Below are 72,089 nucleotides of genomic sequence, written 5' to 3' on the forward strand. Positions count from 1 at the left end.
TGGTTATTTACATGAAAGTGATAGGTGCAAAGTGTAACAAGTTGAAATAAATCAAAAAATGACAAAAATTGAAATTAAATGAAGGTAAGAAACTCATTTCTTTTCAATAACAATACAAAAGGATGCCAAATATCTTGGATGTTGGAAATTTTATTTTTTATTATCTTTTTCAACATAAAGAATAACACTTGATAGGTTGCAATTTTGTCATTAATTTTACGATTATTTTCCTATTTTATTTTGCCAAATATTGCGTTAATTGATAGATTCTACTAATTTTTGGTAATTATCATTGGTTGTAGGGATTTGAAGCAAAAAGGGATTAAAAACATGATTTTCATTGAATTTTTATGCTAATCAGTGTGGTCACGTCAAATTCAAAACTTAGCACGTCCGAGAGCTAGAGAGTTAAAGTGCAATATTCAGCTGTGAAGTAAAGTCTCAAGAGTGGGGTCACAATGTTTTACCACAAGATTGTTGTTGGTTTTTCCTTTTCGGATAGGTTGGAATTTGTTGGACAATTCGATTTGAAATAGTAGTGGTAATTTAGTAGTAATAGGAGACTAGTCAATAGGATAATTTCTTTTCTTTTTGGCCAGAGAGATTAGTCAAGTACTCATTAGGTTTTCTTATCTTTTCTTGGTCGGCCGTAAGAGACTAGTAGCCATTGGATATCTCTTATTAGGAGTCGCATGTCTTTGGCTCTTTTCCATAATATCGTGCTAGGAATTTTCTCAACAATGAAGAACTAATTTCATTTTCTAGTTGAAGGTCAACTTGAAGATGCGGTCTCAAACATCTGTGAAATCGAATCAGTTTATTTATTTCTTTTATTCATTAGTATTCGTACGTTTTCTGGTTTAACTTCTTATGATTGTTGTTTTATTTGAATGTCATGGGGCCAATATTTGAATTAACCTAATAATCTATTGCCAGATTAATTGATTGAATCCATAGTTATTTGATCGATTAATACTAGTGGCGACTAGTGTGATTAGTTCTATGTTAGGGAAACGTATGATCTAATTTAAACAAACCATCATAGTGTGTTTGTTGGTTAGGATTGAACTTTTTTAATTATTAATACAATTAAGGAATTAAATCTTACGATCGTACCTAGGGTTGTTTCTTAGTTAGGGGAATAGTTAACTGTCGTATCTTGGCTATCGATAAAGTAAGAAAAAATTGGCTGTCAAAACTTATTGATGGCTATAATTAATCTATTAGCGAGTAGTTGAATTATCTTTGCATCGATGATTAGTTGAGTGATCCGTATCTGAAAAGTTGTTCCTTTGAGTAGAGTTGTATTTATTATTGATTTAATTCCTGTTTATTTCCGTTAGTTATTTTATTAGTTAGTTAATTAGTTATTTTTGTATTTTTGTAAAATCCTCCTTACTTTGAACTCTAGAAGAAACGAATTATCTCCAGTTCCTGTGGATTCGACTCTACTTACCGCTATACATAAAAATTATATTTTTTTCTTGAGTAGGTATTTATTACAGTACAGATTCGGCACCTATCAATTTTTGGCGGCGTTGTCAGGGACTAGTGTCTGATTAATTTGTTTTTTTTTGAATTCATCTTATTTTTATTTTTCTCTTATTTTTTTACTAGTTTATTGCTGCTAATATTTCGTATTTTGGTGATAGACTAAATTTTATTTCTAGAAGGGGTAACGAGACTCGTGTTTTTTCTAATGATCAATTGGCTGTTGTAACTTGTGAAATTTGTTATATCTCAGATCATTCAACCGACATATGTTTCGCATTTCAAAATGACCTGAATGCCCCAATCAATACTTTTGTAGATTTTTCATCCCAATCTCGAACGTGGTATGACCCTTATTCAAAAGGGTATGAGCAAGGATGGTAGAACAACTCCAATTTTAATTATTGAAAAGAGCTAATCGATTTTCAACATCAATATCAACAACAAGAGTTTCAAGAACAATCATCCATGTCAGGTATGTCTTTTGAAGAAATGATGGAATTACTAACTGCTAACACATATCAATTTGAACAGGAGACACAAATGAGAAATAGAGGGATTGAGGATGGAATGCATCAACGACCATTATCTACATTAGATATGTATCTTGAAGAAATGATATATCATTTTCAACAGGAGATACAAATAAGAATTAGAAAGATGGAGGATCAAATGCGTCTGTTTGCATCTGCAGTGAGCATTCGTGACCAGATGGATCAAATATGTCTATTGATATCTAGAATAAAACGATTTGCTTCTTAAATTTGTGAAGCATGACCCTCATAGACTATTATCAATCTTGAGAAAAATGAGAGTGCAATTATCCTGATAAGTGACGAGAAACTGCAAGAGTTTCAAGAAGAAGAATCTAAAGATACAGTTGAAAATGAAGAAATAAAGCCCCAATCTCTAATCGTTCAAGTGAATGAATCCAGTGAATAATTTCCAAATATGGTGGCACCTCCTCCATTCTCTAGCCAACATTACTCTGACTCTTATTCTATAATTTCTGCTAGTGCGATTGATTTTGTTGTATCAGAAATTTTTGAGTCTCATGGCAAGAATAAGTTAGAAGTTGCTATGGCTAAATATCTTGAATCGGTAAGTGTTCGTGATGGAGGAGCAAGTGAAGAATCACGATCACTGTTTAATTGTTTGGCGCCATCCACTAGTCTATGGAAGAATGTAACTAGTGTAGTTAAGGATCACTCTATTGATGAAGGTTATCAGGATTACATAATGAATGAAATACTGAAATGAGTTACACGATTTTATCCTCCTTGACAAACATGACAATGTCTAGCAAAAAATATTAAAGAAATGCGCTATTTGGGAGGCAATCCATGAATTTTTAATTTTTAATTTTAGTCATTTCATATTTCTTATTTACTTTTTAAGTACAATTCAAGTGATTTTTTTTCTTTGTGTCAGGAAATAATTCGCTAGAAAATGTGCTCAAGTCAGAATTGAATGTTAAATATTGTTGTGTCCATCACAATTTTCGAGAAGACTTCAAGGGCAGATCAACCTCCCGCACTGGTAGGGCACACTTCACTTCGAGACATCCAAAAATGATGGTCAGAGGACTCCTCCACTTATGACGAGCCCACGCTTTCTGGTCGCGTGCTAGGAAAAAAATTTCACGATGCAGGTCAGAAGACTCCCAGTCTTTATGACGTGCCCGCGCCTTCTAGTTACATGCTAGGAAGAAATTTTTCAAAATTATGATCAGAAAACTTTTCCACTTTTCGACGTGCCCGCGTCTTGTTTCAATGAGAAGGGTAAAAAGAAGATTTTTCTTTTTCCGTTTCCTTTTCCTTTTCTTTTTCCATTTTCTTTTTCTCTCTTTCTTTTTCTTTCTTTTCCTTTCTTTTTTCTCTTTTTCTCTTTTCTTTCTTCCTCCCTTCTTTCTTTCCTTTATTTTTCTTTATTTCTTCTCTCTTTCTTGCTTTACTCTTCTCTGCCGCATGAACTTTATATTTTCAAGACAATACAAGAATTTTGCTGTCTATTTTCATCACATGGGATTCAACTTGCTTTTCGTTCCGACTCGTAGCCGTTTGGTACCTCGTCCACGTTTAGGGAAGTTTCGTTGCCCCTTTTATTTCATCTTTTAATTCTTTATTTTTTACATTGGGGATAATGTAATATTTAGGTGTGGAGGAGTAGTATATTAGAAAAATGCAAGTATAGGCATTTTTTGTTGAAATTTTTTGTTCAGCTTTTTTTTTTCGAATTTTATCCACTTTTTGCCTATCTTTGTGCATATTAATGGTTATCTTTGATAAATGATGGTCAGATTCTCAATATTTTCTATTGTTAAGGTTTTATATTCCAAGGTATTAAGTATGACATGATTAAATCTAAAAATGTCTCTTTGGTGAATATTTGAGATTTTGTGACTTTTGCGCTTTTTAGTTAACTTCTCTAAATATTGTAAATATTTGTCTAATATTTTTTTCTGTAAATTCGTTCAACTATTAATCTTAGTTCTCCATGTTTAGAAAATGAAGTGGGCTTTTGTGGTCTTTAATTTTAATTTGGTTCTTATTTATGAATAGTATTTAGCTATACTCCGCTAATATCGTTGTTTAGTAATCGGGGGTTTTCACCACAAGCGTCGACTTTCGCATCAAAAGGCGGTGATAGCTATGAGTATGTGATTTTTAAACGATAAGAATTGAGTAACTGGGCTCTTTCATTTGGTAGATGTCGAAATTCGCGTCAAAAGGGTTGAATGGCTAAAAACTAAGCATTTTTCTTGAAAAAAAATGAGGGTTGTGCTAAGAGTGAAAAAAATTTAAACAAAAAAATGTACGAAATTGTGGATGGTTACATTAGCCTGCTGATCTATTAGTTTTAATGTTGAGATTTTTCTTAATAGTTGAACCGGTTGGTGATGGATACTGGTTGAATATTTTATATTCTTAGATTAGTTAGTCATAAATTGGAAAAGTTCTTAATCTTGAAAACTAATTGGAGAGATATTTTTTGAAAATTGCCACTAATGCTTGATAGGGTGCAAAATTGCTATTAAATTTATGATTATTTTCTTCTTGATTTTAGCCAAATATTATTTTAATTGATAGATTCTACTTATATTTGGTTGATGATGTTAATTGTAGGAAAAGGAGCAAAACGTGATTAAAAGGGCAATTTTTTAATTAATTTGATGGTGACACGTTCGGGCCGGTTTCCAAGTCCAAATTGAACTCAGGGCAGCTTTTGGAGGAAGACTTTGAAATCTTTAATTTTCATTATTAGTTTTAGTATTGGATTAGGAAACTTGAAATATTATCTTTAGTAGATTCCTTTTTCTACTTTGGGGAACATGTCTTATTATTAGTAGTTGATGTTAAGTAGAAAACAAAGGGAGAAAAAAAAGGACGGACCCGTATGATTAAGAGTTCGGTAGCAACAATTTCGCAAGGGTGATTCTTTGGAACATAAGAGAGTCGTCACTTGTTTTTTCAATTCTTCTTGCTTTTTATTAGTTTTAGAGAAAAATCATATGCAATCAGATTCAATGAAGTCGTGTGAAGTTTTCTCCATAATGCGGAGCTAAACCCCTTTTTCTAGTTAAGGGTCAACTTGAAGTCACAGTTCTATGAGATCGAATTAATTTTATTTATTCCTTTTATTCATTGGTATTTGTACATTTTCTACTTTAATTTCTCATGATTTTTTGTTGTTTGAATGTCAAGGGTCCGATATTCGAATTAATTTAATAATTTACTGCCAATTTAATTGATTAAATCCATAATTGTTGGATTGGTTAGTATTAGTAGCAGCTAGCATGATTGGTCCCATGTTAGGGAAACATATGATCTAATTTAAATAAAACCTCGTAGCGTATTTGTTAATTGGGGTTGGATTTTCTAATTCTTAATGCGATTGAGGAATTAGATCCTAAGGTCGTATCTAGAATTGTTCCTTGATTAGGGAAATAGTCAACGGTTGTATCTTGACTATCGAAAAAGTAAGAAAGAGTTGGTTGTCAGAATTTGTTGATGACTATAACCAATCTATCAGTGAATATTTGAATTATTTTTACATCAATGATCAGCTGTATGAATCGTGGCTGAGAAGTTGTACCTTTGACTAGAATCGCGTCTCCTGTTAATTTAATTCTCGCTTATTGTGTTCTTAATTTGATTTTTAGTTATTTCTGTAATTTGTTGATTTTGTTTATTTATTACTCAAGATTTAGTGATTAATTAGGTACTTTTAAATTCACAAAAATCCCCTCTTGTAATTTCACTCTAGAAAGGAATAGATTTCCCCCAATCCCTGTAGATACGATCCTACTCACCACTATTTACAAAATTCTTGTTTTTCTCGAGTAGGTATTTATTATTGTACAGTGATAGGGTGATAATTGTTAGTTATTTTATTATTAATTTTCCCCTTTGCCCTTGCCAAATATTGTTTAAATTGTTAATTTATACTTATATTTGGTATTTGGACCTATCTACAGGAGATGAAATTAAAAGTGCTAAAAAAGGGGACCTGTTGGAGAAAGTTGCTACACATGTGAGAGACACCAAACGAGCTTCACGAAACAGACGGATGGCATTTCTTTTTGCTGATTAGGAGTTGAAGTCTTTGAGGAGCGAGAGGAAACGAAAAGAGGAAAATTCGGCTGGAGCTTACTTGTGGGAATTGGACTCTCAATTTGTGCGGGGACCACGGGAGCATTAGTCACTTTCCTTTGGTCTTTAAGTGAGAAACGTACAGAGGCTTGAAAAGGAGGAATTCGGCTGAGCTCCAATTCTTTTGCTCTTTGATTTCTAATCCGTGGGGACCACTAGATAGCATGAGTCATTTGCCTTTGGCTTTAAAAAAGAGGACAAACGTACGGGAGGTTATCTTATCAATAGTTTTAGTTTAGGCTTTTAGCATAGTTTTAGTTTTTTTTTCGGAGCTCTTCCGCATGGTTGTTCTCCATTAATGGAGGACTAACCTCGTAATTCTAGTCAAGGGGACAACTGAAGATTTGGTTCAACAATTACTGTGAGATCTAATTTATTTTAATTGCTTCCTTAATTTATTGGTATTTATATGTTCCCTGCTTTTAATTGCTATAGCTCGTGTGAGTGATTGAATAGATGCGCAATATTTAATTATTCACATAGGCTATTTTGCTAAATAGGGATAATTGAATCCGTAATTGTTCGTTATCTTTATCTCAGTAGCAACTGGCGTAATTAGGTTTATGTCAGGGGAGCATACGATCTAACTTAAACAAACCCTCGTAGCGTGTTTGTTAGTTAGGATTGGGCCTTTCTATTTATTAATGCAATCTAGAAATTAAATCCTACGGTCGTACCTAGGGTTGTTTTTGGGTTAGAGAAATAGTTAATGGTCGTACCTTAACTATCGAAAAATTAAGGAAAGGTTGGTTGTTTATCGCGTGCATGACAACTATAACTGGTCTATTAATAAATATGGGATTATCTGTGAATCAATGATCAGTTGCATGAACCATTTCTGAAGTGTACCCTTGGCTAGAGTTTCCCCTTAATTATTTCTTTGAATTAATTATTTCCTGCAGTTAACTTATTTAGTTAGCATTTAATCCAAAACCCCCCATACTCTGGACTCTAGAAGGAACGAGTTATCCCCAGTCCCTGTGGATTCGACCCTACTCACCGCTATATACAAAATCTGTATTTTTCTCGAGTAGGTATTTATTATTGTACAGGTTCGGCACCTGTCAATTTTTGGCGCCGTTGCCGGGGACTGGTGTCAGATTAATTTGTTTCTTTTTGAGTTTATCTTGTTTTCATTTTTTTTAATTTATTTTTCTCTTATTTTTTTTTATTTTTTTATGGCTGCTAACATTCCATATTTTGATGATAGACTGGACTTTGTTCCTGAATGGGGTTATGAGACTCATGTTTTTTCTAATGATCAATGGGCTGTTGCAAATTGTGGAACTTATTTTGACTCAGGTTATTCAACTGACACATGCCCCGTATTTCAAGATAATTTAAGTACTCCACTTGATACTTTTGGAGATTTTCCACCCCAATATCAAACGCAGTATGACCCTTATTCAAACGGGTATGATCAAGAATGGTGGGATAATTCCAATTTTGATTATGCGACGGGGCCAATGGATTTTCAACAGCAAGAGTCTCAGCAATCATCCTCCGTGTCAGGTATGTCTCTTGAAGAAATGATAGGTTTACTAATTGCTAATTCAAATCGATTTCATCAGGAGACACAAGCGAGCCTAAATCGATATCATCAGAAGACACAAGCGAGCTGTCGCGACCTGGCGGATCAACTGCGTCAATTGACAGCCAGGATAGAGCGATTAGAGGCTCACCTTGAAGAATTGCCCTCACAAACCAATATCAATCTTGAGGAAGATGAGAGTGAAATTGTCCGGCCAAATGACATGGAACTGCATGAGTTTCAAGAAAACGGATTTAAAGATGCAGTTGAAAAGGAAGCTGAAGTGCAAGAAATGAGACTCCAAGATCAACTCGTTCAAGTGAATGGATCCAGTGAACAATCTCCAAATGCGGTGACATCTTCTCCACTCCTTAATCAATATTTTCCTGGCTCCTATTCTTCAACTCCTGTTACTGAAATTGATTTTATTATACCAGAAAATTTAAAATTTCATGACAGGAATAAGTTAAGAGTGGAGATGGCAAAATATCTTGAACCAATGAATGCGTGTGATGGAGGAGTGAGTGGAGAATGCAGATCATTGTTGACTTGTTTAGCGCCATTTACTAGTCCATGGAAGCCCGTAACTCGTGTGCCCAAGAATTACTCCATCTATGAGGGTTACCAGGATCACGTTGAAGATGAAGCATTGAAGCGAGCCACAAGATTTTATCCTCCATGAGCAAAACATGATAATGTCTAGCCAAAGACATTAAAGAAAGGCGCTCATTGGGAGGCAACCCAATTTCTTTTAGTTGTTTGTTTGATTTTATTTGTTAGTTTAAATCTGTCTTCCTTGAATTTGACTGATTTTGGGTGTTAATTTTCGTTTTTGCTGATTTGTAGGTGACCTTCAGTCATGACGCGCCCGCGTGGTGACGTGCAGGAAGCTCGCGATCAGAAACTTCTGGGAGCTCTCTTACCCTCATGACGTGCCCGCGTCAAGTCACCTGGAGAGTTCCAGATTCCGTGCCTTCATGGCGTGCCCACGTCACGTTCGCGGGAGAGATAAGTATTTTAAAAAATTCAAGAGCGGTTGTTGATTGTTGGTTATCTCTGCTTTTGAATCTCGAAAATGAAATTTGCCAATGAAAAGAAATTTCAAAAAAAAATAAAAAAAAAACAACACAGAAACTCTTTCTTATCAACGTAGCTTTAGTGTCAAATATTAAAAAAAAAAAAAAAGTCTCAAATGAAAAAAAAAAAACAGAAAAAAAACAAAAAAAAAGGGGCTTTTCTTTTTCTTTCTTCTTCTTTCTCTTTTCTTTCTTCCTTCTCCCCTGTTTCTTCTTCCTCTCTGTTGACCGAAGCCCTCTGTCCGCCGCCGCTGCTGAAGCGCCCTCAGCCGTCGCGCAGCAGCTCCTCACTCGAAGACGCCGCGGCCACAGCACCTCTGCACACGGCCGCCACCTCTCCATTGCGCGCCGCCAAGAGCTCCGCCGACCCACGACACGCGAGGCACCAGCTCGCGCGCCTCCTCCACCTAGCAACTGCTGGCCGACCAGCCCCACCACCAGCCCGCGCCGCACCTGCTGGCCGACCCATCAACTCCTAAGCTCGCGAACCTCCTCAGCTCAGCTCCACCAGCGAGCTGCTCAGCACCTCTCTCTGCCCTCCGTGCGCTGCCCGCGCGTGGCACCAGCGCCTCCACAGCTCGTCGACGAAGCCCAAGCTGACAGACCACGCCGCTCGTCCACTTCCACCACTCGCGACGCACAGATCAGCGCTGCCGTTGGTTGCCCAACCTCCCTGGTGCCAGGTTTTTCTTACTAATTTTGTGGTCTACGATTCCAATTTCTTGATGATGGGATTTTGATGATTACGATTTCATTGAGTAAATTTGATTGGCTTGCATCTGTGTTACTGGAGCCCGTGGGTTGGGTTATGACCTGCAACTGATTTGCCTAGTCTAATATAATTGTCATTTGTTTGGGCTCTTGAAGTACTGTCTAGTGTTGTTTGTATTTCTTAGTGAATTGAGTTTGCCGTTTGATTTCATTCTTCCCTGTGCGTACACCAGTGGTACTGGTTGTGGTAGTTTGCCTAACATTTATTCATTCTCATTGGTGTGGCTATTGGGATTGAAAGCTCAGAACTTGTGACTAAGTTGTTATTGCCTAAATGCTGACCTGCTATTACTAGACTTGCTGATTTCTTGGGAGCATTTGTTGGGATTTTGGGTGGATATTAGCAAGTGGTATATTGCTTGATTTTCTTTACCTGTGCCTTGCTTGGAGTTTCTAGTGCATGTTTGGGGCTGCCTTGGGAGTTATTTGCCACAATTGATTGCCGTTTTGGTTTCTTCTGTTTCTGGTACTGCTTGTGCTGATGGATTTATCAGTGTTTTGGGCGGCCTATTTGAATTGCTTCTTCCCTGTGTGTTTGGTCAGCTGTTTGCTTGAAAACCCAAACCCTTGTGCTTATATTTGCTCCCAGTTGAGTTATGTACTGGACTTTCCAATTGGTGACAACTTTTGGGCTTTAGGCACCAGTTCATTTTGTCATTATTTGCTACCTTGTTGGGGTCATTTTTGGTTTCACCTGAGTCTATTGTCCTGCCTTCTGTTTTGAGTCCATTGGAGTGACGTGAGTTGAGTAATTTCTGCTTTTGTTTGTTGATTTGGAAGGCTACTGTGCCACTTTCATTGCTTATTGCTTAGTGATTATGTCTAATTAACAATGTGCATAGCATGGCGCAGAATTTGGCAGCATTCATGTAGCATGCGGGTCTTATACCTCAATTGGGTACCTCCATTTGGTTGGCTGCGTTCTTATTGTCCAATATCTATGCTGTTTTCAATGGAATTGCTGATCTTGGGTTAAGACTTTAGCTGGCCAACTGGAGCCATTTGTTGAGATTTTGGGTGAACTGCAATACTGCACTCGTTTGTTCAATTGGGAGTTTGTTCAGTGCGCATTCTCTACGCCAAGTGGCAAGGATGTCTCAGAACTCGGCTTCCCTCCACTGTTCCCTCCTATCCCTTAGCTGTTCAGCAGGGAAGTCTCGTTATCCTCTTCGCTTTAATTATTGTATTACCTCCATTGAGGACAATGTAGGATTTAGGTGTGGGGGGAGCAGTTATGGTGCTAGTGTCTTTCGTTCATTTTCTTTTTCTTCTTTTTTAGTGATTGGCTCGTAAGTGCATGCCAAGGTTTGATGTTGGATTATTGCCTCTATTTCTACTTTTGCCAAGTTTTAATAATAAAAGGGTATCAAGTTAATGTGGTTGAATCCAAAAACATCTCTTTGGTGAATATCAATGATTGTTTTACTCTTATAATTTTTGGTTAACTTTCCTAGGCACAGGGAATGATTATTGGCATTTTTAGTGAATTGGTCCGGTTATTAACTTTAGTTCTCCATGTTTGAAAATAAGGCTAGCTGATGCAAGTTTTCTATTGGTTCTTGTGTTATATTGAGTTTTTGTGATTTTTAGCTATGAATAAACTTGACTGTACTCCGCTATTAGTTACTACTGAGTAACCGGGGATCTGCACCTAAAAGTGTCGATTCTCGCGTCAAAAGGTAGTAATTCCTATGAGTACGTGGTCACGTGGCGATAGAAGCTGAGTAACCGGGCTCCTTCATCTGGCCAATGTTAGAGTTCGCGTCAAAAGGCTCAAATGGCTAGCGACTAAGTCTTTTGTTACTATTGAAAAAAAAAAAAAAAAAGAGAGAGAAAAGTAGAAAAAATGTGAAAAAAATGTGAAGGTTGTGTTAGTGTATAATAAAAGTCAGCTTGCCGATTTATGGATTTAATGTTGAGATTTTGGTTAATAGTTGGACCATTTGCTGATAAATGCTATGCGCTATTCCTTCTTCTTAGATTAGTTAACATGAAATTAGAGGATCTTGTGGTTTAGAAGCTAACCGGAGTGATGCTTCTTGGACTTGACCATTGATGCTTGATTATTATTTTTCTTGATATCTTGGCAATTTGTTGGATAGAGCAATAGCCATTGTCGAATTTTTTGGTGTTCAATTGCTGTTCTCATGCTTGAGGGCAAGCATGATTTAGGTGTGGGGGGAATTGATAGGGTGATAATTGTTAGTTATTTTATTATTAATTTTCCCCTTTGCCCTTGCCAAATATTGTTTAAATTGTTAATTTATACTTATATTTGGTATTTGGACCTATCTACAGGAGATGAAATTAAAAGTGCTAAAAAAGGGGACCTGTTGGAGAAAGTTGCTACACATGTGAGAGACACCAAACGAGCTTCACGAAACAGACGGATGGCATTTCTTTTTGCTGATTAGGAGTTGAAGTCTTTGAGGAGCGAGAGGAAACGAAAAGAGGAAAATTCGGCTGGAGCTTACTTGTGGGAATTGGACTCTCAATTTGTGCGGGGACCACGGGAGCATTAGTCACTTTCCTTTGGTCTTTAAGTGAGAAACGTACAGAGGCTTGAAAAGGAGGAATTCGGCTGAGCTCCAATTCTTTTGCTCTTTGATTTCTAATCCGTGGGGACCACTAGATAGCATGAGTCATTTGCCTTTGGCTTTAAAAAAGAGGACAAACGTACGGGAGGTTATCTTATCAATAGTTTTAGTTTAGGCTTTTAGCATAGTTTTAGTTTTTTTTTCGGAGCTCTTCCGCATGGTTGTTCTCCATTAATGGAGGACTAACCTCGTAATTCTAGTCAAGGGGACAACTGAAGATTTGGTTCAACAATTACTGTGAGATCTAATTTATTTTAATTGCTTCCTTAATTTATTGGTATTTATATGTTCCCTGCTTTTAATTGCTATAGCTCGTGTGAGTGATTGAATAGATGCGCAATATTTAATTATTCACATAGGCTATTTTGCTAAATAGGGATAATTGAATCCGTAATTGTTCGTTATCTTTATCTCAGTAGCAACTGGCGTAATTAGGTTTATGTCAGGGGAGCATACGATCTAACTTAAACAAACCCTCGTAGCGTGTTTGTTAGTTAGGATTGGGCCTTTCTATTTATTAATGCAATCTAGAAATTAAATCCTACGGTCGTACCTAGGGTTGTTTTTGGGTTAGAGAAATAGTTAATGGTCGTACCTTAACTATCGAAAAATTAAGGAAAGGTTGGTTGTTTATCGCGTGCATGACAACTATAACTGGTCTATTAATAAATATGGGATTATCTGTGAATCAATGATCAGTTGCATGAACCATTTCTGAAGTGTACCCTTGGCTAGAGTTTCCCCTTAATTATTTCTTTGAATTAATTATTTCCTGCAGTTAACTTATTTAGTTAGCATTTAATCCAAAACCCCCCATACTCTGGACTCTAGAAGGAACGAGTTATCCCCAGTCCCTGTGGATTCGACCCTACTCACCGCTATATACAAAATCTGTATTTTTCTCGAGTAGGTATTTATTATTGTACAGGTTCGGCACCTGTCATACAGGCTCGACACCTGTCAATGCTTGACATGTGTTTTAATTGTATCTTGGTAATAGAAGATTTGAAAAATAGCCATTGTTTCAATTTGATTGTGTGATTTGTTGTTCCCATGCTTGAGGACAAGTATGGTTCAGGTGTGGGAGAAATTGATAGGTTGTAATTTTGTCATTAATTTTATGATTATTTGCCTATTTTATTTTATCAAATATTGCGTCAATTGGTGGATTCTACTTATTTTTTTATAATTACCATTGGTTGTCGGGATTTGGAGCAAAACAGGAATTAAAGACGTGGTTTTCATTGAATTTTTATGCTAATCAGCATGGTCACGTCAAATTAAAACTCAGCACGTCCGAGAGCTAGGGAGTTGAAGTGCGATATCGAGCAGCGAAGTAAAGTCTCAAAAGTGGGGTCACAACGTTTTACCAGAGGATTGTTGTTGGTTTTTCCTTTTCGGATAGGTTGGAATTTGTTGGACAATTCGATTTGAAATAGTAGTGGTAATTTAGTAGTAATAGGAGACTAGTCAATAGGATAATTTCTTTTCTTTTTGGCCAGAGAGATTAGTCAAGTACTCATTAGGTTTTCTTATCTTTTCTTGGTCGGCCGTAAGAGACTAGTAGCCATTGGATATCTCTTATTAGGAGTCGCATGTCTTTGGCTCTTTTCCATAATATCGTGCTAGGAATTTTCTCAACAATGAAGAACTAATTTCCTTTTCTAGTTGAAGGTCAACTTGAAGATGCACATCTGTGAAATCGAATCAGTTTATTTATTTCTTTTATTCATTAGTATTCGTACGTTTTCTGGTTTAACTTCTTATGATTGTTGTTTTATTTGAATGTCATGGGGCCAATATTTGAATTAACCTAAATAATCTATTGCCAGATTAATTGATTGAATCCATAGTTATTTGATCGATTAATACTAGTGGCGACTAGCGAGATTAGTTCCATATTAGGGAAATATATGATCTAATTTAAACGAACTCTTGTAGCGTGTTTGTTGGTTAGGGTTGGATTTTTTTAATTCCTAATGCAACTGAGGAATTAAATCCTACGGTTGTATTTAGGGTTGTTTCTTGGTTAGGGGAATAGTTAACAGTCGTACCTTGACTATTGATAAAGTAAGAAAAAGTTGGCTGTCAGAACTTGTTGATAGCTATAACTAATCTATTAATGAGTAATTGAATTATTTTTGCATCGATGATCAGTTGTGCGAATCGTATTTGAAAGGGTGTACCTTTGACTAGATTCATATTTATTATTGATTTAATTCCTATTTATTTCCATTAGTTATTTTATTTGTTGGTTAATTAGTTATTTTTGTATTTTGTATTTTTGTATTTTATTAATTAATTATTGTATTTCCATTATTTATTTTCCATTAGTTATTTGATAGAAAAAGTTGGCTGTCAGAACTTGTTGATAGCTATAACTAATCTATTAATGAGTAATTGAATTATTTTTGCATCGATGATCAGTTGTGTGAATCGTATTTGAAAGGGTGTACCTTTGACTAGATTCATATTTATTATTGATTTAATTCCTATTTATTTCCATTAGTTATTTTATTAGTTGGTTAATTAGTTATTTTTGTATTTTCCAAAAATCCCCCTTACTCTGAACTCTAGACGAAATGAATTATCCCCAATCCTCACGGTTACATATAAAAATTATATTTTTTCTTGAATAGATATTTATTATTGTACAAACTCAACACTTGTCAGCATTATTCTATGCTGACAGAGACCGAATTGAATTACATGAGCAGTATCATCTAAACTATATAGATGCCTTGACACATCATCTAGATTTTTTTAACTATAGGTTGTGGGATTTTAATTCCTGACCTATAACCCGATTCCTGTGCATAGTTTCTAGATCTTTAATTTACTTTGCATGATCTTTTGACTTATGAAGTTATGAGTAGGATAATGCTAGTTTTCTTAATTAAGAATGATTTTTTAAAAGAAAATGAGGAAAACGAAAATAATATAGCTGCATACTAGAGTGAAAGAGATAAAGAGGGCTTACATAGTCGTGTAGCATCATTTTTCGTGTCTATTAATATGCTTGGACAAGTATTGATTAACAAAGTAAAACATCTCAACTTCAATATTCGAATTAGTCTATGTCTAGATAATAAATTTGAGCATAAAAAATGTATTCACACAGCTTTTGTGTATGTTAATGTGGATACAGAGATACAAATGTCATTATGTAATTAGGATTAAAGTTTACAAAAATTAGTCCTCTGAAATCATTTACAATAATTGAAAAATAAAGTTAGTTTCCAAACTAATATAGTTTTAGGTCGAATAAAAATTTATTAGACATATTAGGTCAGCTTTTAAACTTACAAGACTTTTTATTTTTCAATTCCCAATCAAAAGATATATTGGATTATCAAATAATAGTTGATACACAAGTAATGAGACTAAAAAAATTCAAGTGATACTCAATGGATTCCCTTCATTAATTGATTGTTTTGAGACACCACACTTTAGGAATATGTTTGGCACGAATATCACCAAAATAAATAATTGCAATGTGCAACACACGTATCCCTATACTAGTGTAGAGAAAAATGCCAAACTTTTGATATCTTTGCTTGGAGTCTGGACAGGGGTTTAGATCTTTTTGTGATCATAGTCTTCCTGAATAATAGACATGAGCTTATCGATACTCATCCGGTCTAAATTTCATTTTTCATGCAGGCAAACTGTTGTCAAAGAACTTTTTAACCCTGAACAAAGAAATTATTTTTCCATTCGAAAAAAAAGTTTTGATTTGGAAGAGAGTTTCTTGTTTTGGGATGACTTATCCGAATAAAACATTTAACAACAATGGAAGCTAACCCCGTGCTACTTAACTATATGAACTTGCGTTCAAGGAGGTAGATAGTTGTATAAATATGGCAACTGGAACTCTAAAATAAGAGAAGGAGCAGAGCTTAAAGTTAAAAAAACCATAAATCTAGTTAAATCAAGAAACAAAACAGATTATTTTACCCTCTGTGGACACCTCCCCCAGTTGCCATCCTACACACCCCAACCGCCTCAAAAAAAAAAAAAAAAAAACACCCTGACAACAAAAAGGTGGAAAAAAAAGAAAAGAAAAGGCAAGAAGTGGGGGTCACAGTTTGCTGGGATCATGCATGGCTTTGGAAAATAAAACGTTAATTTTGGGTCGTACTGCTTTATGAGACATGCACAAGCATTTGTTTTTTTTTTTTTTTTGTAGCACCTGAATTCTGGTAAAAAGCCCTCTTAAAATGCATAATATTATTATTACTACTAATTATTTTGGAAAAAGGGAGGGAGGGCGGCGGAGCCGTTTTGACCTCTGCCTTTGGGGCCTTCTCTTCAGTTCAGTCCTGCAGGAACCCACGGACCTCACTGTGCAAACAATCATAGATGTTCTAAGCATATCCTTTGGAGTCTTGAATTAAAAAAAAAAACAAAAAGGGAGTAATAATTGCTTTAGAATACTAATATAAACACGGTTATGTTATGTTTGATTATGAGTTTTAACACATTTTGAACTTTTTGATGAATGATATTGCTAATTTGTCAATAGTACGTAGTCTACTTGCTCACTGTGCCACTGCCACATACATTTTGGGGAGGGAGAAAGGTGGTGTTTGGGAGAGGAATTGATGGCAAAGAGTAGTTGTTGTAAGTTACGTAAGCAGTAACAATGGACAAATGGTTCCGGATGATGATGGGCTGCAAAGTGAGACAAATCCCCAGTTGTTGAATTTTGTCAGCATTCCACTCCACAAGTAGTAGTAGTTGTTGTTGTTGCTGCTGCTCTTCTTCTTCTTCTTCAAAGGCTGGCAGTACACTAAATTGGCAACTTTCTTTAATGGAAAGCTTTCAAAGTCTTTTCTTTACATATTTATGGGCAGGGCTGTAACTGTAAGTAGGTAGCATAGCGTACGGTATAGAAAGTGTAATGAGGATTGATTAGCAGGAGGTAAAATGGGTAAAATGGTGGAAAGCAAAAGGGTAGTGATAAGGTGGTGGTAGCCAACCTATCCAGAAATCCATCCAATTGGTACCAATGGGTATGGGTACAGCAGCAGCAGCAGCAGCACCACCAGTGGCACAAAGTCAGTCTTCTCTGTCTCTTACTTATAGACTTCTAATCACTTAATATGTCTGTACTTAATATCCTTGACCTCTCATCAAAAGTGATCACTTAATATGTCTGTGCTTAGAATCCATGTGGATGCCTAGTATAGATTAAATTAGGATTAGGTGTAGGTGCAAGCGTAGTAGACGATAACAAATGACAAAAAAAAAATTACTATATTAATAATCAATCACTAGGCTACTGCTACTGTTGACTACTGTTGACTATACTCTCAATCACTAGGCTGACTCTTCAATTTTCTTTGGATTTTTACCCTCTCCAAACTCATACTACTAATCAATCAATGCTACTATTTACTGCTACGCTACTGCTACTACCAATCTACCATATACATTCACAAAATTCTCTCTCTCACACGCGTACTACCGCTGCTGCGCAGCAGCCCCCTTCTCTTACAAACATCTCTCTCTCTCTCCCCCTTCTGTTCTAGGCTTCTCTTGCCCTTTTTCATTGCTAGTCCCCCCCTCCCAAAAAAAGAAAAGAAATTAAAAAAGAAAGAAGAAAACCCTGCTAAAATTTACCACCATAACCCAGGCGGCCATGCTTCTTTTCTCCTATCCCGCTTGTACTATTACTTTGCCTTCTACTCTCTCAATCTCTAATATTAGTATCTAGTAAACAAATACCAGGGCCGGCCTCTCTATTGAATTCATATACTACTATCTTCTTAATAGCTTCCATGATTTTGTATTGTGGCAGGTAAGGCAGCTTCGTCCTTCACAATCATGTTTCTTGCTTTAGTTTCTTCTAATTGGTTAATTCTTTCTTTTTCTTTTTGACACGGTTTTTCTTTTTGATAAATACTGCACCCTATAGCATCAAATTTCACCAGCTTATGAATCTACTTTTCCTTCTTCCTTTCAAGATACTACAAGTGGACTGTCCTATAAACCAGAAGCCGCCTTCCCCGACATTCTTAAGTTAGAAAGAAAGACTGAAAATGGCAGAAACAGTTCTCTCTTTTGTTCTGCGTCAACTCTCAACTTTTCTGCGCGAGGAGGGACGACTATTGGGACGGCGTCGGCGAGAGGTCCAATTCATCAGGGATGAGTTGGAGCAAATGAGAGCTTTCCTGCGAGAGGCAGAAGCAAAAGAAGAAGATGCTCAACCCACGCTCCAACAATGGATCAAGCAAGTGCGAGATGCTGCTTATGACACTGAGGACATTCTTGATGAATTTGTAGCTCGCTTTGCTCGGCATCCCGCAACAGGATTCTACGGCTCTGTTCGGAGAATTTTCAGCTCCATCAAGAATTTGAGAGCTCGTCATCGAGTTGCTAGCGAAATACAAAGCATCCAGTCCAGAATCAAAAGTATTTCTGAAGGTCATCAAAGATACCAATCCGAATATGGTATCTCTGCCCAAGCGTCCAACTCACTTTCGGCTGTGAACAACACAACCTGGCGCTATAGCAGAGATGATGCGCTGCTTGTGGAAGAAGCTAAATTAGTTGGCATTGACCAGCCCAAGAACCATCTAATTTCTGAGCTCCTCGAAGCGGATGATCACCAACTGAAAGTTGTTTCAGTGGTTGGTATGGGAGGACTTGGCAAAACTACCCTAGTGAAAAGAGTCCACGAGGATCCTGAAGTCAGAAGGCATTTCCCAGTTCGTGCTTGGGTAACTGTCTCTCAAACGTGTGACTTTCAGTACCTCCTGAAAGACTTGATTCGGCAGTTACACGAGGGGAAGAAACCAGTCCCACAATCTATCGAGTCTTTGAATACCACCGAGCTGAAAAAATTTGTCAAAGATTTTCTTCAACAAGCTGGAAGGTATGCAATTGTTTTTGATGATGTATGGGACGTGGAATTTTGGAATATCATCAAATTTGCACTGCCAGAGAGTACCCACGGCAACCGTGTCATGTTAACAACTCGAAAAGCTGATGTAGCTTCTGCCTCTTGTACAGAATCTCTAGGCTATATCCACAGAATGGAGCCACTGTCCTTTGAAGATTCGTGGACCTTGTTTTGTAACAAGATCTTTAAGGGAAATAGTTGCCCTGGCCATTTGATGGATGTTGCCAAAGTTATATTGGTTAAATGTGAGGGCTTGCCTCTTGCGATTCTTGCAATCAGTGGGCTTTTGGCTTTGAAAGATGTAAACAGAACAGAGGAATGGGAGATGGTTCGATGCAGTCTTGGGGGTGAATTAGAAGGCACTGGTAAGCTAGACAGAGTTGAAAAGATACTCTCTCTCAGTTATAGTGATTTGCCTTTGCATCTAAAGACGTGTCTGTTGTACACAAGCATCTACCCAGAGGATTATCAAATAGAATGCTATAGACTAATTAATTTGTGGATTGCTGAAAGGTTTGTAGAATGGAGAGAAGGAATGAGAATTGAAGATGTAGCCTGGGGTTATCTCAGTGAACTCATCAGCAGAAGTCTAATTCAAGTAACTGAAATGTTTTATGAAGGATTACCCGACTATTGTCGAATTCATGACCTTTTGAGAGAAGTTATTCTTCTCAAGTCAAGGGAACAAAACATGATCACAATTACTACTGGACAACCAACGATGTGGCCGTCCGAGAAGGTACGCCGTCTAGTAGTCCATAGTAGTAGCAGTAACAACACCCAGCACCACCAACAAAGACCAAATTATTGCTTTGACCACCTTCGGTCGTTCGTTACTGTTGGATCCACGGACCCGGTACTATCCAAAATGTTGTTATCTGAAATTTCAAGGAATAGTAAGCTGTTAAAGGTTTTGGATTTGAGTGACCAAGAGACCCAGGAGGAGTTACCAAATGAGATTTTCAAGATGTTTCACCTCAAGCATCTGAACCTATATGGTACAGGCGTGGAGAGAGTCCCAAAAGCTATTGGGAAGCTTCAACATTTGGAGCATTTGAATTTGGGTAACACCAGAGTTAGGGGATTACCCATGGAAATCCTAAAGCTGCAAAAACTTCGGGTTCTCAGAGGATATCAACTAGTTGATTCTTCAGATCATGATTATGGATCTCACGGATTTAAAGCTCCATCGAATATAGGAGGGCTTCTTGCCCTAGAAATATTAAACTGCGTAGATGCAAGTAGTGGATCCACAATAATCAAGGAGATAGGAAAGCTGACCCAATTAAGAGAATTACGGATTACTAAGTTACGAAGAGAAGATGGAAAAGAGCTTTGCTCCTCCCTTGCCAACATCCCCAGTCTTCGGGAATTAAGCGTTGATTCAATTGGAAAAGGAGTTGATCATGAGATAATCGATTTAAATCATCATCATCCTTCTCTTTCTTCTTCTTCTTCTTTGTTTCTTCAATTTCTTCGTCTGCTAATTTTGCGTGGCCGCTTAGAAAAGATGCCACAATGGGTAGCTCGTCTTCACGGCTTGGTAAGACTAGATTTGAATTGGAGCGGGTTAAGGGGCGAGGAGGATCCGCTTGAATCCCTCCAACATTTGCCCAATTTGAGTAAAATTAATTTCTGTGGATCTTACCAGGGAGAAGGGTTGTGTTTCAAGGCTGGAGGGTTCCTAAATCTGAAGTGGATGCACTTAAAGAGATTGGAAGGGTTGAGATGGATGAGAGTGGAGAAGGGTGCATTGCCTCGTCTACAAATACTATCTCTGCAACTACTTCCATTACTAGAGGAGTTACCATTGGGTATTCAGCATTTGATCCAGCTTCAACGGCTGTATTTGTATGAGATGAGTTCTCAATTGAGAGAGAAGCTGTTAGAGAATCAGAAGGAAGAAAGTGAAGATTACACAAGAATCGCTCACATTCCTGAAATTCTCATTGGTTACTATACAGATGATGGGGAATGGAGACGCCGCAGCCTGTGGGCGAAGGAGAAGAAGAAGAAGAAAACATAATCATTCCTGGCAACAGTAGCCGCCGAGGCTTCCTCTTCTTTTGTTTTTATTTTTTCTTTTGTTCATCAGCTTCTGTGTCTTGCCTTCTTATTTGTTGTTTGTATCGTGTATAATGTGTGAGGTTGTTAATGTACTGTTTCTTGATCCTTTTTATATTTGATTTAGCTAACGATCAAGAGAGTGTATTAATAATACCTACCAAAATATTTTTATTAAAAACTCCAAAAAATAGCTTTTAAACTTTTTTAGTACGTAGAGCCAATGGTTTGTCTAGTAAAAATAACGAATATTGGACTCATACGTCGCTTTTGTCTGCTTCACATCCTGCTTACAGGTTCTATACCGAGAGAAATTGGGAATCTGACTATGCCCCAGGAGCTGTGTCATACACTAAAGAGCTGGCCAACTATATCTTTGCCATAAGATAGAGTAAATAAGTTATTATGGAGAATAAGCACTCTATGTACTTCGTAGCAAAATAAATTGAAATTGTAAGAGTCACTAAACTGTTTAGTACTAAATCCTGATAAATTCTTCTTACGGAAGACTCTGACTCAGAATTGGCTTCTTAATTGCATATTCCAATTTCGCGCATTAACTCAAGACTACAGTTTTATTTGGCAGGTACAATCCCTCAAGAGATTGGTAATCTTTATAACCTGAAGCTATCAGCCATGGATTATAACCAGATTATAGGATCCATCCCCAGGATAATCTAAAGCTATTATAGGGAATAATTAAGCACTCTATGTACCTTGTAGCAAAATAACTGAAGTTGTTAGAAGTCACTGAACTGTTTAGTACAAAATCTTGATAAATTCTTCTTACGGAAGACTCTGACTCAGAATTGGCTTCTTAATTGCATATTCCAATTTCGCGCATTAACTCAAGACTACAGTTTTATTTGGCAGGTACAATCCCTCAAGAGATTGGTAATCTTTATAACCTGAAACTATTAGCATTGGATTATAACCTCAGATTATAGGATCTATCCAAAGAGAAATCTGGAATCTTCATCGGTGGAGTTAAGCTTCATCACTGCGTTAACAGAATGCAGATACCTGAGAGAAATTTCAGTGGCTAATAACCCGTTAACTGGTGTTCTTCCAGTTTCTATAGGAAACCTTTCTTCTTCTATGGAAGAGATTTATGCAGGTGGCTGTAAAATGAAGGGAAGAATTCCAAAAACTGTTGGCAATCTAAGCAATTTGAGAGTGCTAGGTCTACAAGAGGATCCCTCGTCTGGATCAATTCCAAGTACAGTCAAAGGGTTGCAAATGCTTCAAGGATTATCTATAGAAAGTAACAATGTTAGTGGAACTATCCCTGATAGTTTGTGTAGCTTACAGCACTTGAATTTATTACATCTGATTGGAAATCAATTCCTGCATGTTTAGGTAATCTTACTTCTCTCAGGTATCTTTATCTAGCTTCCAACAGAATAACTTCTTATGTGCCTGACAGTTTGTGGAGCCTCAAAGATCTGTTGGGATTTATTGTGTCATTGAATTTCTTGACTGGCTCTCTACCTTCAGAGATTGGACTGTCGAAGGTTGCGACATGGATAGATTTGTCGGTGAATCAGTTCTCAAATAACATTCCTAGAAGAATTGGAGATTTAAAAAACTTGAATCATCTTTCTTTGGCATATAACAACTTTGAAGGTACCATTCCTGAGTGGATCAATAACATGCTAAGTTTGGAATATTTGGACCTATCGCGAACACTTCAATCTCTCAGCTACTTCAATGTCTCTTTCAATTATTTACAGGGGCATATTCCATCTAATGGCCCTTTCAAGAATTTCACTAGTGAATCTTTTATCTCCAATGATGCATTATGTGGATCATCTAGGTTTCATGTTCCAGCAAGCCAAACTCCTTCAATTCACAAATCAAGGACAAAGAAAGTGCTTCAAACTAAGTTGTTAGTGTTTGGAGTTTCGGCAATAACTGTTGGTGTAGCCTTGGCATTTTTGTTCTTTCGATACATAAAGAAGGAGAAGGTTCCTAATGGAACTAATTTGTTCTCCTTGACAGCAAAAGGAAGGATTTCGTATTATGAACTACTACAAGCAACCAATGGTTATGATGAAAGCAACCTACCAAGTTTTGGATCTGTTTACAAAGGGATTCTAGCTAATGGAATTTGTGTGGCCATAAAGGTGTTCAATTTACAGTTGGAATATTCATTCAAGAGTTTCACCAGAGAATGTGAAGCCTTAAGCAGTCTTAGGCACAGAAATCTGACCAAAGCCATCGGTGTATGCTCTAATGATGACTTCAATTAATGCTTGATTACATGCCAATGGGATCCTTGATTTGAGAAGTGGTTGTATTCTTACAATAATTGCTTAAGTATCATCCAAAGAATGAATGTGATGATAGATGTGGCATCTGCATTGGAGTATCTCCATCATTGTTACTCAATTCCCGTTGTTCACTGTGATTTGAAGCCAAGTAATGTCCTTCTAAATGATGATATGGTTGCCCGTGTGACTGATTTTGGTGCTGCAAAAATATTAACTGGTGGGGAGAACACTGCATACACCAATGACTCTAGAAACATTTGGCTATATTGCACCAGGTAAAGCTCCAATTACTTCCCAATACCTCCATTTTGTTTCTTAGAGATTTAAGCTCAAAATTTCTGTTCTAACTGCAAGTGAAAAAGTGCTGATTCTTTCACTTGTTTATCCTCATGTGATCCAGTAAGCTTTTGCCATCAAGTTTGCTGCTTAGATACAGTCTGAGAAGGCTCTCGGTTTCTATTGTCTTGTATTGTGCTCCAATTTCTTTGACAAGATCTGCTAGAGGACCAACTTTTGCTGTGAAATTTGTTCCGTGAAATGCAGCAATTGAAAGTCTTTCTTCGTGGGAATCCACCACAGCTCTATGCTCAATGCTGCCATATTCCCCATTGCTCATTATCTGCAAAAATCATCGAAGCACATCAACTCAATGATATCCATAGATGCTCAGTAAGTAGGAGTTTGGTTTTGGTAGTCATTTACTCCGTAATATCCATGGATTGCTCCAGGAATGGGTTTAATAGGCACCCATGTATTGCTTTTCTTGATTTGCAGCCCTTGGACATCACTGACCTGAACTAACATGGTCAGTCTTGTTGCATCAGAGTGCGGAGTCAGGCCAATAACTTTGTCTGCTTGCTGGCAAGGTGGATAGTAATTCATTCTTATTCCTCGTATGCCATCTTGATAGATGCTGCATAATTTGTCTGGGTCTACACCAAGATTCGCCCCCTTGAGTTTAAACAGGTTCATGCAAACCTTGTGCATCTGAAGTGAGTATTCATCCATGGTTGCTCTGACCTCATCAGAATTTTGCAAATTAGCATTGTGATGAATTTTTCATACACAATTTTCAGGTTTTTGTCGCCTAAGTAAAGTAATCCATGTAGAGCTTTCTAATGGAAGCAAAAGATGCTTCCTTTTAAAGAATCTTTGTTTTGCAATTCCCATGACGAATGGGAAATTCTGTAAAAGAATTTGAAGGCCACTGGCACATCTCACTATCATTTTAGTTGTCATAGATTCGTTAGTAAAGAATTTTTGTTGCTGATTACTAATTTCCGTGCCACCATCACCAATTTTGATGACAAAAGTGATTCAATATGATCTCCCTGGGAAAACAGGATATTTTAGCATCTGTATAGGATCATGCTAAAAAACACAGATGAAGAGAATTTGTATGTAACCTAAAGCAACTCTAAGACAAGAGGCAACAATCGGCAACTTTTGGATTGAAGAAGAAAATGAACATAAAAAAAGATGAGATTAGTAGGACGATTATTTGTTACTTTTGATGTACTTCGAAAGTGAAACCGAAACCAAAAACTTTATAGTTAAAAAAATTGAAAACCAACAAAATTCTGACGGAGAAGAGAGGAAGAGTTTGACTAATTAACCGTAGTTAGTAAGATAAGTGTGAGATTAGTACCAATTCATTGACTAAGTACAAGATTAGTAAAATATCGAATAACAGCTAGAAAACAATCATTATAAAACAATTATATCATTATAAAACATACAAGGTTATTTTTTGTAACATGCACAGATGCCTATGTCCATGCACTTCCAAAGTTATATCAAGTTGTGAAATCACAAAATTTTTGCCAGTTCTTCTCATGGAGAGAATACTTCGGCGTTACTTTCCCACAGTCTTTCTTTGATCCTACCATTTGTAAGCATAATTTAGCTCTCCATAGATGCTTATAACCACCAATGCTTTTGGCACATTCTACATGTATGCTTATTTCAAATATATATATATATAATTAATTTTTTTTACAATATGTTATTGTATGGAGAATCATGTTAGAGGCTTAGAGCGTGTATGTTTTTTAAGAAATCTATTATTACTATGCTTTTTTATTTAGGAAATTATTATATTTAAAATCATGGTTGAGTAAAAGAGGGAATTTGGCTAGTTTAAATACTAACTTCAGAGGGCCTTTTTAATATAACATTAAATGATAATTGTACACTTAAATTAGCATTGAACTTTAACCCTTGATTTAGTATTGTACTTTTATTTCTCAGGTGGATGAGTATTATTTGAATTAAGACTCAATTCTCACCTTTTACACCCCCAAAGTGCAAATTGCAAAAGCATAGTATTGAGTTTGTGACACATTTTGTAGAAATCATATGTTGTTGAATCAAATATACTGGCCTACACATCAATGTTACACATCAGTGTTCTTTTTCCCACTCAATGTATCAATTCCCCTAATAAAATCCAGAGACATAATATAGATGCTGGCATTCCCCAAATTTGATAAAATCAACAGAACAAAATTTGGTATAATTTAGGTAACAAAAAAATGCAACTTTTTTTGAAAACAAAAAAAAGGGATAATTTCATAAACCTCCTTTGAGGTTTTTGATAATTTCACTTAGCTCTCCCCAATTTTAGAAAATTACACTAACCTCCCTCGGTTCAATAAAATGATTACAATACCCTCTACTTAATAGATAATTCACCACATGTGGGATACAAAAACCAAATCAAAAGTATAACAAAATATAAAAACCCGCAATAACTCGTCATCATCCCCAACCCTACTTTAATTAAAAGTTGTTTCTTTTCTCTTTCCCTCCATTTCTTTTACCTCTTATGATTCTCTCCTTCCTACCTATAACGCCACAGTCTCTTCCACCCATCAACTACACCAACATGCAAACCTACCCGAAGTGTTTATTTCTTGTCTATTTCTCTCTTTCTATGGTACTTAATTATCAGCCCTCCTATTTATTTCTTCTTGTATTATAATTTGCATATGTTAAAGAATCAAAATTTCCAAAATTACAAATCAAGGGAGCAAATGAAAATTTCATGGTCAAATTAGATGGAGATGATGAAGATGGTTGTGATAGAGAGGAAAAAAAATGAATTAATTAGCTGTGGTTGGAAGAGAAAAAGGGATGACTCTGGGTTATACTATCATGTCTGTTACGCACTAGAATCTAATATCTTCATTTAGTTTCACTGTTGTTTTATTTACAAGTATTGGTGGTGGTTTGTCATAAAGATTAGTTTCTTTGTTCCTAGCGCCATTGGAGTATGGGGTTGCTCTTGGCATAGACATCAACAGTGGCTGGTAAGGTCTTCTATTTGAGGAAGGTGATATGTGATAGGTATTGGGTTCATAATTTGAGGTGCGAGATTAGCCAATAGACAAAATATAGTATTAACTTGGGGTGGGAAACTTTTGAGGGTATTTTAGTTGGTGGTGGTGGTGGTTATGGTGTATTTGTAAAGTGATTTGGGTAGTGTTTTGGATTTTGATGATGCCGAAATTGATAGAATTTGGAGATTAAGTTAGAGTGCGATTTTGGTAAAACTTGGGATTTTAGTGATACCAAAATTAATAGAATTTGGGAATTAAATTAGAGTTTTCTTGAATGGTTGATGAGGTTTTGGGTTTGGGTTTACAATTATTGTGAAAGCATAACAAATTTGGATAAAAGTGTTTGTTACTTTTTTTTGGTTATATTGATCACTAAACCTTTTTTTTTACTTTCTTTTGATGTTATGATATTGCATAAGGGTATTTTAGGATACTTAAGTATAATTCTAGTCTAATGGGTCTATAATGTTATTTAAATAGTAAAAGCAAGGGAGGTTAGTGTAATTTTCTAAAAATATATATATGCAATATAAATATTACTATTTTTCAATTAAAAAAGATAAAAATTATATTAACATACCTTGAAATTTCAACCTATTTTCTTAAAAGTAAATTGAGCTGTGCGTTTTTTCACAGAAATAAATTCATTTATGATTGAATTAGTGCTAAATTTTTCAGCAATTTCCTTTTTTATATATGTAGTTAGGCAATCATGTAAGAAATTTTCTTCCATCTTATTTTGGATCTTTGTCTTGATTATTTTCATAATTAAAAATGCTCGTTCTCTAGTTGTAATTGATACAAGAAGACTGAGAGCAAGTCTAATTAATCGAGCTGAGTTGTATGTTTGTATGTGGCCCAATAAAGTAATTAATTTTGTTTTAGCCCTTTGATAATTAGAAATTGCATCTTTTAATTATAACATATCGAATTGGATCAATTCAATATGAATTATCAAATTATATGCTTAATTTTTTGAAAGTTAAATAATTAGCACGATAAAAAATAAATAGCATTTTTTGAAGAAAAATTAATTCAAAGGTGCCTAATTCACACATATATAAACTCTCATAGTATAAGCTAAAATTGTAAAAAATTAGGGGAAACCAACTATGTTTTACATATATATTTATATAATGTGAATTACAAATTTTCAAAACTTAAGGGGTCATGGCCTCCCTCAACTCCGTTGGCTCCATCATTGGTCAACTTTGTTTTCCCTTATTTATTTCTCGTGCATAAACTGGGGATAGCTGTGTATCTCGGTGAATCAAAGAAGCATCTCTTAGGTCATATTTAGCGGAGTGGTAGGCATATTTTAAGACAATAAAGATGTCAGAACCGCGTTGATTTTCTTTTAAGGCAATATTCTAGGGAATTAGTCAACAAATCACTACGACTATTTAGTTCATATCTTATTTTTTAAAAAATTTTAAATTTTCTATTTTGATACTAGAAAACAAAATGGTACATAATAAAAAAAAACAGCATAATGTGTATGCATAGACTTTTAGACGCAAAGAAGATGACTGAACAATTGCATTTTAACTGTAAGTTATTACTATTGCTTTCTGGGCAGATAAAAATGGAGGGGCATCAACCCCAATAAAATAAATAAATAAACAAATAAAGTGCGTACAACGTTATTTCTGATCACCCCACCAATTACACGGTCTTCTTAATAGTAGCTTCCATGATTTTGTATTGTAGCAGGAAAGGCCGCTTCTTCTTTCAGACCAATTTATTGAAATGGATTCCTAACAAAATTTTAGGAATGGGTTCAAAAAATTAATGAAGTATTTTTTTTTATCGCTTTTTTTTTATTTCATATATATCACATTTCAAGAAGTATCACACTAATCATTCCAAATAATCTCCTATGCAAGCACACTCAATTTAAGCTAACAACCATTTGGTCTGTTGGTCACCACCAATACTTTAAGTCTTGATTGTGGATCGGATGTCAAGGATTCAAATTTTACCTTTCACCAACTATTATTAGTGGCTTGTCACTTCCAGTGACTTCCTCCAACGGTTCAGTGGCTTCCTCCGACTGTGTTTCCCGTCGATTAAGGTACAACTCAATTTAAGGTACAACTTTCCCAATCATTTGATCCATTCTTTGTATCAAGAGAGTTTAGTTAATTTGTTCGGACTATAGTCTAACAGAGGCAGCCTAAGCCAAGGGCCCAACATGTTTGCTTTCCCAACGTCTGTTTACTTATCAGCTGGACTATAGTGGTAAATTCAAAAAGTTTACTAACCTTGGAATAACGGTCCCTCGAGGCTTTTCCTTTTCTCCAAAAGCGATATTTGACACTTGAAACCAGAGAAAAGTTGCCTTTTTTTAACAATTGTGGAGGATGCATTGGGTCACCTCTTTGCTTGTAATGCAGTTTTAGTGCTGGTGCGAAGTGTAGCAAGTTGAAATAAATCAAAAAATGACAAAAAATTGAAATTAAATGAAGGTAAGAGAATCATTTCTTTTCAATCACAATACAAAAGGACGCCAAACATCTTGGATGTTGGAAATTTTATTTTTTATTATTTTTTTCAACATTAAGAATAGCACTATTCTATAAAGTAAAGCATCTCTACTCCAATATTTGAATTAGTCCGTGTCTAGATAATATATTGAACATAAAAAAATATGTTTACATAGTTTTTGTGTATGTTTTAATGAGGATACAGATAAACAAATGTCATTATGTAATTAGGATTAAAGTTTACAAAAATTAGTCCTCTGAAATCATTTACAATAATTGAAAAATAAAGTTAGTTTCCAAACTATTAGGTCGTATAAAAATTTATTAGACATATTAGGTCAGTTTTTACACTTACAAGGAATTTTATTTTTCAATTCCCAATCAAAAGATATATTAGATTATCAAATAATAGTTGATACGCAAGTAACGAGACTATAAAATTCGAGTGGCACTCAATGGATTCCCTTCATTAATTGATTGTTTTGAGACACCACACTTTAGAGCAATGTGTTTGGCACGAATATCACCAAAATAAATAATTGCATAGTGGAGGGAAGGAAAATGCCAGCAGAGATTAGTCCGCAGAAGGGGCAAAACATTTTGCAGTAGTTTTTATTTCTTCGTTAGAAGGAATCAATAATGTCCAGTCCAACCGCGTTTTAACTTTATTCCTTCCCCTCGCGAAAGATGCTCCTTTATCTTTATCCCACCAAAGGACCCACAGTTGAAAGAAGGTCCCGAAGGCATGTGCAAACACAGTCTTCTTAATGGCTTCCATGATTTTATATTGTGGCAGGTAAGGCAGCTTCGTCTTTCACAATCATGTTTCTTGCTTTAGTTTCTTCTAATTGGCTAATTCTTTCTGTTTCTTTTTGATAAATACTGCACCATATAGCATCGAAGTTCATCAGCTTATGAATCTATAGCCTCCTCTTCCTTCTTCCTTTCAAGATACTACAAGTGGACTGTCCTATAAACCAGAAGCCGCCTTCCCCGACATTCTTAAGTTAGAAAGAAAGACTGAAAATGGCAGAAACAGTTCTCTCCTTTGCGCTGGATCAACTCTCAACTTTTCTGCGCGAGGAGGGACGACTATTGGGAGGGCTTCGGCAAGAGGTCCAATTCATCATGGATGAGTTGGAGCAAATGAGAGCTTTCCTCCGAGAGGCAGAAGCAAAAGAAGAAGATGCTCAACCCACGCTCCAACAATGGATCAAGCAAGTGCGAGATGCTGCTTATGACACTGAGGACATTCTTGATGACTTCGTAGCTCGCTTTGCTCGGCATCGCGCAACAGGATTCTACGGCTCTGTTCGAGAATTTTCAGCTCCATCAAGAATTTGAGAGCTCGTCATCGAGTTGCTAGCGAAATACAAAGCATCAAGTCCAGAATCAAAAGTATTTCTGAAGCTCATCAAGATACCAATCCGAATATGGTATCTCTGCCCAAGCGTCCAACTCACTTTCGGCTGTGAACAACTCAACCTGGCGCTATAGCAGAGATGACGCACTGCTTGTGGAAGAAGCTAAATTGGTTGGCATTGACCAGCCCAAGAAACGTCTTATTTCTGAGCTGCTCGAAGGGGATGATCACCAACTGAAAGTTGTTTCAGTGGTTGGTATGGGAGGACTTGGCAAAACTACCCTAGTGAAAAGAGTCCACGAGGATCCTGAAGTCAGAAGGCATTTCCCAGTTCGTGCTTGGGTAACTGTCTCTCAAACATGTGACTTTCAGTACCTCCTGAAAGACTTGATTCGGCAGTTACACGAGGAAGGGAAGAAACCAGTCCCACAATCGATCGAGTCTTTGAATATCACCGAGCTGAAAGAAATTTGTCAAAGATTTTCTTCAACAAGCTGGAAGGTATGCAATTGTTTTTGATGATGTATGGGACATGGAATTTGGAATACCATCAAATTTGCACTGCTGAGAGAGAGTAGTCGTGGCAACCGTGTCATGCTAACAACTCGAAAAGCTGATGTAGCCTCTGCCTCTTGTACAGAATCTCTAGGCTATATCCACAGAATGGAGCCACTGTCCTCTGAAGATTCGTGGACCCTTTTTTGTAACAAGATCTTTAAGGGAAATAGTTGCCCTGGCCATTTGATGGATGTTGCAAAAGGTATATTGGGTAAATGTGAGGGCTTGCCCCTTGCAATTCTTGCAATCACTGGGCTTTTGGCTTTGAAAGGTGTAAACAGAACAGAGGAATGGGAGATGGTACGACGTAGTCTTGGGGGTGAATTAGAAGGCACTGGTAAGTTAGATAGAGTTAAAAAGATACTCTCTCTTAGTTATAATGATTTGCCTTGGCATCTAAAGACATGTCTGTTGTACACAAGTATCTACCCAGAGGATTATGCAATAGAATGCTATGACCTAATTAATTTGTGGATTGCTGAAAGGTTTGTAGAATGGAGAGAAGGAATGAGTATTGAAGATGTAGCTTGGGGTTGTCTTAGTGAACTCGTTAATAGAAGGCTAATTCAAGTGACTGACGTGTTTTATGAAGGATTACCCAACACTTGTCGAATCCATGACCTGTTGAGAGAAGTTATTCTTCTCAAGTCAAGAGAACAAAACATGGTCACAGTTATTACTGAACAACTAACGAGGTGGCCGTCCGAGAAGGTACGCCGTCTGGTAGTCCATGGTAGTAGCAGTAACAACACCCAGCATCACCAACAAAGACCAAATTATTGCTTTGACCACCTTCGATCGTTCGTTACTGTTGGATCCACGAACCTACTACTACACAAAATGTTGTTATCTGAAGTTTCGAGGAGTAGTAAGCTGTTAAAGGTTTTGGATTTGACTGGCCAAGAGGCACAGAAGAAAATACCAAATGAGATTTTCAAGATGTTTCGTCTCAAGCATTTGGACCTATATGGTACAGGAGTGGAAAGAGTCCCAAAAGCCATTGGAAAGCTTCAACATTTGGAGTATCTGAATTTGGGAGAGACTGGAGTTAGGGAATTACCCACGGAAATTCTAAAGCTGCAAAAACTTCGGGTTCTCAGAGTATATCAACAAGTTGATTCTTCCGATGCTGATTATGGATATCATGGATTTAAAGCTCCCTCGAATATGGTAAGGCTTCTTGCCCTAGAAATATTAGACTGCATAGATGCAAGTAGTGGATCCACAATAGTTAAGGAGATAGGAAAGCTGACCCAATTAAGAGAGCTATATATTACAAAGTTGAGAAGAGAAGATGGAAAGGAGCTCTGCTCCTCCCTTGCTAACCTCACCAGTCTTCGGGAATTAAGCGTTACTTCAATTGGAAAAGGTGATGATCATGAGATAATTGATCTAAATCATCATCATCCTTCTCTTTCTTCTTCTTCTTCTTCGTTTCTTCAATCTCTTCGTATGCTGATTTTGCGTGGCCGCTTAGAAAAGATGCCAAAATGGATAGTTCATCTTCATGGCTTGGTAAGAATAGATTTGGATTGGAGCGGGTTAAGGAGTGAGGAGGATCCGTTTGAATCCCTCCAACATTTGCCCAATTTGGTTAGTATTAATTTCTGTGGATCTTACCAGGGAGAAGGGTTGTGTTTCAAGGCTGGAGGGTTCCTAAAGCTGGAGTGGATGTACTTAAAGAGACTGGAAGGGTTGAGATGGATGAGAGTGGAGGAGGGTGCATTGCCTCGTTTCCATGAACTCATTCTGGAACAACTTCCATTGCTAGATGAGTTACCTTTGGGTATTCAGCACTTGAGCCATCTTCAAGGGCTGTATTTGTATGAGATGAGTTCCAAAATGATAGAAAAGGTAGAGAATCAGAAGGAAGAAAGTGAAGATTACAGAAAAATCGCACACATTCCTGAAATTGTCATTGGTTGCTATACAGATGATGGGGAATGGAGACAACACAGCCTGTGGGCTGAGAAGAAGTAGCAACGGCAGCAGCAGCAATCGTGGCTTCCCTTTCTCTGGTTTGCTTGCCCTCCCTGTTGCGGAATGTGGCGACGACATTGCATTTTTTTTTTCTGTGTCTTACCTTATTTATTGTATACTATATCGTGTTTATTGCATACTATATCGTGTTTCTTGCATGATGCTGTTAATGACTTGATGTACTGTATATTACTCTTTTATTTTATTTTTTGTTTCTTGATCTTTTCTATGATTGATTTAACAAACGATCAAGAGGTAGGCAGGTTAAAGTGTATTGATAATATCTTCCATTTCATTAAAAACTCCAAATAATAACTTTTAAATTTTGGTTAGAGATAATACATAAACCCAATTTGGTTTGTCCTACTTCTGCTTGTACAACCTGCATTAACAATGGTTTGTCTAGTAAATATAGCGAATATTGGTTGTACACCCAAGTTTATTATACGACTCTTTTTGTGTGATAGGTATCCCCCAATTTGTTCTTTCCTTTCCAAATTTGCCAATGTTTCAATTCACATTGCATATGATATGAGATCATTCATCATTGACTAGTATAATTACTTTGTGCTAATAAACCTATAATGTGTATCACTATTTCTTAAAAACATTTTTACACTGAAATTAAAATTAAAAATTAAAAATTCTTCTATTATTGGTAACTAAAATTAAGGAATGCCCACTTAGAACAATATTCACCAATCATTTTCTTCATCTCCAATTATTGTACGTGTTAAAATTATCTTCAATTATTATATTCTTATGCGTGATAATTAAAGCTAACTATATTTTATACACATATTGGTTTGGAAGAAAATCACAATTAATAAGAAGACAAAAGGTTATAAACAATTAATGAGAAAACAAAAGGTTAAATTGATGATTAAATTCATTATATTATGTCATATTGACTAAGAAAAGTTCAAAAAAAAAATTATCCATAATTATAAAAAATATAACAGAAAAGGTTAAAAACTTCTGAAATCGATAAAAATGTATCCAAATCATAATGTTTTAATGTGTATTCTGCTCAGGTTTTGTTGTATACACTGGTTTGATACAGCATAGAAAATTTTCTTTTCTTACTGTCGCAATCTAAGTAAAATATGCAGCAACTTACTTTAGATACGATAATCTTCCATTTTCAGAGTTCAATAAACTTTTAATTGTTTTGTATATAATAAACATTTTCTACAACTAGCAATTGTTTAATTTTGTTTATTATATGGTTTCTTAGTCAATATTATATCAACAACTTAGGTTAAATATGATAATCTTCCATTTTTAGAGTTTTTATAATATAGAATGCACAACAAACTTTTAATTATTTTGTACACAATAAACATTTTATACTATTATCAATTGCTAATTTTGTTCATTATATAGTTTCTTAGTTTATATTATACCAATAATCAAAATTTTTGTGCAAAAATTTAATATATTAAAAGTTTCATACCTTGAAAGAATATATATTCACGTGCAAAGCACGCGAGGTATTACTAGTTGTTTTAACATGTCACTTGTCAATAATCAAATTACCTGTTCCCTTTTGGCAGTTTAGTTCTGTATCTCAGTTGCCCATGTCTGCTTCACATCCATCCACGGTGCAATTCGACAGGTGGAATTCCCCAGAGATGGGTGAACTTCTTAGCCTGAAGATCCTAGCTCTCGATGGTAACCTGCCTACAGGTTCCATACCGAGAGAAATTGGAAATCTGACTGTGCTGGAGGAGCTGTTTCTTACCCTAAACAACCCGACGGGCATGATGAGCTGGCCAACTATATCTTTGCCATACGATAAGATTAAATGGATAGTCATTATGGAGAATGAGCACTCTATGTACTTTGTAGCAAAAGAACTGAAGTTATGAAGAATAAACTGAAGTTGTTAGGAGTCACTATATTGTTTACTACTAAATCTTGATAAATTCTTCTTACGGAAGACTGACTCATAATTGGCTTCTAAATTTCGTGCAATAATTCAAGACTACAGTTTTATTTGGCAGGTACAATCCCTCAAGAGATTGGTAATCTTTATAACCTGAAGCTATTAATAAGAAAAAAAAAAGCATGATGATTCTTTATTGTGAGTGTAAGCAAAAATTGATCTTAATTTTTGTGATACCAATATTGCCCTTAACACTAATAAATGGATAGATTACATTGCATTTCCTTAATAATTTATAAGAGTTATACTAATAGTTACAAAGAAACATTTCTTAAATTGTGGTGATTCCCATGAATGAAACAAAAAAAAAAAAGCAACCAATTCATTTCATTTTATCAATAATTAATATCAATTATGCCAACAATTACAAGAATGAAAAACATTCCCTTGAGTTATAGTGAATTAAATTGAAAAAAAAGAAGAACAAATTTAATTTATAAATTATTAAAAGAATATGGTGAAACTTAGTGGTTAATAGTGTAAGCAAAAAATGATATTAGTTTATGTGATGCCAAAATTACACTCCTCTCTAATAAATGGACAAATTGAGTTGCATTTCATCATTAATAAATACTATCAAACATGCTAGAAATTTACAAAATGAAAAATTCCTACTATTCTACTTACCAAAAGAAAGAAGAACAAATATTATTTACAATAAACAAGTTTAGATACTTCAAACATGAAACAAAACATAATAATTTGGTACTATGAATCTCTCAAAAAACTACCTTGAGTTTTTTGAGTTTTTGGATAAAGTAAATTAAGCTTTAAGAGCACCTTTTTAATATGCTTATATAAGTTTTGAGCCAAAAAATTTTAATACAAAAAAAATAGAAAATGGAGTACCAAGGTAGGCAAAGAGTTTTATGTTGGGAATTTATTTATTTAAATTGCAATGAAGATTAAATTTAATGAACTTCATCAATCATATTCTTGTAACAACTAATAGTATTAAACTACAATTAATGAATATTATATTCATTAATACCAATCATAATAATAATTGCAAAGCTGAGAGACATCCCTTTGAGTTATGGTTAATTAAGCCAAATTTTTTTTTTTTATAAAATATCAATTTCAAGGAGTACTTCAAAAGTGAATAAAAATATATCCGAGTTCAAATTGACTATTATGTAATAAATAACCTTAATGTCTTACAATTTTTAATCATATAAACTCGATAACCATAAAACGTGGTATCAATGAGAACTACTAATAAGTTTCACCAAATCAAAACATTTCTCTTCAAAGTTAAGCTATTTAACTTTGAACAATGGAATTTCAATATATTTAGATACTATTATAATAACAATAGCACTGTAGATCATTTGATCATCCCCGTTGGCAAATAATAATAATAATTAGAAAATCTCACTAAAACTAATAAACGTTTCATAGAATGACTTAAAGGGGAGCAACAAATTATTCAAAAAATTAAAAATTTAAACTCAAATGTCATAAAAAAGAACATTTAGGTCATCTCAATTTAACCAAAGACAAAAATATTAATACTATTACAAAATAAAAGTGCTCTTGGAACAAAGAATAATTTATTGCTTGTGTATTTGTATTGGTTAGAGCAAACTAAGCTCAGAAAAAATATAAAATAATATAAATATTAAGTATCACATTTTTTGTCTCAATTACATTTATTCCTAATACTAGTAAATGCTGTTGATACTAGCAGTGAAGTGGAACTGGTATTCATTTTCCAGCATAATTAATTGAAAAGTTAAAAGATGATATTTATGCAGGCAACCAAGATCCGATCTTGACGATAAGATTTAGCAACATGTGGGTAATCAAGAACGATTGGTTGGCTTTTTGTTTGATTAACATAAGGGTTAGCAAATGTTTAAGTTCTACTGTGTTAAAAACCAGAATATGAAGAACGGATCTCTAATCAACTTCCTTCTTTGAAATTAAGAAAGTTAGTTTTTAATAGATAAGATTTGAACTCTTATATTCCTTAGCAAATTCCTCTCTATTTGAGCACGACATCATTTGATCAAAAGAAAAACAGAATAATAAGATTAATAAAGTACAACCCCATTTTAGTTGCAAAAGCAACACAATTATCTATATATCTACCACTCATTTTAAAAAGAGGTGTGCTGGCAGCGGGTTAAAGCCTAAAGGGTGCGCTAGTAGGTGAAAAACACCACTTTTTTGACATTTGAGGGTAATTTATGGATTTCTCGATTGCTTTCTGCATTTCATTCATAATTTTGTATTTTTTTTCCAAATTTGGCTGCTCTCTTGTACCCTTGATAGAATAAGAGTAAATTGCATCAAATGTCATTAAATTATTCACTTGTACTACTTTTGGTCACTAAATTAATTCCTTAGCCGAAAATATTGCTAAACTAACAAAATTATATATGTTTTTAGTTATTCTGTCTAGCTAATTCAATGGTCAAAACAAATAGAATGGCTATCACGTGGCTTGCACGTGTGCTTTTGAAAAATTAGGGGCAAAGTCATCAAAATAGCTTTGGTTGAAAACTGTCTTCATAAACAGCCCTTGAACGTTACAGACAATTTCATTTACCAAACCTAAGGCCCAATGCTGTTATCAATTTCTGCCCAAATCTCAAGATCAAGATGCAAGGAACCGACTCCGACTTTGCTGCTGAATGAGACTGGTAGAGAATAGCATTTTGCTATCGCAACTGGAATGAGCTGGCTCCAACTCACTATTGTCATCTTCGCATTATTTTGAACACCCACAATTGCATCAGCGGAGTCTTACCCAACTCACAACTTGTGATTAATTTATTGATCTCCTTCAATTTGGTTTTTAGCTCTTTTGTCCAGAAGGACGTTTTCAAGGATGATTCTTGTAAGCTCGAGGCATCTTGTGATTAATTTACTGATCTTCTTCGTCTGGCTTTCTAGCTCTTCTGTCCTAAAGGACACTGTTGGGCAATAGTGGTAAACTATACTGTTATCGATGAAAACGAGGGAAAAAAAGAAAGAAAGAAAGAAGTGAGATGATAGATTAAATTGGTGATCACGAGCTGCTAGCACTAACTAGGGTGCCATATTTATAACGAGTTGTTGATAAATTTTATTCAACTCCGTACGATTACATGTGATCGTGTTTTGTAATTTGAACTTAATCAAGTTATTACTAGTTAATTGGAAAATCCTAATTTGATTTTGATTTGGAAAAGAAAACAAAATTTTTGACAGTAGCGGAAGCCGGTAAAAACCTCCTGCATATTACATTGAATAATGCTTATATGTCAAATTAAAGTAAATATATCAAATAAAAAATGGGAATTTCTAAAAAGAAACCATGAATATAATATTTGGAAGTTATTAACCGATAAAAAAGAATAGTAAAACCTGGCAATTCACGAAAAATTGCTTTCGCAAGTTATACTTTTTAAACAGAAACTTAAATTTGTTATCATAGACACCTCAAGCTGAGAAATTGATTTGTTAGTATGAGAGCAAGACTCTAACTATTTCATAGATGCTTTATCATCAATTGGTATAAGATTCTAGCTTATAAGATGCTCTGATCACATTCCGACCAAATCAATTGTCGTTTGTTTGTGTACTACTTTCTTGCAAGTATACAAGCTATTGGATCCTAGGTTTTGCACTTTTCACAAATATTTGTGACTAATTAACGTATACCAAACCTTCTTTTGGTCATTAATCACGCAGCTGTTAGACTGCAAGTTCAATTTGAATTACCTTGTATTATATGATAGTACAGAGTGTAAAGCATTGGTGAGATAATTATTGCTCATCTAATTGTTTCCTTTTTTCAATGGTCAACATCAAGTCTTTTGTGAGATTGCGAAAATGTTCATCCTCAACTCTGTCACTATTACTGTCGACAATGTGATCATACCTTTTCATCCTTATTCCACTTTTAAAATGTTTCTTTTTGTGTTAATTTTTAGTTATTGTTTCTTTCAAATTGGTATTGATTTACCAAGGTATTATGGACCAAATGATGAAAATGAGTTGCATTTGATGATAAAAAAATTTAAGTCGTTAAAAGGAAAAAAAAATGTTAGTAAATCTAATGAGCTGAAACCTATCAATGTCTAGAATAGGGGTGGCAATTCAGGTCCAAATCAGGTTGGCGGGTCGGGTCTGACCCGACCCGTCAGAAAATCTGTTGACCCGAACCCGTCAACCCGTGACGGGTCAGGTATACTGACCCGAACCCGAAAATTTCAGGTTGACGGGTTGGCGGGTCGACTCGAAATGACCCGAAACTTAATTTTAATTTATTAATTTATCACTGTAATTTCTAATAAAATTAATTTCTCACAAAACTAATTACATAATCAAGTAATAAAAATTTAAATAAATAATTCCAAACCAAATCTAAAATAAATTAAACACCGTAAAAGTGTTTTATCCCAAACAAAATATAAAATAAGTTAAAACAGTATAAAAGTAAAAAATAATATAATATATTATTTGTCCAAATATAATAATTTCAACTTTACACAAATTAAATAAATTCATTTAGGATTAAGTAATTAATGCCTTTGAAAAAAAAAACTTAGTTTAGTTAGATAAAATTATTTTTATGTTTATTAAATTATTTTTAATTCATAAACGGGTCATATCGGTTCATATCAGGTCACCAAAGGTTGACCCGAAATCGACCTGTTTTCTTTTCGGGTTCATCGGGTTCAACCCGATTCTGATCCGAATTCTCGAAACCTCAACCCAAACCCATTAATTTCGTGTTAGGTTCGTGTCGTGTTTTCAGGTCGTGTCGAAAATTGCCACCCCTAGTCTAAAACACCGACTAGTTGGAAAATAATCACCCTTTAGAGGAAATTCTTGGTGGAATGAAAGAAGTAAAGCAAAGTAAGTACTTAAGTGTGCATTTTGAGTGATTTAAATATGTTTTATTATTTATTTTTGATGTATTTTATTCATTTTTATAACTAATTAACTAGGTTTTTAGTGAATTATGCATTTTGTGATTCAAAGTATAAAAATTGCATTTTTATGTGTTCAGAGTATAAAAATAGGATTCCTTTTCACTCTGGTTAGTTAGATTAGCTGGAGAAGATGCAGGAGCAGTTGCTGCAACTTTGTAACAGTTCTTAACTACATATGAAAGTAATATCATTTCGCCAAAAAAAAAAAAAAAAAGTAATCACCCTTTAGTGCAAGCCATGAAGGGAACCTCAATAAGTTAAATCTAAAACAGAAATAAAAAATGCATAGCCACATTTGGGTTAGTGATTAAAATTTTTTTCTTACAATGCCGTCATCATACATTTTAATGACTCTATTACATTCCAAACATGAACGCACTCTTAAAAATAATTGGCCTTTTTACGTGATTGGACTTTGAGATCTTGGTTTTGAAGTAGAATTCTTTATGGAGTAGGAATTGACTTCCAAAAGTTTTAGGATTTATGCAGAAATATATGGTTTAGTTGAAATAAATTTCTGTTAGTCATGTAGGACTCTAACTTTTATCATGCATGAACGACACCACGTATTAATGCATGAACGACACTACGTCATTATTCTATTGCCATAATTTACACAAGTTTCTGGCCAATTATCAAAAAACAGGGACACCAGTTGCCCCTAGTAGTTACGTCAGACATTATCCGAACTGAAAATCACAATGCGCTCAAAACTGTAGCATGTTTACGATGCATATGTCAACTTGAGGATTATTAATTGTCAGGAAAAGCGTAATTAATACATTCCATGTCTTTTTTCCGACTGAACGTCAAAATATTTCCTTCATCTCTCTCAAATTGTTGCTTTTCTGAGCCAATCTTGAGTAAAATTAATGGATAAACGTATAACACTAACCAGAGAAGACAGTGATGAGAACTATTCGGGATATACACCAAACCACCACCAAAAAAAAAAAAAAAAACAACGGCAGCTCGAAGCAATCAATGAAAAAACAACGGCCTTTATACTAATTGCAGTGTCTTTATAATAATGTCCAACCGCGTTTAACTTTATTCCTTCCCCTCGTAAAGAACCCACAGTTGAAAGATGCTCCTTTATCTTATACTAATTGCAGTATCTTCTTAATAGCTTCCATGATTTTGTATTTCGGCAGGTAATGCAGCTTCGTCTTTCACAATCACGTTGCCGTCCATCTTCTTGTCTTCGGTTTCTTGCTTTAGTTTCTTCTAATCGGTTAATTCTTTCTTTTTCTGTTTGATGCGGATTTTCTTTTTGATAAATACTGCACCATATAGCATCAAAGTTCATCAGCTTATGTTTCTATAACCTACTCTTCCTTCTTCCTTTCAAGATACTACAAGTGGACTGTCCTATAAACAAGAAGCCGCCTTCCCCGACATTCTCAAGCTAGAAAGAAAGACTGAAAATGGCAGAAACAGTACTCTCTTTTGTGCTGGATCAACTCTCAACTTTTCTGCGCGAGGGACGACTATTGGGAGGGCTTCGGCAAGAGGTCCAATTCATCAGGGATGAGTTGGGGCACATGAGAGCTTTCCTGAGAGAGGCAGAAGCAAAAGAAGAAGAAGCTCAACCCAGGCTCCAAGAATGGATCAAGCAAGTGCGAGAAGCTGCATACGACACTGAAGACATTCTTGATGAATTTGTAGCTCGCTTTGCTCGGCATTGCGCAACAGGATTCTATGGCTCTGTTCGGAGAATTTTCTGCTCCATCAAGAATTTGAGAGCTCGTCATCGAGTTGCTAGCGAAATACAAAGCATCAAGTCCAGAATCAAAAGTATTTCAGAAGGTCATCTAAGATACCAATCCGAATATGGTATCTCTGCCCAAGCGTCCAACTCACTTTCTGCTGTGAACAACACAACATGGCGCTATAGCAGAGATGATGCACTTCTTGTGGAAGAAGATAAATTAGTTGTCATTGGCCAGCCCAAGAAACATCTAATTTCTCAGCTCCTCGAAGGGGATGATCACCAACTAAAAGTTGTTTCAGTGGTTGGTATGGGAGGAATTGGCAAAACTACCCTCGTGAAAAGAGTCCATGAGGATCCTGAAGTCAGAAGGAATTTCCCAGTTCGTGCTTGGGTAACTGTCTCTCAAACATGTGACTTTCAGTACCTCCTGCAAGACTTGATTCGGCAGTTACACGAGGAAGGGAAGAAACCAGTCCCACAATCGATAGAGTCTATGACCGCCACTGGGCTGAAAAAATTTGTCAAAGATTTTCTTCAACAAGCTGGAAGGTATGCAATTGTTTTTGATGATGTATGGGACGTGGAATTTTGGAATACCATCAAATTTGCACTGCCTGAGAGTAGCCACGGCAACCGTGTCATGCTAACAACTCGAAAAGCTGATGTAGCCTCTGCCACTTGCATTGAATCTCGGGGTATTGTCTACAGAATGGAGCCCCTATCTATTGAGGATTCGTGGACCCTGTTTTGCAACAAGATCTTTAATGGAGATAATTGCCCTGGCCATTTGATGGATGTTGCCAAAGGTGTATTGGATAAATGTGAGGGCTTGCCCCTTGCGATTCTTGCAATCAGTGGGCTTTTGGCTTCGAAAGATGTAAACAGAACAGAGGAATGGGAGATGGTTCAACGCAGTCTTGGGGGTGAATTAGAAGGCACTGGTAAGCTGGACAGAGTTAAAAAGATACTCTCTCTTAGTTATAGTGATTTGCCTTGGCATCTAAAGACATGTCTGTTGTACACAAGTATCTACCCAGAGGATTATGAAATAGAATGCTATAGACTAGTCAATTTGTGGATTGCTGAAAGGTTTGTAGAATGGAGAGAAAGAATGAGTATTGAAGATGTAGCCTTGGGTTATCTCAGTGAACTCGTCAATAGAAGCCTAATTCAAGTGACTGGTGTGTTTTATGAAGGAACACCCGGCACTTGTCGAATCCATGACCTATTGAGAGAAGTCATTCTTCTCAAGTCAAGGGAACAAAACCTGGTCACAGCAACTACTGGACAACGAATGATGTGGCCGTCCGAGAAGGTACGCCGTCTAGTACTCCATACTAGTAGCAGTAACAACACCCAGCACCACCAACAAAGACACAATGATTGCTTTGACCACCTTCGGTCGTTCATTACAGTTGGATCCATGGACCCGCTAATATCCAAAACATTGTTACCTGAAATTTCAAGGAGTAGTAAGCTGTTAAAGGTTTTGGATTTGGCAGGTCAAGAGAACCTGGAGGAAATACCAAATGAGATTTTCAAGATGTTTCATCTCAAGCATCTGAACCTATATGGTACAAGAGTGGAAAGAGTCCCAAAAGCCATTGGGAAACTTCAACATTTGGAGTATCTGAATTTGGGAAACACTGGAGTTAGGGAATTACCCATGGAAATCCTAAAGTTGCAAAAACTTCGATTTCTCAGAGTATATCAACCAGTTGATCCTTCAGATTGTGACTATGGAGGTCACGGATTTAAAGCTCCATCGAATATGGGAGGGCTTCTTGCCCTAGAAATATTAAACCGCATAGATGCAAGCAGTGGATCTATAATAGTTGAAGAGATAGGAAAGTTGACCCAATTAAAAGAGTTATATATTACAGAGTTCAGAAGAGAAGATGGAAAAGTGCTCTGTTCCACCCTTGCCAACCTTGCCAGTCTTCATAGACTAAGCATTGAATCAATTGGAAATGGTGATGATAATGAGATAATTGATCTAGATCATCATCATCCTTCTCTTTCTTCTTCTTCTTCTTCTTGTTCGTTTCTTCAATCTCTTCGTATGCTGATTTTGCATGGCCGCTTAGAAAAGATGCCACAATGTGTAGCTCGTCTTCACGGTTTGGTAAGAATAGATTTGAATTGGAGCAGGTTAAGGGGTAAGGAGGATCCGCTTGAATCCCTCCAACATTTGCCCAATTTGGGTGAAATTAACTTCTGTGGATCTTACCAGGGAGAAGGGTTGTGCTTCAAGGCTGGAGGTTCCTAAAGCTAAAGCGGTTGCACTTAAAGAGAATGGAAGGGTTGAGATGGATGAGAGTGGAGGAAGGTGCATTGCCTCACCTCCAAAAACTATTCCTGCAACAACTTCCATTACTAGAGGAATTGCCTATGGGTATTCAGCATTTGATCGAGCTTCAACGGCTGAATTTGTATGAGATGAGTTCTCAATTGAGAGAGAAGCTATTAGAGAATCAGAAGGAAGAAAGTGAAGATTACACAAGAATCGCACACATTCCTGAAATTCTCATTGGTTACTATACAGATGATAGGAAATGGAGACGCCGCAGCCTGTGGGATGAGAAGAAGAAAACATATAATCTTTCCTAGCAAGCAGCAGTAGCAGTAGCAACAGCAACCGTGGCTTCCCTTTCTCTGGTTTGCTTGCCCTCCCTGTTGTGAAATGTGGACAACATTGCCTCTTCTTTTTTTTTTTTTTCTGTGTCTTACCTTATTTATTGTATATTGCGTGATGGTGTTAACGACTTGATGTAATGTATATTACTATTTTATTTTTTTGTTTCTTATTTTTTTAAGTGATTTAGCAAATAATCAAGAGGTAGGCAGGTTAGAAATGTATTGATAATATCTGTTAAAAATAATTGAACATATTTCTATAGTTAGGGGAGTTGTTTTGAACTCTATAAATAGAGCAGTTGTGTATGAATCTTAAAAAAAATAAACTCTCGTCCTTAGGTTCTCTTATTTTTTTCTCAATAATTATAACAGTGGCATTAGAATTAGGTTCGTGAGTGAAAACAAAAGTGAATTGTAAGAATTGTATTGGTTAATTATGATAGCCACCAACAACTTTGTGCAACTAACAATTTCTCGCTTTAATGGTCACTATGATCATTGGAGTATGCTAATGAAAAACTTCTTGAAATTCAAGGAGTACTGGCAAGTTGTCAAATCTGAAGTAGTAGAGCCAAAAGTTGGAGTAATATTGTCAGAGGTGCAGAAAATAGAGTTGGAAGCATTGAAACTGAAAGATCTTAAAACCAAGAATTATGTTTTTCAAGCTATTGATCACTTTGGAGACAATTCTTAGCAAAGATACCTCCAAACAGATTTGGAACTCCATGAAAAAGAAGTATCAAGGAAATGCAAAGACAAAGCGGGTGCAGTTTCAACCTCTTCGGACAAAATTTGAGACTTTACACATGAAATCAAGCAAATCGGTCACAGATTATTTGGCAAGAACGATGGCAATCACTAACAAGATAAGGATCCATGGAGAGAATTTAGAGGACGTCACCATTATCGAGAAAATCCTTCAATCGATGACAGCAAAATTTAATTTTGTTGTATGCTCTATAGAGGAAACGAAATATATTGATGCACTTTCAATTGATGAGTTGCAGAACTCTTTGTTGGTTCATGAGCAAAAAATTAACCAGCAAGAGAAAGAGGAACAAGCATTGAAGGATTCAACAGAAAGTCACTCAACATGGAGAGGAGGCAGAGGCAAAGGCAAAGATAGAGGAAGCAATGATCATGGCAATCAACAACAACAATACCAGCATCAAAAAAATCAATTTCAAGGAAGAAGAAGAGGACGAGGAGGCCATCAATCAACAATTCAAAGGCCAAAAGTTAGCAGACAAGTCTAATGTTGAATGTTACAAATGTCATAGGTATGGCCATTATCAGTCAGAATGTCAAACTAATTTGAATAGACAAAATGGAGAAATGTCTAACTTTGCTAAAAACAAAGAAGAAATGTCTCTTTTGATGGTGTATCACATGAGTGAAGAAACTCAACAAGAGATATCGATTGTAGCAACTACATGTGTGGAGATAAAAAGACATTTTCTGGGTTGGACGAGTCATTTCATAATACTGTCAATTTTGGTGATAACTCTACAATTTTCGTTATGAGAAAAGGAAAGGTAACTATCCAAACTAAAGAAAATTCTATTCACACTATCACTGATGTTCTTTTTATTCTAGACTTAAAGAGAAACTTGTTTAGTATGGGCCAGTTGCTAGAAAAGAGTATGAGATTTCTATCAAAGATGGAGTATATCGGGTTCGAGATGCAAAATTGGGCTTAATTGCTCAAATTAAGATGACGACAAATCGTATGTTCCCACTCTATTTGCAGAACTTGACTCATTCATGTTTCTCAGCAAAATCGAAAGATGTGGCATAGTTATAACACTTTCGCTATGGACACCTAAACTTTGGTGGATTAAAGACTTTGCAGTAGAAAAATATGGTAGTTGGTCTACCCTAAAGTTTGTGAAGAGTACGTCGTTAGCAAACAACATTGGAATAATTTTCCTAAAGGAAAATCGTGGAGAGCAAAGAACATATTGGAACCAATTCACTCCAATTTATACGAACCCATAAATCCGCCATCTAATGGTGAAAAATGTTATTTTATAACGTTTATTGATGATTATAGTCGAAAAATTTAGGTCTATTTTTTTGCAGAAAAATCTGAAACATTTTCAACTTTCAAAAATTTCATGACCTCTGTCAAAAAGAAAGCAGGAAAGTCCATAAAAGTTTTTTGCAGTGATCATTGTGAAGAATATAATTCACAAAAATTTATAAATTTATAAATTTTTGTGAGGAGTATAGAATTCATAAGCAACTTACAGCAACTTATACGCCACAACAAAATGGTGTTTCAGGGAGGAAGAATCGTACAATCTTGAACATGGTAAGGACCATTTTGATAAGAAATAGTGTTCCAAAAAGTTTTTGGCCTGAAGCTATCAACTGGAGCATTCATATACTGAACAGAATTTCCACACTTGCTGGTAAAAATATGACACCTGAGGAAGCATGAAGTCGACGGAAACCAACAATGGATCACTTCAGAATTTTTGGATGTATTGTGTATGCTCATATTCCAGATCAAAAGAGGACAAAACTAAATAATAAGGGAGAGAAATGCATTTTTCTTGGTGTTAGTGATCAATCAAAGGTATATAATTTTATAATCCTATCAGTAAGAAAATTGTCATTAGCCGGGATATCATTTTTGATGAGGAAATTTTTTGGCCATGGAGTAGTAATGTTATTAAACAACAAATAGTTGCTGATTTTGATGGAATTGATAAAGAGAACGAGTAGCAGTTGATAGAATAAATTCTATCAGATGGTCTAGATAATGTACCAAGTTTCCAAATAGTAGCAGAAGATGAAGAAGGACCTCAACATATTAGAAAAAGACCTGCATGGATGATCGATTATGAGGTAACTGGAATTGATCAATCTGAGGACCCACTTGTATACTTTGTTCTATTTTTTGATTGTGATCCTACAAGTTTTGAAGATGCTATCAAAGATTTAAAGTGGCAGAAGGCAATGGATGAAGTAATTGCAACTATTGAATGAAATAATACATGGGAGTTAACCGATCTTTCAGAAGGACAAAAATCAATAGGTGTTAAGTGGGTGTATAAGACGAAATTAAAGGAGAATGGAGAAGTTGACAAGTACCAAACACGTTTAGTAGTTAAAGGCTATAAGCAAGAGTTTGGGGTGGATTATGGAGAAATCTTTGCTCCAATCACAAGGTATGACAAGATTAGAATAGTGATTGCATTGGTAGCACAACATTCACGACCTATCTTCCAGTTAGATGTGAAATCAGCTTTTTTACATGATGATCTACAAGAATAAGTATTTATTGTTCAACCCCATGGTTATATGAAGGTTGAAAGTGAACATAAGGTATACAAACTCAAAATGGCATTATACGGGTTAAAACAAACCCTACATGCTTGGTATAGTCGTATAGATGTTTATTTTTCTGTGGGATTTAAAAAATATCCATATGAGCATACACTTTTTTTATAAAAATTGGAGATCGAAATAAATTGCTCATTTTTTGCTTATATGTTGACAACCTTATTTTTACTAGAAATGATAGTGCCATGTTTGAGAAATTTAAAAAAATCTATGATGGCTGAATTTGATATGTCTAATCTTGAAAAGATGCATTATTTTTTGGACATTGAAGTGGTGCAATCTACTGCTGGAATTTTTGTCTCTCAAAGGAAGTATGTGCAAGAAATTCTGAACAGGTTTCAAATGAAGAATTGTAATTCTGTTAGTATGCCAATTGAAGTGGGTTTAAAACTCATCAAAGAACCTGAAGGAAAGAGAATTGATAACAACCTTTACAAGCAAATTGTGGGAAACTTGATGTATTTGACAGCCACTAGACCTGATATTATGCAACCTTTAAATCTTATTAGTAGATACATGGAAAGTCCAAGGGAAACACATCTTCTAGCGGTCAAGAGTATTTTCGATACTTGTAGGGAACCATTGAATATGGGTTATTCTACAAGAATGGCGAAAAATTAGATTTATTTGGTTTTACTGACAATGATTATACAGGCGATTCTAATGATAGAAAGAGTATGTCTGGCTATGTATTCATGATGGGTTCAATAAATATTTCATAGTGTTCAAAAAAATAATTAATTATTACTTTATCAACAACTGAAGCAGAGTACGCAACTACAATGGCCTGTGCCTGTCAAGCAATTTGACTAAGGAATATTCTTAAATAATTACATTTTCAGCAAGAAGGAGTTATTATAATTTACTGTGACAATAGTTCTGCCATCAAACTCATTAAAAATCCAGTTCTACATGGAAGAACCAAACACATAGATGTGAGATTCACTTTCTAAGGGAGTTCACAAGGGATAGAATAATTGATTTTCTCCACTGCAAAAGTGAAGATCAAATTGCTGACATAATGACCAAGCCATTGAACTTATCAACATTGCAGAAACTAAGGAGTTGTTTGGAGTCTGTACAGTTGATAAGTCCTATTAAACTGAATGTTTGAAAACCTTTCAGTTTAAGGGAAGAATTGTTAGAAATATATTTAATTATTTTTTACTTGATCATATTTGTTTATTTTGTTCTACCTAGTTAATGGAATTAGTGGAGTTAGTGGAGTACCTAGTGGAGTTAGTGGGATAATTAATGAAATAGTGAGATAGTTAATGGAATTAGTGAGATAGTTAGTGGAGTTGTTTTGACCTCTATAAATAGAGCAGTTGTGTATGAACCTTAAAAAAAATAAACTCTTATCCTTTACTTCTCTTATTATTTTTCTCAATAATTGTAACAATAACTACCATTTCATTAAAAACTCCAAATAATAACTTTTAAATTTTGGTCAGAGATAATACGTAAACCCAATTTGATTTGTCCTCACTTCTGCTTGTACAACCTACATTAACAATGGTTTGTCTAGTAAATATAGCGAATATTGGATGTACACCCAAGTTTATTATGTGACTCATTTTACGTGATAGGTTTTTCCCAATCTGTTCGTTCCTTTCCAAATTTGCTAATGTTTCAATTCACATTGCATATGGTATGAGATCATTCATCATTGACTAGTATAATTACTTTGTGCTAATAAACCTACAATGTGTATCACTGTTTCTTAAAAACATTTTTACACTGAAATTAAAATTAAAAATTTCTTCTATTATTGGTAATTAAAATTAAGAATTGCCCACTTACAACTATATTCACCAATCATTTTCTTCATCTCCAATTATTGCGCATTTTAAAATTATCTTCAATTATTATATTCTTAGGCGTGATAATTAAAGCTAACTATATTTTATAAACATATTGGTTTAGAATAAAATCACAATTAATAAGAAGACAAAAGATTATAAACAATTAATGAGAAAACAAAAGGTTAAATTGATGATTAAATTCACTATATGGATAATCTAAAGCTATTATAGAGAATAAACACTCTATGAACTTTGTAGCAAAATAACTGAAGTTATGGAGAATAAACTGAAGTTGTTAGAAGTCACTAAACTGTTTAGTACTAAATCTTGATAAATTCTTCTTACAAAAGACTCTGACTCATAATTGGCTTCTAAATTGCATATTCCAATTTCGTGCATCAACTCAAGACTAATATTTTATTTGGCAGGTACAATGCCTCAAGAGATTGGTAATCTTTATAACCTGAAGCTATTGGCCATGGCTAATAACCCGTTAACTAGTGTTCTTCCAGTTTCTATAGGAAACCTTTCTTCTTCTATAGAAGAGATTTATGCAGGTGGCTATAAAATGAAGGGAAGAATTCCAAAACTATTGACAATCTAAGCAATTTGAGAGTGCTAGGTCTACAAGAGAATCTCTTGCCTGATAGTTTGTGTAGCTTACAGTACTTGAATTTATTGCGTCTAATTGGAAATCAATTCCTGCATGTTTAGGTAATCTTACTTCTCTCAGGTATCTTTATCTAGCTTCCAACAGACTTCCCATGTGCCTGACAGTTTGTGGAGCTTCAAAGATCTCTTGGGATTTATTCTATCATCGAATTTCTTGACTGGCTCTCTACCTTCAGAGATTGGACTGTTGAAGGTTGCAACATGGATAGATGTTTTGATGAATCAGTTCGCAAATAACATTCCCAGCAGAATTGGAGATTTAGAAAACGTGAATCCTCTTTCTTTGGCATATAACAACTTTGAAGGTACTATTCCTGAATCAATCAGTAACATGCTAAGTTTGGAATATTTGGACCTATCGTGAACACTTCAATCTCTCAGCTACTTCAATGTCTCTTTCAATTATTTACAGGGGCAAATTCCATCTACCGGCCCTTTCAAGAATTTCACTAGTGAATCTTTTATCTCCACTGCTGCATTATGTGGATCATCTAGGTTTCATGTTCCAGCAAGCCAAACTCCTTCAATTCACAGATCAAGGACAAAGAAAGTGCTTCAAACTAAATTGATAGTGTTTGGAACTTCAGCAATAATTGCTGGTGTAGCCTTCGCATTTTTGTTCGTTAGGTACATAAAGAAGGAGAAGGTTCCTAATGGAACTAATTTGTCCTCCTTGACAGCAAAAGGAAGGATTTCGTATTATGAACTCCTACAAGCAACCAATGGTTATGATGAAAGCAACTTGCTAGGCACGGGAACTTTTGGATCTGTTTACAAAAGGATTCTAGCTAATGGAATATGTGTGGCCATAAAGGTGTTCAATTTATAGTTGGGATATTCATTCAAGAGTTTCACCAGAGAACGTGAAGTCTTACACAGTCTTAGGTACAGAAATCTGACCAAAGTCATCGGTGTATGCTGTAATGATGACTTCAAGGGATTAATACTTGATTACTTGCCCAATGGGAGCCTTGACTTGAGAAGTGGTTGTATTCTTACAACAATTGCTTAAGTATCATCCAAAGAATGAATGTGCTGATAGATGTGGCATCCGCTTTGGAGTACCTCCATCGTAGTTACTCAATTCCCATTGTTCACTGTTATTTGAAGCCAAATAATGTCCTTCTAAATGAAGATATGGTTGCCTGTGTGACTAATTTTAGTGTTCCAAAAATATTGTCTATATTGCACCAGGTAAAGCTCCAATTACTTCCAAATACCTCCATTTTGTTTCTTAGAGATTTAAACTCAAAATTTCTGTTCGAATTGTGTGAAAACTTGATCTATTGGACAATTTCCACTTTAGAGTATTGAATCATGGTTCGAAGACTCGGCCGAGACCGAGACGACTCGGACGAGTCGTCACCGTCTCGACCCTCACCGATACGATACCGTGACGAAACAATACCGAGATACTCAACTCGTCGAGACGTCACTGTGAAGGATTGAAACGGCCGAATCACTACGAGTCATCCCGAATCAACTCAAATTTTTATTATTTTTACTAATTTTTTAATTATTTTTATTTATCATATTTTTTACAATTTTTAGAATATTAAATATTTCAAAAATTCATGTCTCGCCGAGACTGCAACCGACATGCCGAGACCTATGTGGAACGGTCCAGGCAGCGACCGCAACTGCGACCGCGACTTTGAACCATGGTATGGATTGGAAGGACTAGTATCAACAGGATCTGACATTTAGCTACGGAAGCATGCTGATAGAAATTTTCGCTAGATTGAAGCCCATTGATGAAATGTTTTCAGATACATGTCTAAGGAACTGGGTAAAAAGTTGTGTGCCAAATGCAGTATCTCAGGAAGTAGATGCAAACTTGCTCAAGCCAGGTTATCAACACTTTGCTGAAAAGTTGGAAAGCATAACGTCTATTGTGAGAATAGCTATAGCTTGCACAGAAGATTCTCCCAGGGACAGGATGAATGCTATAGATGTTCTTGCTTCTCACGTATTGCGATGCAACCTAGAAAATTGTTTACCCAAAATAAGGAAATTCATGTCTTAGAAATCGACTTTATGTCCATTCTTAGAAATTGACTTCTTCCTCTCTGACAATTTTTCTTGTTTTCCCTAACTTCCTACGTCATCATTCTCCTTCTCCAGTACATGACCAAAAAACTAGAACTAGAAAGTTATGTAAGCACGCATCTATTATTTTTCTTGATCTGCGGGCCTTCAACTTTGTTGACTTGAACCAATAGTGTAAGTCCTATATCAGAGTATGGAGCGATGAGACGCATTACCTTGTCTCCTTGCGAGCATGGTGGACATTGATTCATTATCATCCCTTCCATGACATCCTGATACATGCTGTTTAGTATCTCTGGTCTGTGCACCCCAAGATTCGTGACCATCAATTTAACAAGGGTTATGCAGACTTCATGCAATTCGAGTGAATATTCATCCAAGGTTGGTCTGATATCGTTCAGACAAATGCAAATCTAGCACACCACTGTAGGGATATATAGAGTTACAAACTTCCTATCCAGGAAACACACTTGAATTTGGACAACTAAACACCACCGCCGAAGTAATCTTAGGAATCTAGATCAATAACATGCAACTAGAAACTTCCATGAAGGCATATAGGTAATTCATTAAGCTTGGTTTATGATGAAGATTTAAAAAAAACAGTAATACCGCAAGTGAAAATGTGCTGATTCTTTCACTTGTTTATCCTTATGTGATCCAGTAAGCTTTTGCCATCAAGTTTGCTGCTTAGATACAGTCTAAGAAGGGCATCAGTTTCTATTGTATTGTATTGTGCTCCAATTTCTTTGACAAGATCTGCGAGAGGACCAACTTTTGCTGTGAAATTTGTTCTGTGAAATGCAGCAATTGAAAGTCTTTCTTTGCAGAAATCCACGACGGCTCTATGCTCAATGCTGCTATATTCCCCATTGCTCATTATCTGCACAAATCATTGAAGCACATCAACTCAATGATATCTATAGATGCTCAGTAAGTAGGAGTTTGGTTTTGGTGGTCATTTACCACCATAATATCACCGATATTGATGATGATTGCTCCGGGAATGGGTTTAATATGCACCCCTGTGTTGCTTTTCTTGATTTGCAGGCCTTGAACATCATTGACTTGAACGAATAAGGTCAGTCCTGTTGCATCAGACTGAGGAGTCAGGCCAATAACTTTGTCTGCTTGCTAGCAAGGTGGATAATAATTCACATTCTTATTCCTTATATGCGATCTTGATAGATGCTGCATAATTTGTCTGGGTCTACACCAAGATTCGCTCCAATAAGTTTAAACAGGGTCATGCAAACCTTGTGCATTTGAAGTGAGTATTCATCCATGGTTGCTCTGACATCATCAGAAATTTGCAAATTAGCATTGAAATGAATTTTTCTTACACAATTGTCAGGTTTTTGCCGCCTAAGTAAAGTAATCCATGTAGCTTTCCAATGGAAGCAAAAGATGCTTCCTTTTAAAGAATCTTTGTTTTGCAATTGCGCGAAAAATAGAGGATAAATTCCCATGAGGTGATAGGGTGTTAATTGTTAGTAATTTTATTGTTAATTTTCCCTTTTATCCTTATCAAATATTGTTTTAATTATTAATATTTATTTATATTTGGTATTGGACTTAATTTCAGGGAATGAAGCAGAAAACTACCAAAAAGGAGGGACTTTCTGTAGAAACTGGAGATTTCTAAGGGCTTCAATCCTTGGGCCCTTGAATTGGTGGGGACCACAAAGTTATAGTCATTTTTGGGCTCTCTAAAGAAAGGAACGTAGAGAGACTTGGAACAAGAAGTAATTTGGAGGCTTTGTCCACATGTGTGGAGACCACCGGAGATAGCCTTTAGTCATCTTTCTTTTGGCTTTTTAAGTGGAGAAAGTACAGAAGCAAAAGACGGCTCTAGTTTAGTTTTTAGCCTAGTTTTAGTTTTTCTTTCTTTCTTTCTTCTGACTGGTCTCTTACACACGCCATGTGTTCGACAATATTCCCCAACGGAAAAAACATCTTTTATTCCTTACTTCCTAGTAAAAACGCAATGACTTTGCAATCAATTAATTCGTGTGGTGATTTAATTATGCGGCGTGGCTAAGCCTTCCATCTAGTCAAGGGTCAACTCGACGGCGCAGTCCCGAAAATCTGTGAGATCTAATTAGTTTTCGCGCGTTCCTTAATTTGTTAATATTTGCACGTTGTCTGCTTGAATTTTCATGGGATTATTTTATTAATTGGATGTCAAGGGCCCGATGTTCAACGTAATTTATTAATCTCGTGCCAATTTAGTCAATTAAATCCGTAATTGTTTGATTGATTAATATTAGTGGCAACTGGTGTGTTTACACATTAGGGGAACGTGCAATCTACTTTAAATAACCCTCGTAGCGTGTTATTGATTAGGGTTAGGTTTTTCTAGTTATTATTGCAATTGAAAAATTAATTCCTACGGTCGTACCTAGGAGTATTTTCTGGTTAGGGCTAATCAATGGTCGTACCTTGATTATCAATAAATTAAGAAAAAATTGGTCATTAGAATTCGTCGGCGACTATAACTAGTCTATTAATAAATTAAGTGAACCTCTATTGCATCAATGATCGGATAAATGGACTGTGCCTGAGTAGTTGCATTCTTGACTATAATTATTCTATTCTTGATTTCATTCCTGCCATATTAGTGCTAGTTAATTATTTATTTTTAGTCGAAGTGTTTAATTGTTTTTAGTTCCACTCCGATAAAATCCCCCTTTACCAATTGGAATTTTAAAGAGACAAATATCCCCAGTCCCTGAGAAGACGACCCTATTTGTCACTGTCTACTATTTAGTAATTTTTGTCAACTAATTAATTCTGGTATATCGGATTAAGCAAACTCTTCGGGAACAGGGTGAATCAAATAACCCATTGCACACCTAAGGTTCCTGCTCCAGTACCTAAGATTAATTATTGACTGCTTTTAGTGGTATTTAGGTTTTATTTTTATTATTGCACAGGTTCGGCACCTGTCATGAGGAATAGGAAATTCTATAAGCAGAGGAGCTTTAGGAAAAAGGCTAGCCTTCTGAGAAATATAAGAGCAGCATAATATTACTGCAGAAGTGGGAGAAGATTGTGATATTCTATATTATTCATTGTCTACCTGAAATATGTTGGAGTATAGGCCAGAATCTCATATTTCTCTGAGAAACTGGCAATGCATGGAGGAAGAGCATGTCCCCCCAGTCAATCTTTTGGTCCTCTGATATCACAAATATTTGACCATATCCTTCAACATCATTTGGTAGTTGTGCATAGGCTGTCTTCTACTATAATGGCAGCTTAAAGAAGTCCTTCATCACCAACTTCATTTTCTCAATTACTGTGGTAGCCCCATGATTAATTAATTGTGCAAGATTGAGTCGCGCACTGTTAGTCGCTACTTTACTAGGAAAATTAATCTGTGTATCTGATAATTACAAGTTGTATAATTAGGATTCTATATGTGATGGATTCTCTTGATTTGTTACCTGAAAGAAGCCCCAGTTTTTACAAGCCCGATGAAGTTTTGCCATTTCATTCTGGTTTCCTGAATGATCAGCTGCAAGCTTTCCCATGTCGATGAATCTGTGATGCCTCATTCGTAGAAACTTCATCAAGCATTATTTCAGGCCTGATGTATCGATTGGGGGATTTCTTTAGAGCAATTAGAAGCTAGTTCTTGGATATTCTCCACAGGGAGAGAACCACTAATGCCCCTTCCTGTTTTGGCCATCTCAGTTTCCATTGATATCAATGTCTCAATATCAAATTGTGTTGACTTTTTGGCATAATCACTTATCCCATATTGGTGGGTTTAAGGTTTGGGGGAGTGTTTGAGAGTTATAAATTAATACTCTCTCTTTTCAATTAAAACACACCAAAATTTTGTATTCTTTCTTCTCCCAAATTAATAAGAACAGGTTGTTTAGGCGGTGCTCGGAGATTAGGCACATTTGGCCGAACTCCGTTATCAATTTCGGGTGTATTCTTTCCTTATCTCTTTTATTTATTACGCATTTATTTGGTAGTTTCTTTTCAGTTGTAGTATAGTATTCAATATATTTGTCGGGTTTATTTGTAGTGTTTTTATACGGTTAGTTTGGGTGTATTTTTTTATTCATGTGTATGTACTGTTTATGTATACACGGGTCCAGTTGTGATAATACACCATGCACGTAAATTCTATCATAGGAGACTGGGTTTTAAGTGGAACCGCTTGTGATCCCTCCAGCCTTTCCTGAAAATTTTCTTGGAATGGTAATTCTGTCTTAGGAAATTATTTGGCAATCTTTCCTACTAGTTGTATCATTTGAGTGAAAAATTACCCGTTTTCTCCAACAAGTGGTATCGGAGCCGAAGGTTCGTCCTTCGTTCGTTTGTAATTTGTTATATTAAATACTATCATTTGAATCTGTAATGACGTTAGACAATTCACCGATAAATAAGTGCATGTCAAAAATTACATCTGCGGCATCGGCTTCCTCGTCCACATGGTCGAAGATTTCAATGTCAAATTTGAAGCTGGCGGTGGAGATATTTGACGGTTCTGGCCATTTCGGCATTTGGCAAGGCGAGGTCATAGATTTCCTTTTCCAACAGAGCTTTGACATTGCCATTGAAAAAAAGAAATTGATAGGGTGTTAATTGTTGATTATTTTATTATTAATTTCCTCTTTGTCTTTGCCAAATATTGTTTAATTATTAATATTTACTTATATTTGGTATCTGGATTTAATTTTAGGGAATGGAGCAGAAAATCACAAAAAAAAGAGGTATTTTCTGGAGAAAATGGAGACTTCTAAATACTCCACAGACCTGGCCCACATTGCTGAGAAGAACCGGACTTCCATTCCCCTCTTTTGCTGACTAAGAGTCCTCCTACCAAGAGAAAACGTAATACAAGGAATTTGGCAGAGCTTTCTTTTGAGTACTTGGACTCTCAATTTCGGCGGGGACCACGGAGATAAGAAGTATGAGTCATTTGGACTCTTGGAAAAGAAACGTACAAAGGCTTGTGAAATGGAATTGGACTTTGAATTCATGCGGGGACCACTAGAGATAGCATTAGACTTTCTTTTGGCTTTAAAAAGGGAGAAACGTACAGGAGGTTTTGGATGATCAATAGTTTTAGCTTAGCTTTTAGCATAGTTTAGTTTTATTCTTTCCTTTGATGGCCTAGATCTCAATTAAATTACGTGGAGATTTTCTCATGAGGCGTGGCTAGAGCTGTTAAGTGAATCGAGTAGCTCGAAAGCTCGTTAGAGCTCGACTCGTTAAGGCTCGAGCTCGGCTCGTTAATTTTGGTTAACGAGTCGAGCTCGAGCTCGAAACATGCTCGTTTAGTAAACGAGCCGAGTAAACTCGGCTCGTTTGATACTCGAATAGCTCGTTAGAGCTCGTTAATGAAGGCATATTTGTCATTTTAGAAATCAAAATTATAAAAATTAAAAATTATAAGTTTTTATTAAGGTTAATTTGCACGAACTCGAGCTCGAGCTCGTGAAGCTCGACTCGTTTGTGATAAACGAGTCAAGCTCGAGCTCGAGCTCGAACCACATGTACATTTAACGAGCCGAGTTCGAACACATTTTATAGCTCGTTTTCCTAACGAGCTCGAGTAGAGCTCGGCTCGAATTAAACTCGAGTCGAGCTCGGCAGCCAAATACTCGGCTCGACTCGGCTCGATTAACAGCTCTAGGCGTGGCTAAGTTTCTCATCTAGTCGAGGAACAACGGAGGACTTGGTTCTACTAAATTTGTGAGATCGAATTAGTTTTTATTTATTTCCTATTATTTTCTGGTATTCGTCTATCTTCTGCTTTATGTTCATATGGTTGTTTTATTATTCGATTATCCAGGGTCCCGGCATTCATAGAGCATTAATTTTTGGTTTTCCCCCCAAATTTTTTAAAAAAAACTTGAGAAGCCAATTAGGGTAGTTAAATCCGCTTAATTGTTTAATATTCTAAACTAGCGTGGCAAAACTGAATGATGGGTTTGTGTCAGGAGAAGATAAGACAGGGCTAACTTAAAAGAGACCCTGCGATAGCGTCGTTGATTGATCTAGAATTAGACTCTCTTCTAATTATTCAATGCCAATTAGGCGTGAATTGAAACTTCTATGGTCGTTAACCAGGTATTTCCTGAATTAGAGAAGATTAGGTCAACGGTCGTACCTTGGCTATCGATCCAAATTGAGGAAGGTGGTTGTTTATCGCGTGTTATGACCAACTATAATATGGTAACGGACCCCACCTCCCCCTAAGGGCGAACCAGAGGGTTCGGCGAAGCCGGCCTTACCCAACTCTCGCCGGGACTCAGTCGATCCACTACAGTTCTCAAACAAATTACAATATAAAACTCAAATATATAACAAATTCTCCAAGAATTTCCTATCACAATCGCAGTGGAACTAATTCCCAAACGTGGAACGTACATGTTCATCCATTCAAGTTCAAACATTCATACGAACGTATATACATATACATCCGACCAATCTCAAACCTTCATACACCCCTAACATCAACTATTACACAAGAAGAAATCCAAAGTCAAATCATACATAAGATACTCCATCCAGCTACACAAATAACGTAATACAAGCTCTTCCTTTGCCTCGATCCCTGTGGGGAGAAGAAAACATTTGGGGTGAGCTAGAAGCTCAGCGAGTGAACAGTAAAATCAGTAATCCAATAAACTTTACAATTGTGCATTTACATGATGCAAGAATTAGTGATCAAATGTGCGTATATTGCTCTCTTGGAGCCAGTGAAATTCTTGTACTTAGATATCCAACGCTCCCTTAGATCAAGTAACGGATAAACAGGTAGAAGGAGCCATCGTACTCCAAGAAATGCGTAAACAGTAGCGGGGACATTGGTTCTAAGCACAAGATTTTCCCAAGAACTCACCCGAGTCAAATGTCATGGCACACACACAAACACAATGATATGCAAATCATGAAATCGATGCAAGACTTATTTCCAAAGTAATTGTGGAAAAGTAGTTGAGGGATCACTCACCAACCATGGCTCACGAACCTTATCCGGCATACCTCATTACCTTGATCAAGTTGAAACCCTAAATTACAAATATCAAGTCAAGCAAAGGAAATTCTAAAATTAACAAGCTTCTATTGCCTTTTGGCATTTTAATCACAATTAAAGCTACACTTATCCGATCGAAACGAATCTTATGGCGTTACGAAGCTAAGACATATGTCAACATTTTTTATGAAGATCTCCAAGGCCAAAACATACTTATTCAAAACATACTTATTCAGGGTCAAAATCCGAATCCTAGAGAAAGAACGAAAACTGTCATAAAACAGGGGTTATGGGGCAGTCATGGGTATTTCAGTCAATTAACAAGCCACAGTACTCCAATCAATCTGAAATTTTGCAGGCAAGTAGTCAACTCATATATCTACAAGTTTCATGTTTTGAGGAAAAGTTGATTCGGTCTACAGTACAGAGAAAATGACAGTCCAAGTTCAGTCCAGAAACAGGGGAAAAAAACTGAAATTACTCTTCTTGCACCGACCTTTGCCTATGACTATCACTAATCACAAGTAAGGGCTAGAAATCCCCACGTAACATGAGACTAGCCTATACCAATCATGTACAGGCCAAAACAAGGATGACTTAACTTAAACAAAGTTTAGAAATGCCACTAATATGGAACTTAATCCTCCCAATGTCCAAATCACAAGAATTTCCATAAAATGAATCAAGATCAATTCAAATTCAAAACAAACACATACTCTCAAAAATTGGACGGCATAACCCATAAATTTTACACATTTCCAACCTACCATTCAAATACCAATTCTCATAACAATTAACCACAGTTGCACATACTGCTCGTAAACGATTAAACATATCCAATTAGGGCCACAATACCCCTCAATCAAGCCAATTAGAAGCTTAAAGCCAACCTTGGAAAAATCCCTAATTTGAAACCCTAGAAACCGGAATTTCCGCACAAACCAGAATTTTTCCGCAAACGATCACAATTAACGCATCAAGGATCTATTTAACACCATTTCCAACCATCAATCCAACACAAATCATGACCTTCATATAAATTCAGAAAAATGCCCAATAAATCAGAAATTCACCATAAATTCTTTCAACCCATGAAATACTACCACCATACAACACACATAACCACTACAACCATTAATTAACCACTACTAAAACAAAATGGACTTGTTTATCCAACTTACCTCAAAATCAAGAAAGCTATCCACTTAGAGCTTCCCATCCAAAATCAATCCATCAAAAGCTTTAAACCACCCTTGAGAGCACTTGTGTAAAATATTAGCCAAAACCACCGATTAAAACTCAAGATTTAAAGAAGGAAATAAAAGGAAAGAAATGGAGTTTTTTCCTCTCTTGTTTTCTCTCCAAGACAGCCGGCCAAGGAGGGTGCAAAATGAAGAGCAAAAACAGCCAAAACAAGATATTTATCAAGCCAAATAGCTGGTCAAAAGTGGCTGCCGCGCCTGCCACGTCAGAATCCAGCCGGAATCTAGCCGGATTTCCGGCCGGATTCTTGGCCGGATTCAAGGCAGTGGCTAAACTCGTTTTTTTTCAAAACTCCAAGGCAATCCGGCCAGGTATCCGGTCAGAAACTGGCCGGATTTGGCCCCTGTTTTTTTTTCAAAACTTTTCTTTTCTTTTCCAAGTTCAAACGTTGCGCTCCTCCGCTCGTCCAACAAAGATTTAAAATTCCCGCGAGTACAGTGAGCATACACAACACGCACTCATATATGAACACGTTGCTAGGACCATTAAATCGTAAAGAAATAGAATAATGCCTAGGGAGGACTTGTGAAATTTACGGGATCTCACAAACTAATTTATCAGATATTAACTGGAATAATCCCTGCATCTGTGATCGAATTAAGTGAACCATCTTCGAAGTTGTCTCTTGGTTAGAGTTCGTCCATTATTATTTTTATCGTGATAATTAGTTATTTGAGTTGTAGTTATTTTATTTTATTTTAATTTATTCCAAATAATTTAGTTACTCCCATTTTCAAAAACCCCCCATATCTGGAACTTGAGAAGAAATTAAATTATCCCCAATCCCTGTGGATTCGACCCTGCTTACCGCTATATACAGAATTTGTATTTTATTTGAGCAGGTATTTATTATTGCACAGGCTCGACACCCTGTCAATTTTTGGCGCCGTTGCCGGGGACTGGTGCTAGATTAATTTGTTTCTTTTTCAGTTCATCGTATTTTTATTTTTTTATTTATTTTTCTCTTTTTTTTTTATAGTTTATGGCTTCTAACACTCCGTATTTTGGTGATAGACTGGATTTTGTTTCCAGGGAAGGCAATGAGGCTAGTTTTTTTGCTAAGTTTGCATATTCAGAGGCACTAAACTCTATTAGAGAAAGAATGGCTGCTGCAACCTTTAAAATTTGTTATGCCAGGGATCATTCAACCGGTATGTGCCCCGAATATCAAGATAATCTGAGTGTCCCACTCAATGATCATGGAGATTTTTCACCCTGGTCTCAAACGTGGTATAACCCTAAACCAAACGGGTATGATCAAGGATGGTGGGATAACTCCAGTTAGGGTTAATTCCACTTTGTCCCCCCAAACTTTGGACGATTATCCACTTAAGTCCCTAAACTTCAAAATGGGACACTTAAATCCCTAAACTTATAAATACCTCCCACTTAAGTCCCTGAACTTAAAAAATGGGACACTTAAATCCCTAAACCCTTATAAAATGGGACACTTCGACCACCAACGACATTCAGGATTTGTTAACAATTTTCCTTAAGTGGGAGGTATTTATAAGTTTAGGGACTTAAGTGTCCCATTTTGAAGTTTAGGGACTTAAGTGGATAATCGTCCAAAGTTTGGGGGGACAAAGTGGAATTAACCCCTCCAGTTATAATTATACAACAGGACCAATGAATTTTCAGCAGTATGAGTCTCAAGAATCATCATCTATGTCAGGTATGTCTCTTGAAGAAATAGTTGAATCAATAGCTACTAATACATATCAATTCCAACAGGAGACACAAATGAGAAATGGGATGATGAAGGATGCAATGAGTAATCTGGCAGATCAAATATGTCTATTGACATCCAGAATAAATCGATTGGCTTCTCAATTTGAAGAATTGCCCTCGAAAACCATTGTTGATTTTGAAGAAAATGAGAATGCAATTTGCTTGACTAGTGATGAGGAGGTGCAAGAGTGTCAAAATGAGAGATCTACAGATGCAGTTGAAAAAGAAGCCGAAATGGAAGAAATTGAACCCCAACCGCAACCCATTCAAGTGAAAGAATCCAGTGAAGAATCATCAAATGTGGTGACTCCACCTCCATTCCCTAACCCGCATTTTCTTAACTCTTACTCTATGATTTCTGTTAATGAGATTGATTTTGTTATATCGAAAGTTTTTGAGTCTCATGGCAGAAATAAGTTAAGAGTAGTTATGGTCAAATATCTTGAACCGTTGAGTGCTCTTGATGGAGGAGTGGATGAAGAATTGCGATCAATGCTTGATTATTTGGCGCCATCAACTAGTCCATGGAAGACCGTAGCTCGTGTGCTCAAAGATTACTCTATCTATGAGGGTTATCAGGATCACATTGAAGATGAAGCATTGAAGCGAGTTACAAGATTTTATCCTCTGTGAACAAACATAGCATGTCTAGCCAAAAACATTAAAGAAAGGCGCTTTTTGGGAGGCAACCCAATTGTTGATTTTGTTATTTTTGTGTTCAATTTCTTAAATATGTCATTTCTCACTTGGGTACTAATCACTCTTGATGTTTCCTCACTATGACCAGAATAGGTAATCTTGGCGTGCCCACGCGAGCAGGGCACGTGTTAAGCATCTGAATTCAAGTCTCATGGGCCAGTGGACGTTTTACAATCTTGACGTGCCACGCGGTGTTTGACGACCCAAAAATGAAATTAAAAAATATTTTTTTTCTTTCTCTTCAAATAGTCAAATTTTGAAAATTTAAATTCGAAAAAAAAATTTTTTGAAGAAAAAACTTTGAAAAAAAAAAAAAAAAACCCAAAAACTATTTTTTTTTCTCTTTTTCTTTCTTTCTTTCTTCTTTTTCTTTCTTTCTTTCTTTCTTTCTCTTTTCTTCTTCTTTCCCGCTGCCTTGTTCCTCTTTTTCCTTCTCTTTTCTTCTTTCGACCGAGCCTCCATCCGCCGCCACCCATCTTCCACCTCAGCTCCTCCACCACCACAATGCCATCAGCCCGAAACTCCATCGCGACGCGCGGCGTACCAGCTCGCGTGCCTCCCCCCCAGCTCGTCCGCCATCACTGTCGACGCGCGGCGTACCAGCTCGCGCGCCTCCTCCGCTGCTCACGCCACCACCCACCTCGCGCAACCCCAAGGTCGCCGCCCCTCCATCGCTTGCCCTTCTCCCCCTCGGCCGTTGCCTCGTCGCTGCCGCCTGAAGCTCCAACAGCCTCCACCAGCCCACAAGTGCACAAGCTCCAGTGCCGCACGAGCTCACTCCACGACGCCGCCGCCTCTCCTTCGCTGCGCCATCGCATCTTGTAGGCGTCCAGGTGTCGGTATTTAGTCTTTCCAACCCTTAATATCGATTTTACTATCTCGCTTGCATGGGTAACCCTTGGAATTCACCGAAGTCTACTTTGCTGCTTTCTAATTGTTTTAATTGCCATTATCTGTGGGGCATAATTTGTGTGGTTACCATTTTCATCACTTATCGATTGTGGGTGAACTAAATTGAATTATTGGGGACAGTTTGCCGAGTGGTTCAAATTGCTATATTCACATTGGACAGTTTGCTGGAGTTGCCAATTTCGGTGGTCATTGGCATTTTAGTGGGTTGACATATGTAATTGACTGTCCAATTGGGGACATTTGTTGAGATTTTGGGTGGAATTGTGTCTAATTGCTGAAATTTGTTGATTTGTTTAGACACTAGCACTGCTTATAGTTTGCTCGAGTGAAATTGGTTGGACATCCCTTGCCCGTGGAGTTTAACTGTTACATTATTTGGGGCAATTTTTTGGTATTGATTGAATTGTTGGGCGTAAATTGCTCAGGGCTTTACATTGCTAATTTGGTGGGCCATTTATTGTGCATTACCCTTTTGAATTGGGAGATACCTGTGCTTATTGGGTTTTGACTACTTGAGATTTCTATTGCATCTGGGGGATAAAATTTGATGACTTTTGTGCCAGTTTATTTGTTTGGAAATTGTTGGGGGTAATTTGGAAGTTACTTATCAATTGGGTCCCGTGTTACTCTCTGCCATTCAGTGGTACTGATTGGTGTGTTTGGCTTTATCACATGTCTTGGGTTGGCCATTTGATTTCAATTTTCCTTGTGCATGCACCAGTGGTACTGGTGAGGGTAGTTTACATAATATTTGTTACTCCTGTGTTATTGGTTGCCTAATCGACTACTGGGCATTTGTGGTTGAGTTGTTTCTGTCCAACTTCTAAACTGTTGTTGCTGGAGTTGCCATTTTCTTGGGTCAATTGCTAATTTTAGCAGGTTGAAGTGGGTAATTGACTGTCCAATTGGAGACAGTTGTTACGATATTGGGTCCGATTGTGTCTAATTGCTGAAAGTTGTTGATTTATTAAGACACTAGCACAGTTCCTAGTTTGTTCGAGTTGCTGTTCTGTTGCATTATTGGGAGCTGTGCTCTAGTATTGTGGCTACTTTCCTGCGTTTATTTGTTGAATTAGGATATGAATGTGCCGTTTGCATTTGCTTGTTGAAGTCGGTTGCCTTTAATTGACTTGCTTGGGGTATTTGGAGCAGTTGTTGCAGTTTGGACGGCCTTAATTCTGAATTTGACTACATGGGGTCCATAAGTACTTATTGATTGCATTTGCTATAAGTGTTGGGGTCTGGTTTAATCTGTGGGAGGTTAAATTGTGCATTTTGCTCATTTGGATGGTTTTAAAAATTGTTATTGCTTTGAATTTTCGGCTTCCATTATTTGTTGGCAATTGTAGTCTCTTGTTGCTTAGAGTGATATTTAGAGTTCATGGTGAAACAACGAATGGCACCAGCTCCAGATGCGAGTTGAGAGACTAGAGACTCGGATGACCCACATTGACGTCACCATGCAGGTCTTGATCCACAATTTCCACCTGAACTGCCTCTGTTGTGATGACTTCAGGGAAGTACCGTTGCCCCTCTCCTTCCTTCTACTTTTACATTATCACATTGAGGGCAATGTGTCATTTAGGTGTGGGGGGGAGATCAGTTGGGATGCTAGTATTTTTATTTTTAGTTTCTAGGGGTTTTTCCTTTATTTTTAGTTAGTTTTTGCCTATCTTTCATTTATTTTATTTTCTTTTTCTTTCTAGTGGTCAGTCCTTAAATGAATACCAAGTTTTGATGCTGGATTATTGTCTCTAATTCTGCTATTGTCAAGTTTTAGTAATAAAAGGGTATCAAGTTGATGTGATTGAGTTCAGGAACATCTCTTTGGTGAATATCAATAACTGCTTAATTTTTCCAATTTTTGGTTAACTTTTCTAGACATAGGGAATGATTGTCGACATTTTTCATGTGAATTGGTCCAATTATTAATTTTAGTTCTTCATGTTTGGAAATTTGAGGCTGGCTGCTGTTATTCGTGTGTTGTTTTTAGATATCGTGTTATATGGTTGTAAATAAGAGTTGACTGTGCTCCGCTAGTGGTTACTACTGAGTAACCGGGGATTTTCACCTAAAGTGTCGATTCTCGCGTCAAAAGGTAGTGATTTCTAAGAGTACGTGATCATACAGCGATGGGGGCTGAGTAACCGGGCTCCTTCATCTGACAAATGTTGGAGTCCGCGTCAAAAGACTCCGATGGCTAGAGATTAAGTTTTTTGTTACTATTCAAAAAAAAGAGAGAAAAATGGAAGAATGTGAAAAAGAGTAAAGTAAAGTTTGTGTTAGTATTAAAAAAAAAAAAAGTCAGCTTGCCTATTTGTGATCTTAATGTCGAGATTTTGGTTAATAGCTGGACCATTTACTGATAAATGTGAGCAACCATTCCTTTTTCTTAGATTAGTTTGCTTTAAATTGGAGGAGTTGGTGGTTGGGAAACTAACCGGAGTGGTTTTTCTTGGATCTTAACTGTGATGCTTGATATATGTTTTTCTGGGTATCTTGGCAATATGATAGTTAGAGCAATAGCCATTGTCAAATTTTGGTGTTCAATTGCTGTTCTTATACTTGAGGGCAAGCATGATTGATAGGGTGTTAATTGTTGGTTATTTTATTATTAATTTCCCTTTTTATCCTTGCCAAATATTGCTTAATTGTTAAATATATATTTATATTTGGTATTTGAATCTCATTTCAGGAATGGAGCAGAAAACTACAAAAATGAGAGACTTTTTGGAAATAATTGAGACTTCAAATAAGCCACAGACTTGGCCCACATGGTGATATACGTGGACTGCATTTCTTTTGCTAATTGGGAGTGTCTTGAGTACTTAAGAGTCCTAAGAGCAATGAAAGACGAAAAAGAGGAGGAAACATCAAGAGGCATTGCCTTTTGTACTTTGATTTGGAATCTGCGGCGGGGACCACGGGAAAGCATTGAGTCATTTTCAGCTTTGGAAGGAAAGAAACGTAGGGAGTTTTGAGAGTTGTTTTTGTTCTTTATTCGTGGGGACCACTGGATAGATAGCTTTAGTCATCTCCTTTGGCTATATAAGGACAATCGTAAGAAAGGCTACGGGGGACCTTTTTTTTAGCATAGTTTAGTTTTTATTCTTCCGCATGGTTGTTCTCCATTAATGGAGGACTAACCTCTCAATTCTAGTCAAGGGGACAACTGAAGATTTGGTTCAACAATTACTGTGAGATCTAATTTATTTTAATTGCTTCCTTAATTTATTGGTATTTATATGTTACCTGCTTTTAATTGCTATAGCTCGTGTGAGTGATTGAATAGATGCGCAATATTTAATTATTCACATAGGCTATTTTGCTAAATAGGGATAATTGAATCCGTAATTGTTCGTTATCTTTATCTCAGTAGCAACTGGCGTAATTGGGTTTATGTCAGGGGAACATACGATCTAACTTAAACAAACCCTCGTAGCGTGTTTGTTAGTTAGGATTGGGCCTTTCTATTTATTAATGCAATCTAGAAATTAAATCCTACGGTCGTACCTAGGGTTGTTTTTGGGTTAGAGAAATAGTTAACGGTCGTACCTTAACTATCGGGAAATTAAGGAAAGGTTGGTTGTTTATCGCGTGCATGACAACTATAACTGATCTATTAATAAATGTGGAATTATCTGTGAATCAATGATCAGTGCATGAACCATTTCTGAAGTGTACCCTTGGCTAAAGGTTCTCCAATAATTATTTCTTTTATTTATTTTCTGCATTTAATTTATTTAGTTAGCATTTAATCCAAAAATCCCCCCATACTTTGAACTCTAGAAGAAACGAATTATCCCCAGTCCCTGTGGATTCGACCCTACTCACCGCTATATACAAAATCTGTATTTTTCTCGAGTAGGTATTTATTATTGTACAGGTTCGGCACCTGTCAATGATTTAGGTGTGAGGGGAATTGATAGAGTGTTAATTGTTGATTATTTTATTATTAATTTCCTCTTTGTCTTTGCCAAATATTGTTTAATTATTAATATTTACTTATATTTGGTATCTGGATTTAATTTTAGGGAATGGAGCAGAAAATCACAAAAAAAAGAGGTATTTTCTGGAGAAAATGGAGACTTCTAAATACTCCACAGACCTGGCCCACATTGCTGAGAAGAACCGGACTTCCATTCCCCTCTTTTGCTGACTAAGAGTCCTCCTACCAAGAGAAAACGTAATACAAGGAATTTGGCAGAGCTTTCTTTTGAGTACTTGGACTCTCAATTTCGGCGGGGACCACGGAGATAAGAAGTATGAGTCATTTGGACTCTTGGAAAAGAAACGTACAAAGGCTTGTGAAATGGAATTGGACTTTGAATTCATGCGGGGACCACTAGAGATAGCATTAGACTTTCTTTTGGCTTTAAAAAGGGAGAAACGTACAGGAGGTTTTGGATGATCAATAGTTTTAGCTTAGCTTTTAGCATAGTTTAGTTTTATTCTTTCCTTTGATGGCCTGGACCTCAATTAAATTACGTGGAGATTTTCTCATGAGGCGTGGCTAAGTTTCTCATCTAGTCGAGGAACAACGGAGGACTTGGTTCTACTAAATTTGTGAGATCGAATTAGTTTTTATTTATTTCCTATTATTTTCTGGTATTCGTCTATCTTCTGCTTTATGTTCATATGGTTGTTTTATTATTCGATTATCCAGGGCCCAGATTCTAGATTAATTCAATAACCTGAAGCCAATTAGGGTAGTTAAATCCATAATTGTTTAATTATTCTAAACTGGTGGCAACTGACATGATTGGGTTTGTGTCAGGGAGATAGACAGGCTAACTTAAAGAGACTCTCGTAGCGTGTTGATTGGTTAGAATTAGGCTCTTCTAATTATTCATGCAATTAGGGAATTGAACTTCTATGATCGTACCTAGGGTTATTTCCTGATTAGAGAAATAGTCAACGGTCGTACCTTGGCTATCGACAAATTGAGTAAGAGTTGGTTGTTTATCGCGTGTATGACAACTATAACTAATTTATCAGATAGTAACTGGAATAATCCTGCATCTGTGATCGAATTAAGTGAACCATCTCCGAAGTTGTCTCTTGGCTAGAGTTCGTCCATTATTATTTTTATCGTGATAATTAGTTATTTGAGTTGTAGTTATTTTATTTTATTTTAATTTATTCCAAATAATTTAGTTACTCTCATTTTCAAAAACCCCCCATATTTGGAACTTGAGAAGAAATTAAATTATCCTCAATCCCTGTGGATTCGACCCTACTTACCGCTATATACAGAATTTGTATTTTATTTGAGCAGGTATTTATTATTGCACAGGCTCGACACCCTGTCAGAAATCAGATGACATAGAAGAGCAGGAGTGAAGTACCATAAATTGGTTGGCATACGAAACTATTCGATCGTGTTTGTCCAGAGTGCAAAAGTATGCTTTTATAAAGTAAGATTGTTCCGATTCGATTATCGACCAAGTACTAATATGAATGAACACATCACTATATTTAATCATTTAGTAGTAGACCTGTTCAATTTAGATGTGAAATTTGAAGATGAAAATTTGGCTTTGATGTTGTTGTCATCTCTTTCTGATGAATTTGAACATTTGGAGACTACGTTATTTCATGAAAAGGAGAATGTGTCTTTAGATGCTGTATGTTTTGCTTTGTATAGTCATGAATTGAGAAAACGGGATAAAATAAAAAATAAAGTAGTTACAGCAGATGAAACGTTAGTGGCAAGAGGTCGTCAGTAAAGCCAATCATAGGGGAAAAGAGGAAGGTCCAAATCGAAAAATAGAGTTGTCAAAAATGAGTTTATTTTCTATCATGAGAAAGGGTACTCAAGAAAGACTGTCCAAAGTTAAAAAAGAAAGAGAAAACCCGCAAGAAGCCAATGTTGCAGAGTGCAAAAGTGACGCGAAATCAATTTTCTCTTTAGTTGTATCACCTTCAACATCCCATCGAAATGAGTGGATTTTGGATTCAAGTTGCACCTACCACATGTCTCCCATACGGGAGTGATTCTTTGAATTTAAAGAACTTGATGGTGGAGTTGTTTACATGGGAAATGACAATCCATATAAAACAGTTGGGATAGATTCAATCAATTTGTGTAACCATGAGGAATCGACCAGAATCTTGAAAGATGTTCGATGCATACCGAACTTGAAGAAGAATGTCATCTCTTTGAGGGTCTTGGAGTCAAAAGGCCTGGTTGTGATGATGCGAGACGGAATTCTTAAAGCAATTTCGGGAGCACTTGTGATGTTGAAAGACGTGAGAAAGAATAATCTGTATTACTACTAAGATAATACAATTGTTGGGATAGCAGCACCACCAACATCTTCTAATAGCAAGAAGGATGCAGACGCAACAAAATTGTGGCACATACGATTGGGACATGGTGGTAAAAAATTCTTGCAAAATCTTGTCAAGCAAAGATTGTTGAAAGGTACGAAAACTTGTAAATTAGAATTTTGAGAGCATTGCGTTCTGGAAAAATAGAGAAGAGTGAAATTTGGCACTGTCATCCGTAATACCAAGGGTATTTTGGATTATGTGCATTCAGATATGTGGGAACCTGCCAAAACTCCATTCCTTGGAGGCAGGTACTATTTTGTCACTTTTGTTGATGATTTTTCCAGAAGAGTTTGGGTGTTTACTATGAAGAACAAAGATGATGTGCTAGGGGTTTTTCTTACATGGAAAGTTCTTTTTAAAAATCAGACAGGAAGAAAGATCAAGGTTCTCCGAACAGACAACGGTGGAGAATACAAGAGTGATCCCTTCCAGGAGATATGCCAAGAATGTGGTATAGTTCGGCACTTTATAGTCAGAAGAAAATCGCAGTAGAATGGGGTGTCAGAACGTATAAACTAGATACTAGTGGAGAAAGTTCATTGCATGCTGTCTAATGCTGGGTTAGGCAGAAAGTTTTGGGCTGAAGTTGTGACATACACTCAACATCTAATCAATCACTTGTCATCATCTGCAATAGGTGGTAAGACTCCATTAGAGGTATGGTTTGAAAAATCTGCAACAGACTATGATTTTTTATATATTTTTGGTTCTACTGCATATTATCATGTAAATGAACCAAAGTTGGATCCACGTGCAAAGAAGTCTCTCTTTATGGTCTTCAATATTGGAGTTAAGGGATACCGTTTGTGGTGTCTAGAAGTAAAGAAGACCATTATCTGCAAGAATGTTACCTTTGATGAATCTACCATGTTGAATAAGGTAGCACAAGATGGAACCAGTGGTATTCCGCAATAGGTGGAGTGTATGCCGAAACAGGTGGAGTTTGAGCAGATAATGGTGAGCCCAACAAATAGCACCATCAGTGACTCACCCATGACAAAAGAGGAGTCAGATGAGGAAGAGGTTTCAACCCAAGAGTCTCAACAGCAGCAAGAGTCAATTGCCGTTAATAGGTCAAGACGAGAAATTCAAAAACTTGTTCGTTTTGCTGATATGGTGGCCTATGCACTTCCAGTTGTTGATGATACTCCATCTACCTTTCCTGAAACAATTCAAAGTACAGAAAATGGTAGATGAAAAGATGCTATGGAAGAAGAGATGCAATCTCTTCAGAAGAATAAGACGTGAAAATTGACATAACTACCGAAGGGTAAGAAAGCAATTGGATGCAAATAGTTATTTGCAAAGACAGAAGAATTTTCTGACAAGAATGATATTCGTTACAAGGCAAGATTGGTGGTTAAAAACTACGCTTAGAAGTAGGGAGTTGATTATAATGAGATATTTTCTCCAGTTGTTAAACATTCATCTATTAGAATTTTATTGGCCTTGGTAGCACAGTTGAATTTGGAGCTAGCTCAACTTAATGTGAAGACCGCGTTCCTTCACGGTGACTTGAAGGAGGAAATCTATATGTCTCAGACAAATGGATTCAAAGTTGCTGATAAAGAGAATTAGGTTTGTAAGTTGAGTAAATCGTTGTACGGATTGAAGAAATCACTGAGGCAATGGTGCAAACAATTTAACCAACTCATAATGGGTCAGAAGTATACAAGAAATAAATACGATCAATGTGTGTATTTGCGCAAACTACGAGATGAGTCCTATATCTAGTTACTCTTGTATGTTGATGATATGTTGATAGCGTCAAATAACCAAGTTGAAATTGACAAATTAAAGACTCATTTAAATAAAGAGTTCAAGACGGAAGATTTGGGAGAAGCCAAGAAGATTCTCGGCATGAAGATAAGTAGGGATAGAATGAGAGACAAGTTTTGTCTGACACAGAAGCAGTATTTGAAGAAGGTACTACAACGGCTTGGTATGA

General features: G+C 36.3%; 5 protein-coding genes and 1 pseudogene across 5 annotated transcripts; 4 read left to right on the forward strand and 2 right to left on the reverse strand.

The window, feature by feature from the left end:
• Positions 1–18,162: 18,162 nt before the first annotated feature.
• LOC113779513 (disease resistance protein RPM1-like) lies at positions 18,163–21,051 on the forward strand. Its single transcript, XM_027325098.1, has one exon. It carries the CDS (start codon positions 18,163–18,165, stop codon positions 21,049–21,051), a length of 2,889 nt encoding a protein of 962 aa, XP_027180899.1.
• A 261-nt stretch (positions 21,052–21,312) lies between these two features.
• Positions 21,313–23,341, forward strand: LOC113779514 (probable LRR receptor-like serine/threonine-protein kinase At3g47570). The gene is made up of 3 exons (XM_027325100.1): positions 21,313–21,385; positions 22,030–22,353; positions 22,449–23,341. The coding sequence occupies exons 1-3, from the start codon at positions 21,313–21,315 to the stop codon at positions 23,339–23,341; spliced, it is 1,290 nt and encodes a 429-aa protein (XP_027180901.1).
• A 394-nt stretch (positions 23,342–23,735) lies between these two features.
• On the reverse strand, positions 23,736–24,370 carry LOC113779515 (S-norcoclaurine synthase 1-like). The gene is made up of 2 exons (XM_027325101.1): positions 24,155–24,370; positions 23,736–23,981 (listed from the first exon to the last, which is right to left on the reverse strand). Exons 1-2 carry the CDS (start codon positions 24,368–24,370, stop codon positions 23,736–23,738), a joined length of 462 nt encoding a protein of 153 aa, XP_027180902.1.
• Positions 24,371–31,077: 6,707 nt separating this feature from the next.
• On the forward strand, positions 31,078–33,090 carry LOC113779516 (disease resistance protein RPM1-like). Its single transcript, XM_027325102.1, has one exon. The coding sequence runs from the start codon at positions 31,078–31,080 to the stop codon at positions 33,088–33,090; it is 2,013 nt and encodes a 670-aa protein (XP_027180903.1).
• An 8,303-nt stretch (positions 33,091–41,393) lies between these two features.
• LOC113779518 (disease resistance protein RPM1-like) lies at positions 41,394–45,011 on the forward strand. Its single transcript, XM_027325107.1, has 3 exons — positions 41,394–43,831; positions 43,914–44,112; positions 44,853–45,011. Exons 1-3 carry the CDS (start codon positions 41,394–41,396, stop codon positions 45,009–45,011), a joined length of 2,796 nt encoding a protein of 931 aa, XP_027180908.1.
• Positions 45,012–52,831: 7,820 nt separating this feature from the next.
• LOC113779525 lies at positions 52,832–55,900 on the reverse strand (annotated as a pseudogene).
• Between the last annotated feature and the right edge of the window lie 16,189 nt (positions 55,901–72,089).

The sequence above is a fragment of the Coffea eugenioides genome, chromosome 8 (genome assembly GCF_003713205.1).
Source record: "Coffea eugenioides isolate CCC68of chromosome 8, Ceug_1.0, whole genome shotgun sequence".
Classification (NCBI taxonomy): Eukaryota; Viridiplantae; Streptophyta; class Magnoliopsida; order Gentianales; family Rubiaceae; genus Coffea; species Coffea eugenioides.

Bases quoted from the DNA above. Each gene is read 5' to 3' on its own strand.
- LOC113779513 (XM_027325098.1), top strand. From the start codon at position 18,163: ATGGCAGAAACAGTTCTCTCTTTTGTTCTGCGTCAACTCTCAACTTTT.
- LOC113779514 (XM_027325100.1), top strand. From the start codon at position 21,313: ATGGTTTGTCTAGTAAAAATAACGAATATTGGACTCATACGTCGCTTT. The intron at 21,386-22,029 runs GTTCTATACCGA...TTATAACCTCAG, and splicing joins GCTTCACATCCTGCTTACAG to ATTATAGGATCTATCCAAAG. The intron at 22,354-22,448 runs GTAACAATGTTA...CTGCATGTTTAG, and splicing joins TCAAGGATTATCTATAGAAA to GTAATCTTACTTCTCTCAGG.
- LOC113779515 (XM_027325101.1), bottom strand. From the start codon at position 24,370: ATGGATGAATACTCACTTCAGATGCACAAGGTTTGCATGAACCTGTTT. The intron at 23,982-24,154 runs GTCAGTGATGTC...TGATTTTTGCAG, and splicing joins GACTGACCATGTTAGTTCAG to ATAATGAGCAATGGGGAATA.
- LOC113779516 (XM_027325102.1), top strand. From the start codon at position 31,078: ATGGGACATGGAATTTGGAATACCATCAAATTTGCACTGCTGAGAGAG.
- LOC113779518 (XM_027325107.1), top strand. From the start codon at position 41,394: ATGGCAGAAACAGTACTCTCTTTTGTGCTGGATCAACTCTCAACTTTT. The intron at 43,832-43,913 runs GTTAAGGGGTAA...GGATCTTACCAG, and splicing joins ATAGATTTGAATTGGAGCAG to GGAGAAGGGTTGTGCTTCAA. The intron at 44,113-44,852 runs GTATGAGATGAG...TTGAAATTCAAG, and splicing joins GAGCTTCAACGGCTGAATTT to GAGTACTGGCAAGTTGTCAA.